The sequence below is a fragment of the Arachis stenosperma genome, chromosome 3 (genome assembly GCF_014773155.1).
Source record: "Arachis stenosperma cultivar V10309 chromosome 3, arast.V10309.gnm1.PFL2, whole genome shotgun sequence".
NCBI lineage: Eukaryota > Viridiplantae > Streptophyta > Magnoliopsida > Fabales > Fabaceae > Arachis > Arachis stenosperma.
The window spans coordinates 6,124,632-6,196,451 of NC_080379.1; the positions used below are offsets into that span (position 1 = coordinate 6,124,632).

Here is a 71,820-nt window from a genome sequence, read left to right on the forward strand (position 1 = left end):
TCAATTTATCCTCCTTCAGTACCAACCTCACATTCTTCAATAACAACTTCACCTTTGTTACCTTTAGAACCAGTGTCACCCTTATTTGCAGCATCTTCAGCAGCCTTTTGGTGCACGAAATTGCAATAACACTTTTGCAATCCCGCACAACTAACCAGCAAGTGCACTGGGTCGTCCAAGTAATACCTTGCGTGAGCAATGGTCGATCCCACGGAGATTGTCGGCTTGAAGCAAGCTATGGTTATCTTGTAAATCTTAGTCAGGATATCAGAAATTATCAGGATTGATTGTGAAAAGCAAAAGAACATGAAATAGGTACTTGTTTTGCAGTAATGGAGAATAGGTTGAGGCATTGGAGATGCTCCATCTTCTGAATCTCTGCTTTCCTACTGTCTTCTTCATCAAACACGCAAGACTCCTTCCATGGCAAGCTGTATGTAGGGTTTCACCGTTGTCAGTGGCTACCTCCCATCCTCTCAGTGAAAATGTTCCTATGCTCTGTCACAGCATGGCTAATCATCTGTTGGTTCTCGGTCAGGCCGGAATAGAATCCAGTGATTCTTTTGCGTCTGTCACTAACGCCCCGCCTGCTAGGAGTTTGAAGCATGTCACAGTCATTCAGTCATTGAATCCTACTCAGAATACCACAGACAAGGTTTAGACCTTCCGGATTCTCTTGAATGCCGCCATCAGTTCTAGCTTATACCACGAAGATTCTGGTTAAGGAATCCAAGAGATATCTACTCAATCTAAAGTAGAACAGAGGTGGTTGTCAGGCACATGTTCATAGTTGAGAATGATGATGAGTGTCACGGATCATCACATTCATCCGGGTTGAGAGCAAGTGATATCTTAGAATAGAAGCAAGCATGATTGAATAAGAAACAGTAGTAATTGCATTAATCCATCAAGACACAGCAGAGCTCCTCACCCCCAACCATGGGGTTTAGAGACTCATGCCGTGAAAGGTACACAAAGAAACGTGTAAAGTGTCATGAGGTACAGTTACAATGTCAAAAGGTCCTATTAATAGCAAACTAGTATCCTAAGGTTTACAGAAATGAGTAAATGACAGAAAAATCCACTTCCGGGCCCACTTGGTGTGTGCTTGGGCTGAGCATTGAAACATTTTCGTGTAGAGACCTTTTCTGGAGTTAAACGCCAGCTTTCATGCCAGTTTGGGCGTTTAACTCCAAGTTTTATGCCAGTTCCAGCGTTTAACGCTGGAATTCCTGAGGGTGATTTGCCACGCCGGTTTGGGCCATCAAATCTTGGGCAAAGTATGGACTATCATATATTGCTGGAAAGCCCAGGATGTCTACTTTCCAACGCCGTTAAGAGCGTGCCAATTGGGCTTCTGTAGCTCCAAAAAATCCACTTCGAGTGCAGGGAGGTCAGAATCCAACAGCATCTACAGTCCTTTTCAGTCTCTGAATCAGATTTTTGCTCAGAACCTTCAATTTCAGTCAGAAAATACCTGAAATCACAGAAAAATACACAAACTCATAGTAAAGTCCAGAAAAGTGAATTTTAACTAAAAACTAATAAAAATATACTAAAAACTAACTAAAAGATACTAAAAACATACTAAAAACAATGCCAAAAAGTGTACAAATTATCCGCTCATCACAACACCAAACTTAAATTGTTGCTTGTCCCCAAGCAACTGAAAATTAAAATAGAATAAAAAGAAGAGAATATACTATAGACTCCAAAGTATCAAAGAAACATAGTTCCAATTAGATGAGCGGGACTAGTAGCTTTTTGCCTCCGAACAGTTTTGGCATCTCACTCTATCCTTTGAAGTCCAGAATGATTGGCATCTATGAGAACTTAGAACTCAGATAGTGTTATTGATTCTCCTAGTTAAGTATCATGATTCTTGAACATAGCTAGTGTATGAGTCTTGGCTGTGGCCCAAAGCACTCTGTCTTCTAGTATTACCACCGGATACATACATGCCACAGACACATAATTGGGTGAACCTTTTTAGATTGTGACTCAGCTTTGCTAGAGTCCCCAATTAGAGGTGTCCAAGGTTCTTAATCACACTCTTTTTGCCTTGGTTCACAACTTTATTTCTTTCTTTTTCTTTCTTTTTCTCCCTTTTTTTTTCGAAATTTTTTTTTTGATTGTATTCACTGCTTTTTCTTGCTTCAAGAATCATTTTTATGATTTTTCAGATCCTCAATAACATGTCTCTTTTTCCTCATTCTTTCAAGAGCCAACAATTTTTAACATTCTCAAAACCACAAATTCAAGAGACATATGCACTGTTCAAGCATTCATTCAGAAAACAAAAAGTATTGTCACCACATCAAACTATTTCAACTAGTTTCAAGGATAAATTTCGAAATCCTGTACTTCTTGTTCTTTTGTGATTAAAGCATTTTTCATTTAAGAGAGGTGATGGATTCATAGGACATTCATAGCTTTAAGGTATAAACTTCAAATTTTATTAATTATGAATTAAGAACAAGACTCAGAAGATAAATATAAGATGAAACTAGAAATAGAAAACAAAACAAAAAAATGCAAAACATAGGCTCCTAATGATAGAGGTTTTCACAGAGTTAGGACTCAACAACCTTGATTTTGAGAAGTGGATGCTCCCTCAGCTTGAGAGGAGAGCTTTTGGCGTTTCATCTCTTGGAGTTCACGCCCTTGCTTCTCTTGTTCCTTCAGCAATTTGCAGAGCATGCAGTTCTGATTCTGCTGTTCTTCCTTAAGTTGCTCCATAGTCTCTTGCAACTTGGTGATAGATGCTTCTAGGCTGGCCCAGTAGCCAATTTCAGGAAATTCAGGGAGGAACTCCTGCGCCCTCCTTTTGATAGAGTTGTCTTGCACTTGTCCTTCCATTGACTTCTTGGTGATTGGGTGTTCAATGGGTATGAATTCATCTACTCCCATTTTCACCCCAGCCTCTTTACAGAGCAAGGAGATCAAGCTTGGGTAAGCCAGTTTGGCTTCAGTGGAATTCTTATTTGCAATTGTGTAGATCTCACAGGCAATCACATGATGAACCTCCACTTCTTTTCCAAGCATAATGCAATGAATCATCACTGCTCTCTTGATAGTTACCTCAGAACGGTTGCTAGTGGGCAGTATGGAACGCCCAATAAAGTCTAGCCAACCTCTTGCAATTGGTTTGAGGTCTCCCCTCTTGAGTTGGTTTGGGACACCCTTAGAATTGGTTATCCACTTAGTTCCAGGGAGGCATATGTCCTCTAGAACTTGATCCAACCCTTTGTCTGCTCTCACCATTCTCCTATTAAAGGAGTCAGGATCATCTTGCAGTTGAGGCAACTTGAAGATTTCTCTTATTTTGTCCAGATGGAAGTACATAACTTTCCCTCTGACCATGGTTCTGTAGGTATGGTAAGCGGTTCCAGTCATTCTCTGCTTATCTGTTAGCCACAGATTTGAGTAGAATTCCTGAACCATGTTCCTTCCAACCTTTATTTCAGGACTGGTTAGAACTTCCCATCCTTTGTTTCGAATTTGCTCTTGGATCCCCGGATATTCATCTTCTTTCAGATCAAATTTAACTTCCGGGATCACTGACCTCAGACCCATTATTTTGTGATAATGGTCTTCATGTTCTTTGGTTAAGAACTTCTCTTGATTCCAAAGATTCTTTGGAATAGTCTTTTTCTTTCCTCTTAAATTGGTTTGTTTTCCCTTAGGAGCCATGATCTTGATGAATCTTGGCTTAGTGATCACGGAAAAGCACACCAAACTTAGAGGTTTGCTTGTCCTCAAGCAAAAGAAAGGAAGGAAGAGAGAGGGAGGAAGAGGAAATTCGAATGGTGTGGTGGCAAGAGGGAGCCAAACGTGTATTTATAAGGTGGAGAGGGGAGTTTTCGAAAAAAAAGAGAAATTTGAAAGGAGATTTGAGAAGATATGGAAAGAAATTGAGAAAAAAGGGTGAAATTTTTGAACAAAATTTGGGAATGATTTGAGAGATTTGAAGAGTGATTTTAGATTTTTGAAAATTTGAAAGTGAATGATGAGAGATTGAAATGTATTTTTGTAGAAAAATATGGGTAAGAAAAGGAAAGTGCGAAAAAATCTGATTTGAAAACAAAATTGTGGTCCCCCCCCACCTTGCAGGCGTTAAACGCCCAGAATGGCACCCATTCTGGCGTTTAACGCCCAATTGATGCCCCTTTTGGGCGTTTAACGCCCAGCCAGGTGCCCTGGCTGGCGTTAAACGCCAGAAATCCTTCATCACTGGGCGTTTTTCTGAACGCCCAGGATGCTGCACACCTGGCGTTAAACGCCCAGAATGGTGCCCATTCTGGCGTTTAACGCCCAAAATGGCACCATTCCTGGCGTTAAACGCCCAGAATGGTACCCATTCTGGCGTTTAACGCCCAAAATGCCCCTTACTGGCGTTTTTTCGCCAGTAAGCTCTTTTTCTCTACTTTTTGAGCTGAATCCTTCTGTAACTCTGTGAATTCCTTCATTTTTGATACTTGCCTCTGTAAGAACTAATCATATAACCTCCTAATGACTGGGTTGCCTCCCAGCAAGCGCTCCTTTACTGTCTTTAGCTGGACCTTTACTGAAAATCACTCAAGTCTCAGTTTTGAGCATTCCTGCTCAAAATTGCTTTCAAGATAATGCTTGATTCTCTGTCCATTAACAATGAACTTTTTGTCAGAATCAACATCCTGAAGCTCAACATATCCATATGGTGACACTCCTGTGATCACATACGGACCCCTCCACCGGGATTTGAGTTTTCCTGGGAACAATTTGAGCCTGGAGTTGAAGAGCAGAACCTTTTGTCCTGGCTCAAAGACTCTGGTTGACAATTTCTTGTCATGCCACTTCTTTGCCTTTTCCTTGTAAATTTTTGCATTTTCAAAGGCATTGAGTCTGAACTCCTCTAGCTCATTTAACTGGAGCAATCTTTTTTCACCAGCTAACTGAGCATCCATGTTTAGGAATCTGGTCGCCCAGTAGGCTTTATGTTCCAGTTCCACAGGCAAATGACAGGCCTTCCCATACACCAGTTGGTATGGAGAGGTGCCTATAGGAGTCTTGAATGCTGTTCTGTATGCCCACAGAGCATCATCCAAGCTCTTTGCCCAATCCTTTCTTCGGGCTATCACAGTCCGTTCTAGGATTCTTTTTAGCTCTCTGTTAGAGACTTCAGCTTGCCCATTTGTCTGTGGATGATACGGAGTTGCCACTTTATGGCTGATTCCATATCTAACCATAGCAGAGTATAGCTGTTTGTTGCAGAAATGAGAGCCCCCATCACTGATTAGTACTCTGGGAACACCAAACCTGCTGAAGATGTGTTTCTGGAGGAATTTTAGCACGGTTTTGGTATCATTAGTGGGTGTAGCAATTGCTTCTACCCACTTAGATACATAGTCCACCGCCACCAGAATGTAAGTGTTTGAGTATGATGGTGGGAATGGCCCCATGAAGTCAATTCCCCATACATCAAACAATTCTATCTCTAATATCCCTTGTTGAGGCATGGCATATCCGTGAGGCAGGTTACCAGCTCTTTGGCAACTGTCACAGTTACGCACAAACTCTCAGGAATCTTTATAGAGAGTAGGCCAGTAGAAGCCACACTGGAGGACTTTAGTGGCTGTTCGGTCACTTCCAAAATGTCCTCCATACTGTGATCCATGGCAATGCCATAGGATCCTTTGTGCTTCTTCTCTGGGTACACATCTGCGGATCACTCCGTCAGCACATCTCTTAAAGAGATATGGTTCATCCCAGAGGTAGTACTTGGCATCTGAAATTAATTTCTTTCTTTGCACACTGCTGTACTCCTTGGGTATGAACCTCACAGCTTTATAATTTGCAATATCTGCAAACCATGGAGCTTCCTGAATGGCAAAGAGTTGCTCATCTGGGAAAGTCTCAGAGATCTCAGTAGAAGGGAGGGACGCCCCAGCTACTGGTTCTATTCGGGACAGATGATCAGCTACCTGGTTTTCTGTCCCTTTTCTGTCTCTTATTTCTATATCAAACTCTTGCAGAAGCAACACCCATCTTATTAGCCTGGGTTTTGAATCCTGCTTTGTGAGTAAGTATTTAAGAGCAGCATGGTCAGTGTACACAATCACTTTGGATCCTACTAGATAAGATCTAAACTTGTCAATGGCATAAACCACTGCAAGTAATTCTTTTTCTGTGGTTGTGTAATTCTTCTGTGCATCATTTAGAACACGGCTAGCATAATAAATGACGTGCAGAAGTTTGTTATGCCTCTGTCCCAACACTGCACCAATGGCATGATCACTGGCATCACACATTAACTCAAATGGCAATGTCCAGTCTGGTGCAGAGATGACTGGTGCTGTGACCAGTTTAGCTTTCAGGGTCTCAAACGCCTACTGACACTGTGTGTCAAACACAAATGGTGTGTCAGCAGCTAGCAGGTTACTCAGAGGTTTTGCAATTTTCGAAAAATCCTTTATAAACCTTCTGTAAAATCCTGCATGCCCTAGAAAGCTTCTGATTGCCTTAACATTGGCAGGTGGTGGTAATTTTTCAATTACCTCTACCTTTGCCTTATCCACCTCTATTCCCCTGCTTGAAATTTTATGCCCAAGGACAATTCCCTCAGTCACCATAAAGTGACATTTCTCCCAGTTTAAAACCAGGTTAGTCTCTTGGCATCTTTTCAGGACAAGTGCTAGGTGGTTAAGACAGGAGCTGAATGAGTCTCCATATACTGAGAAGTCATCCATGAAGACTTCCAGAAATTTCTCTACCATATCTGAGAAGATAGAGAGCATGCACCTCTGAAAGGTTGCAGGTGCATTGCACAGACCAAAAGGCATCCTTCTGTAGGCAAACACGCCAGAAGGGCAAGTAAATGTTGTTTTCTCTTGGTCCTGAGGATCTACTGCAATTTGGTTGTAGCCTGAATAGCCGTCCAAAAAGCAATAGTAATCATGACCAGCTAGTCTTTCTAGCATTTGGTCTATGAATGGTAAAGGGAAATGATCCTTTCTGGTGGCTGTATTGAGCCTTCTGTAGTAAATACACATGCGCCACCCTGTGACTGTTCTTGTAGGAACCAGTTCATTTTTTTCATTATGAACCACTGTCATGCCTCCCTTTTTGGGGACAACTTGGACAGGGCTCACCCAGGGGCTATCAGAAATAGGATAAATAATCCCAGCCTCTAGTAATTTAGTGACCTCCTTCTGCACTACCTCCTTCATGGTTGGATTTAGCCTCCTTTGTGGTTGGACCACTAGTTTGGCATTATCCTCCAACAGGATCTTGTGCATGCATCTAGCTGGGCTAATGCCCTTGAGATCACTTATGGACCACCCAAGAGCTGTCTTGTGTGTCCTTAGCACTTGAATCAGTGCTTCCTCTTCCTGTGGATTTAAAGCAGAGCTTATAATCACTGGAAAAGTGTCACCCTCTCCCAGAAATGCGTACTTCAGGGATGGTGGTAGAGGTTTGAGTTCAGGTTTGGGAGGTTTATTCTCCTCCTGAGGAATTTTCGAAAATTCCTTTGCTTCCTCTAGTTCTTCTTGATCAGGTTGAGCATCCTTGAAGATGTCCTCAAGCTCTGATTCTAGGCTTTCAGCCATATTGATCTCTTCTACCAGAGAGTCAATAATGTCAGCGCCCATGCAGTCATTTGGTGTGTCTGGATGCTGCATAGCTTTTACAGCATTTAACTTGAACTCATCCTCATTGACTCTCAGGGTTACTTCCCCTCTTTGTACATCAATGAGAGTTCGTCCAGTTGCTAGGAAAGGTCTTCCTAGAATGAGAGTTGCACTCTTGTGCTCCTCTATTTCCAGCACCACAAAGTCAGTTGGAAAGGCAAAGGGCCCAACCTTGACAATCATGTCCTCTATTATGCCTGATGGGTGTTTAATGGAGCCATCAGCAAGTTGGAGGCATATCCTGGTTGGTTTGACTTCTCCAGTCAACCCAAGCTTTCTGATAGTGGATGCAGGTATTAGATTGATGCTTGCTCCAAGATCACATAGGGCTGTCTTGGTGCAAGCGCCCTCTAATGTGCATGGTATCATAAAGCTTCCAGGATCTTGAAGCTTTTCTGGTAAACTTTTCAGAATGACTGCACTGCATTCTTCAGTGAGAAACACCTTTTCAGTTTCTCTCCAATCCTTCTTATGACTTAAGATCTCTTTCATGAACTTAGCATAAGAAGGTATTTGCTCAAGTGCCTCTGCAAACGGAATCTTTATTTCAAGAGTCCTTAGATAGTCTGCAAAGCGGGCAAATTGCTTATCCTGTTCCGCTTTGCGGAGTTTCTGAGGATAAGGCATCTTGGCTTGATATTCTTCAACCCTTGATGCTGCAGGTTTATTCCTTACAGAAGTGGTTGAAGAAGCCTTGTTAGAGGGATTATTGTCAGCACTCTCAGGTGTCTGATCCTCCCTTGGCGTCTGAACGCCAGGATTGGGTGGAAAATGGGCGTTTAACGCCAACTTTTCCCCCTTTTCTGGCGTTTGAACGCCAATAACATTCCTCTCTGGGCTCTTACTGTCCTCAGAGGGATTTTGAACAGTGGTTTGGTTATCCTCTGTCAATTGTTCCTTGTTTGGCTTTTTGCTCTTTTGAGCAGTGGTGTTCAGTGTTTTCCCACTCCTCAGTTGAACTGCTTGACATTCTTCTGTTATCTGTTTAGATATTTGCTGTTTTGCTTGATTCAACTGCAGTTCTATGTTCTTGTTAGCAACCTTAGTATCATGGAGCATTTCTTTAAATTCTGCTAACTGTTCTGTCATCAGGAGCAATTGTTGATTAAGCTCATTCATCTGTTATTGAGGATTAGGATCAGTGACTAATGCCATGACTTCCTCTTTTGGAACGAATTCATTGCTAGAATATAAGTATTGGTTTCTAGCAACAGTGTCTATAAGCTCTTGAGCTTCTTCAATTGTCTTCCTCATGTGTATAGATCCACCAGCTGAGTGGTCTAAAGACATCTGAGCTTTTTCTGTGAGCCCATAGTAGAAGATGTCTAACTGTACCCACTCTGAAAACATTTCAGAGGGGCATTTTCTAAGCATACCTCTATACCTCTCCCAGGCATTATAAAGGGATTCATTATCCTCTTGTTTAAAGCCTTGGATGTCCAGCCTTAGCTGTGTCATCCTCTTTGGAGGGTAAAAATGATTCAGGAATTTGTCTGATAACTGTTTCCATATTTTTATGCTTGCTGTAGGTTGGTTATTCAACCACCTTTTAGCTTGATCTTTTACAGCAAATGGAAACAGTAATAGTCTGTAGACATCCTGATCTACCTCTTTATCATGTACTGTGTCAGCAATTTGTAAGAACTGTGCCAGAAACTCAGTAGGTTCTTCCTGTGGAAGACCGGAATACTGGCAATTTTGCTGCACTATGATAATGAGTTGAGGATTTAACTCAAAGCTGCTTGCTTTGATGGGAGGTGTACAGATGCTACTCCCATATGCAGCTGTAATGGGGTTAGCATATGACCCCAGAGTTCTTTTGGACTGATCAATCCCTCTTAGGTCCATAATGGACAAAAGGGAAATGATAATGATTGCAAACAGATAAATTTTGTTTTTTTTTTTTTGAATTAACCGAAAAAAAATAAAACAAAAGGCAATTAAAATAAAAAATTCGAAAATCAATAAGAAAATAAGATCAAAGCAAATTGAGAACTGAATCAATTAGTTAATTAAAAAGATTTTGAAAATAGCAATTTAAAAGATATGATTGAAAATTTTTTATGAAAAAGATTTGATTTTTGAAAAGAGGAAAGAGAAAAACAACAAAAAGACACCAAACTTAAAATTTTTAGAAAATCAAACACTAATTTTCGAAAATTTTAAAGGAAAAACACAAAGAGGACACCAAACTTAGAATTTTTATGAATCAAAAAGGGACTAGGAACATGCAAAAACAAAAATTAAGAGAAAAATAAAAGCATGCAATTGACACCAAACTTAAAATATGAAACTAGACTCAACTAAAAGACTCTAAACCAACAAAAATAAAACAGTCCTAATCTAAGCAACAAGATAAGCCGTCAGTTGTCCAAACTCGAACAATCCCCGGCAACGGCGCCAAAAACTTGGTGCACGAAATTGCAATAACACTTTTGCAATCCCGCACAACTAACCCGCAAGTGCACTGGGTCGTCCAAGTAATACCTTGCGTGAGAAAGGGTCGATCCCACGGAGATTGTCGGCTTGAAGCAAGCTATGGTTATCTTGTAAATCTTAGTCAGGATATCAGAAATTATCAAGATTGATTGTGAAAAGCAAAAGAACATGAAATAGGTACTTGTTTTGCAGTAATGGAGAATAGGTTGAGGCATTGGAGATGCTCCATCTTCTGAATCTCTGCTTTCCTACTGTCTTCTTCATCAAACACGCAAGGCTCCTTCCATGGCAAGCTGTATGTAGGGTTTCACCGTTGTCAGTGGCTACCTCCCATCCTCTCAGTGAAAATGTTCCTATGCTCTGTCACAGCATGGCTAATCATCTGTCGGTTCTCGGTCAAGCCGGAATAGAATCCAGTGATTCTTTTGCGTCTGTCACTAACGCCCCGCCTGCTAGGAGTTTGAAGCATGTCACAGTCATTCAGTCATTGAATCCTACTCAGAATACCACAGACAAGGTTTAGACCTTCCGGATTCTCTTGAATGCCGCCATCAGTTCTAGCTTATACCACGAAGATTCTGGTTAAGGAATCCAAGAGATATCTACTCAATCTAAAGTAGAACAGAGGTGGTTGTCAGGCACATGTTCATAGTTGAGAATGATGATGAGTGTCACGGATCATCACATTCATCCGGGTTGAGAGCAAGTGATATCTTAGAATAGAAGCAAGCATGATTGAATAAGAAACAGTAGTAATTGCATTAATCCATCAAGACACAGCAGAGCTCCTCACCCCCAACCATGGGGTTTAGAGACTCATGCCGTGAAAGGTACACAAAGAAACGTGTAAAGTGTCATGAGGTACAGTTACAATGTCAAAAGGTCCTATTAATAGCAAACTAGTATCCTAAAGTTTATAGAAATGAGTAAATGACAGAAAAATCCACTTCCGGGCCCACTTGGTGTGTGCTTGGGCTGAGCATTGAAGCATTTTCGTGTAGAGACCTTTTCTGGAGTTAAACGCCAGCTTTCATGCCAGTTTGGGCGTTTAACTCCAAGTTTTATGCCAGTTCCAGCGTTTAACGCTGGAATTCCTGAGGGTGATTTGCCACGCCGGTTTGGGCCATCAAATCTTGGGCAAAGTATGGACTATTATATATTGCTGGAAAGCCCAGGATGTCTACTTTTCAACGCCGTTGAGAGCGCGCCAATTGGGCTTCTGTAGCTCCAAAAAATCCACTTCGAGTGCAGGGAGGTCAGAATCCAACAGCATCTGCAGTCCTTTTCAGTCTCTGAATCAGATTTTTGCTCAGAACCTTCAATTTCAGTCAGAAAATACCTGAAATCACAGAAAAACACACAAACTCATAGTAAAGTCCAGAAAAGTGAATTTTAACTAAAAACTAATAAAAATATACTAAAAACTAACTAAAAGATACTAAAAATATACTAAAAACAATGCCAAAAAGTGTACAAATTATCCGCTCATCACCTTTGCAGCAGCTGCTAGCTTATCAGCCTTTTGTTTCTTTGCTGTTCTACAACTCCTTGTTGTGTGACCAACATCTCCACATGTCCCGCATGTGAAACTGCCATATTTTCTCTTCAATTTTGTTGTTATGCGCTCTTGGCTCCCCCGAACAGGTGCCTCATGTGCATCTTTTTTCTTGCATAATGTGATGGCCTGCCACAGGGTTTGCTCCTTACATGTGGTAAGCAATGGAGGTATTCTGATGTTTTCCACAACTGTTAACCTCTTACCGGGTTGATATGGTATTCATAAGTCTTGTTGTATGAGCCCATTGTTAGCCATGCATGGACATAATTTTCGGGTCCTACCATTCATGACTGAAATCGCAGCTATTGCATGACGACAAGGTAACCCTAGCACATAATAAATTTGAGTAACTAAGTGTGTTGATAGGTATACAACGGTGCAATTACACAAAAAAATAAAAACAATCAAACAAAATAGTACTTACCGATAACTGCCAAGACCTGCAGCTACATGTTTGGTTTTCGAAATCAACCACCACATTATGTGGTTCACCATGCACTTTAAACATCACTTCAGCCGCATCTCGAGACCACATTGGTGTATAATACCTGCTGTAATGCCTTTCCTTTGCAAGTCTACTTTGTTGAATCGGAGGTAAGTGTCCCACATGGCTAGAGAGTTTCAGTTTGTTCCTTGCCATACTAGTCATGGCATACCTTCTAACCTCCTCCAGTAAAGTCAAGACGGGCTTACATCTGTATGGTTTGGTGGCATCGTTGAACACCTCACACATGTTGTTACAGACATTGTCAACCTTTGGAAAGTCCTTGTAGTGAGCCCTGGTCCATGTCTGCCTAGGAAACTTGTCTAAATATGCCCACGCCTTCTCATTCACCCTCTTTATAGACTGCATATGTTCGTTGAATTCCTAGACAGTCATTACTCTAACACACTTCCAAAGCAAACTCTTCAAGTATGAGTCCTTCCATTATTTCTGAAAGTTTTTCCAAAGGTGCCACGCACAGAAGCGGTGATGTGCACCTGGCATAACTTCACACAATACTGGGATTAAACCCTACAAGATAACAAAGTAGTCACCTAAAAACCTGAGCAAATAACAGATTCTTGATTTATTTTAGATATATAATAATAAATTGAAAAACAGGGTCTATTTTGAACTTATGCGCTTAAGGATTCTTAAATTCTGCAATTGGAATAACAATAATATACTAAATGAAGTTGATTGCATTAAAAATCCAAAATACTCCTTCTAATTGTGTTCATTAATCCAAAATGATCCTTAAAATCATTTATCGTGCCTCTAATTGAAGCATATAGGTTACCTTCTGCATGTCAGAGATGAAGCACCAACCATGCTCTGTCTAATCTCCAATGTCTTCATGCAAGAGTTCCAAGAACCACTTCCAGTTGTCTTTGTTTTTAATATGAACAATTTCCCATGCAATTGGGTACACATGATTGTTCGCGTCCTAACCCATGGCGCACAGCAGCCATCCTTCATAATGGGTCTTCAAAAAAGCCCCATCAGGTCCTATCAAGGGTCTGCAGCCACTCACAAAACCTTTCTTACATCCATGCAAACACACATAAAACTTTTCGAAGACACCTTCTCCGTTAGGCATTGGACTAACACCTAACTTGACAGTTGAACCCGGATTAGATCTCAACAGCTCTTCTCCATAATCTCTGAGTTTAGCATATTCTGTAGTTTCATCACCTCTCAATTTTCCTTGCATCACCCAAAGCTCTAGTAATTGTAGTCCTAGACAGTTGTATTCCAGTTTTTGCTTTAAAGTAACTAAACACCTCACAGTGTCTAAAAGCTGGGAGCTTCCTAACCTTCTTAACAAGTACATCAGTTATCCAAGACCTAGTTGCACATCTATTTTTGAAAGTTCTCTCACATGTATGATCATCATTAAAGGTCTTAATCTGTCAACATCCATTCAGTTTGCTATAAGAGCAAAACACCATCCAGGGACAATCTTCATACTTGCATACCACCCTATATCTAGTAGTATCATTTTTCTTGTACCTTACACCCCTACCCTCTTGCAATGTATAATTTCTAACCCCTTTCTTAAAATCATCCCTAGTGGTAAACTCCATACCTAGCTCTAATCTCACGTGTCCAAACTTGGCAGTATCATTGAAGATGGGATTCGCAGCTGGGTCTGCTTCATCTTCAGAGTTTGGTGGAGTCTTCAGTTCATCAGATTTCCAGCTACAATCAGAAAAAGACACTGCCATACAAATTCATGCATTAAATCACCAACAGAAACAGAATAAAATCAATACATATGTACATTAATTATAATATACGTTACATACATTGCAAGTTTTCTTCATTCTCATCATCATCTACCTCCTTCTCATAATCGGATGCATCCATTGATGGGGACGAGAAGTATCTTCATCATTAACAACCTTTTTCTTGCCTTTCTCATTGTCACTGGCAGTCTTCCTTTTTCTCCTATCGCTGGTAGGACCAACATCATCATTGTTGTCAATGCTTGAGTCCAGAGAGTCAAGTGGCATGTGTGGCTTGTATAAACTGTCCTCTGCAGACTCATAAGAATCAGATGAGCTATCAACATTCAAGTGAACTGGCTCCTTGCTTGCTTGTTTTCTCCAGCCTTGTGATCTTGTGATATACCTTCTAGGCATTTTAGTAGACGTGTTGAATTTAAAGTTAATAGGCTTGGATTGTTTCTTTGATGCGCTATTTTTTTTATTTGTGCATTCTTGGTTGAGGGAGCGGGTTGAGAGCAAACTTTTTGAGATACGGATTTGGATGTAATGGGATTTGGTTGGGATAGAAATTTAGGAGACTTTGCCTATGAACATGATTTGTGGCCATCTAAATTGAGGGCAGTTGATTTTCGTGGACTGGGCTTCGAGGGAGTGGGCTAGGAGACAGCGGGCTGGGGGGCAATGGGCTTGGGAGCAATGAGTTGTGTTACACTGGGCTGGGAGGCAGTGGTTTGGGGGGGGGGATGGGCTTGGGAGCAACGGGCTGTGTCAAAGTGGGGTGGGGGGCAGTGGCTTGGGGGGCAGTGGACTTGGTGCAGTGAATTTCAGTTCAACTGGGATAAAGGTAACTGGTTCTTCAAGTTGACTTAATATTGTGCTGGTTTTCTTCACAGATTCAACACCTTCTACTCTATATTCTTCCATGCCTTCCATTCCCACCTTCTTGCCTCTAGCATGATCCTCCTCAGACAAATTCATTACATCAATTATCTCAGGAATCGAAGTTCCATGCTCAAAATAGATGTGAATGACGTTGTTATTCTCATGGCAGTGCTTGATCATACTAACAAGGTCTTGGTCCACTTTCAATCTCCTAAGACCAAATTCCAACACATGTTTAGGCTCCAGATACCAACATGCTTCAGCCTTATCATACCCCAACTCTTTATAATAACCTGTTACCGCAAACACGTCAAGATAATCTTCATCAACTCCAACCCATTCATCATACAAGTTAGAAGTGTAGATAAAATTTTTTTTAGGATCTGTCTCAAACGCTCCACATGGTGGAAAATAAGTTTCAATCGATCAGACATCTGAAGTTTACAGCACAATGCACAAAACAGACAGAATTATTCATTTTGTTCCAAAACAGCCATATTGTAAAGAACTAGAAATCAAACTATATTTGTAATAAGAATGCATATATTTACTTCCTATTGACTATAACTTAAACTAAACTATGATTTATGTGGTTACAAGTCTCATATTAGAAACCCTAAACCCTAACATTTGCGCCATTAACAACCACAACATTCTAAACCACTCTCTTACATATACAACAACGCATTCACACATAAGTATCAAGAACCCTCAATGAAATACAAAAAATGGAAGAGAATGATCAAGTTGAACTGTTACCTCTCACCGTCGGCAATGTACAAAGGTGATGCTTCGTCGATAACTTCTTCACTGACCAGAGAGAACAGATTCTAAGGATGATCCTCGGCGAGGAAACGTTGAGTGGGAAGTATGAGAGAATGAACGGACGTAGGAGAAGAGAAAGCTTTTCTAAAGTTTTGGTGGGAAACGTTGAAGTGGAAGGGGGGACCAACAACAATTGTTTATTCAAAGGGGGAGAAGATGTTATTTCAAACGATGTTGTTTTACAGACTTAGGGCACCCACTACTCCAACGACGTCGTTTAAATGGAATGCCCACATGATAGTTAACGTTCCACATCAGCAACGTTAAGACGACAATTCTGGGAAGGACTAATGGAGACGCACGTTTCTGAATTTTAGGAATTTATTTGGTCATTTAGAAAAATCAAGGACTGAATTGAATACCGATTTGAATTTAAGGGATCATTTTAGACATTTACTCTATTTTTTTATGTTTTTCTAATTTTTATTATCAATCAATTTTAACACAATATATATACACACAACAATTATAAGAATAATAAATCAAAAGAAAATAATTGAATTAATATATATTAAAAATGAATAAAACTCATTTAAATTGAGAGAAATCGGTAAAATAAGAATGTGAGAATCTAATTATTTTTAAACTAATGTTGTAAGACTCACACGTGATAAAAATTATAAATTTTAAAAAATTGTTTAGTAATATTTTAATATTATTAATTAAAAAAGTTTGTATAAAAAATATAAAGTTAAAATTTTTAATATATTTGTTATTTATTTATTAAATAGAAAATTTAAAAACTTTTATATACTAATAGTAACTTTATTTTAGGGCACAAATTAATTAAATTCTTTGAAAAAATATCATCTAAAATAAACAAAAATATAAAGTAGTAAAATAAATGATTAATTATCATTAAATTTTTTTAATCGAAAAATATTAGAGTCAACACTTTTTTATTAATATTAGCACTTTAATCCAATATTTTATTTTTATATTATTAGAGTTTAGCATTTATGATTTTTTTATACAACTATACTAAATGTATTCTAAAAGGTGAAAACTCAGGTGCAGTCGATTTCATGTGAAATTGATACTTGAGAGCCGTTAGATGATTAAACTAATTTAACTAAATTTTCATCTAACGGCTCTCAACTATCAACTTCACGTGAAGTCGACTGCAATTGAGTTTTCACCATTCTAAAATTAATCACCAAAATTAATTTTTATTATAAAATATATCTTAGGAACTTACACAATCTAGAGGCGCTTCTTATTCTAATCCAACAAATTATCGAGCAGTAGTTGGTGCTCTTCAATATTGTACTTTGACAAGACCCGAAATATCTTACTCGGTGAATAAAGTAGCACAATATATGCATGATCTGCTGGTCACACATTGGAATCCTTAGATACTTAGCTGGAACAAGTGACCAAGGACTCTTATTCCACCCCTCTTCTGACTTGTATATTTTTTCCTTTTCAGATGCTGATTGGGCCTCTGATTCGGATGATCGAAGATCGACCTCAAGGTATTGTGTTCATCTAGGACAGAACCTGGTAGCATGGTCTAGCAAGAAGCAGCCGTGTGTTACAGAAATCACCTGGTTACAGAATTTGCTATGTGAATTGCACTTCAAAACTTCCAGATTCTAGTTATATATTGTGATAACTTAAAGCACGGTTCAACTCTTAGCAAATCCTATCCTTTCATCATAGAAGCAAGCACTTTGAACTTGAGACTTCATTTTGTAAGGGAGAAGGTGAATCAGAACCAGCTTCACATTGTGCACATTTCGGGTGTTGATCAAGTGGCTGATCTTTACACTAAACCTTTATCTCTGCCCACATTCACCAGATTCAAACGCAAAAGTACCCTTGAGTTTGAGGGAGGATGATAAAGGAGTAGTCCACAATGTAACAAAAAATGGTTGAAAGGTCTCTTGTCTCCATTCTTGATTCTATCAGTATGTATAATGTAGACACGATATATTAGTTGCAATACAAGCAATAATATCAGCTTTATTTTTCTATTCATCAAACACCATTTTCTCTTCTATACTTTTATCAAAGGATAACATTAAGATTCGCAGCCATGAGATCTTTCAAGCTACCACTAGTTGTCTTGCCACTTTAAGTCTCCTTCTCATGATCTTCTAATCAGATGGTCTCTCCCCAAACAACAATGCAACCTGCAATGGAATTCTCAGGGACAGTTTGGGCAGATTTATAGTGGCCTTTATGTGCAACTTGGGAAGTTGTTCTATCATGCATGCGGAGTTATGGGGAATTATCAAGGATTGCAGATTGCTTGTGCTAAATAACAAGTGATCATTGAATCAAATTCTACGACGGCTATCAATTTTGTCGAGTGTGTCTGATATAAATATAGTCACCAGCAGAATCCAAAAAGTGGAGTTTATTCATACCCTTCGTGAGGCGAACACAGTGGTTGATATTCTTGCCAAGAAAGGCCACGACCTCCCCTTCGACCTTCATCTTTTTGATGCAGCACCCCCGGATACGTATTATGCAATTGCCATGGATAGTCTAGCTAGGATCTTTTAGAATAAGAGGAGCTTGATTACTCAGCCCTGTTTTGTTTTTCTAGTTTTTTGTGCTGTCTTGGGGTCCTTCACCCCGTTCTCCCACCAAAAAAAGTAAAGTTAATTTGGTATATTAATTTAGGAAAAACTACCATTTGTACCCATGAATTTTGTAAATGCTGACAAAAATACCCATCAAACAAGAAAACTAACGTTGTACCCATGAAAGATGGGTTCTGTGTGACAATAATATCCAAACCGTAATTTTTCGTTGACTTTTTAATAAAATTCCCAAATTACCCCTTTTATCTTCTTCTCCAAATTCCAAATTTCACAACCCTCATCCTTCGTCTTCCTCCTCTGCTAGACACCAGGCATGATCTCTTTGGCACTTGGGAACATCAGCAGCAAGAAGCTGTTGTTGTTGTTGGATAGAGGCGAGTTGCTGCTGCCTCACACGGCGCTGAAAAGCAGGAACCCAAGTGCTCTTGACATGGGTTTAGCAATCGAAGCCACCGCTCTTGCAGCATATCCTGCACCGCATGTGAGGACAATCCTTCTTCGCCTGGTTCCTGTAGTCTTGGCAGCTAATCCCACCTGCTCCACTTCCTGTTCTGCTCTCCACGGCTGACGCCGTTACCAGGAAGGCCAATCTCGAGGGTGACTGATCGTCGGACACGGTGGTTGGACCCACTCCTAGAGCAGCTGCGGAGCTATAAAGATCTTGGTGGAAGAGAGGCCTTGCTTGAGGTATGAGGTCGTGTTCCGGTTGGTGATGATGATGATGGTTCCATAGCTCCAAGCCACCTCGGTACGAGGTCTTCATTTTTGTACCAATAAAAGGTGTCAGAGGGAGGAAACGTCTTCATGGTAGCTGGCAGAGGAGGAAGATGAATGATGAGGGTTGTGAAATTTATAATTTGGGGAAGAAGATAGAAGGGGTAATTTAAAAATTTTATTAAAAAGTTAACGAAAAATCACAGTTTGGATACAACATTAGTTTTCTTGTTTGATGGGTACTTTTGTCAGCGTTCGCAAAATTCATGAGTACAAATGGTAGTACAAATGGTAATTTTTTCTATTAATTTAATTCAGATATTAGAATAACTAATTAACCTACACAAAATTTGAAAAAAAAAATTTAACATTTACTCTTGTTGTTTTGCATGTAAATAACCTTTCAAAATTAGAAAAAGAAAAAGATTAAGCTAATATGATTATGATTATTGATTAGTAAAAGTTTTTTAAAAAACTTTAATAAATATATGAGAACTTTTAAATTTTTTATATTTTTTGTTAAAAATCCTCTCAATTAATAAGTTTCTGTAAAATAAAAACCAAGAGAAAATAGGTGAGTTTTAGGATGCGCTCCTTCAGAAGAGGCATTCTAGGCTCCTCCGTAACCTTGACACCAAAAACAATGGTTATGTGGATTTTTTTTTGTTGCTTTTTTATTTCACCTTGGATGGTAACGTTAATTTAAAAAGTGACTGCGTTACTAATATTTATTATAGAAACAGGTTTTCTGAATTTACAATTCTTCACTGGTGGATTCGGCGATAATGATGTAGGGCGGTTCAGTGAATTATTTTTTAAAGTTGAAAATATATGTAAAGGTTTTTATATTCGTGTTCTAAAGTTTTTTTTTGTTTTCGAATTGAGACTGCTTGACTATGCTACTGGGTTGAATCCACTTAAACTTTCTGCCTTAATAGAAGAAGGAAAAAGAGAGGGAGATTGATTATATTTTATTTTTGTAATGAACTGCCAGGGCCACTATTCCCCTCCCTTCTACACCCTGGCCTCAGCCGGTTGAGCATCAATTTCCACCACGAGATAGACAGTGAGAGGTGCAGCAAAATCCCACTGGAAACACTAATGCAAACACTAATACAGTAACTATTGTCTTTTGAAAATGATGGATTTTCTATCTGACTTTGGATCAAAGGGACTAACGTGATATCCATCTTATGGAATTATAGTCCTAACATTGCTACATTGATTCACATTTTTTTCATGTTATGCTTTTGCATAATCTGAGTTAATGCCTCTCTTTTTTTTTTTGAAAGAAAGAAAATTAAACCGTGAGGGAGAGAAGAGTGCTTCTCGGTGTAGAAAAGAAAAAGAAATTTGAGAGAAAGAATAGTCCAATATTGTACACATTAAATTGGTAAACTCGTTTTATTTTTTATGAAATTTCAATGTTATTTCTGGTGTAGAGATAAACAATAAAATATAATTTGTTAGTTATATTACTTTTTTTTGTCTGATTTAAGATACCTATTTTTATAGAAGACTTATGCTGATTTCATGAGTTTTGATGATATATTTTATTAATTGTTGAGATGTCATAGTACTATTATAAAGACTGATTGTATACATATTATTTTAATAATAAAAAAGTTTACTAAATTAGATCTCGTGAATTTTTGTCCCTTTTTTTAAAATTTTTACTATAAATATTATAGTGTTTGATTATTTAATTTTTGTCAATATATTTACTGTTTCTTGATGTTACTTATTTAATGGTACAGGTTATGGAAAAATTATTTTTAATCCTTTCACTGTTAGATAGGTTCTTATTCAACCTCAATTTTTCCAACAAAATACTTACTCTAAAATTTCATTTAATTAAGTACACAATTTATAATTAATTCTACAATAAAAAATTTGACATTACATTAAGTCAAACACTTTCAAAATTTTATTCTACATTACATTAGGTCTTATTCATTGACATTTTTTCTTTAAAAAATTTGACTAACATAATTCAAAAAAATATTTAGAAGCCAGCTACCAAAAAGTCCATGGCTAATCTCTTAAAGGTTTCTATATAAAAAAATCTTAGTCCCAAAAAAATATTTAATTGCTACTTACGTAATATTGGGTATGTCTAAAACGAGCTCACCAATTATGTGCTTATTGAATAAGCCACATTTATATAGGTCATTAGATTTTATTAGATGAAAATCAAAGGCTAATATAAAAGAAGAGCATTAATGGACTCTAATAAATATAGAATATCCTAGTACATAAATAAATACTTTAAATGGCAATACTTTAATACACAATACTTTAAACGATAACAGAATCTTTTTTTCTTAAATAATTAAATATAAAATATATAAATATAAAATATGAGTATTTTTTATTTGATAAAATTAATTATTATGCAAAACTTTTTTATAATAATAAAAAATTATATTAAAATAATATTTTAAACTGTAACATAAAAATATAAAATTATTAAAATTTTATTGTATATTACTTGGTAAATAATTAGAATATTATATTCAAAATTTATTAACTACTTTTATTAAAAATATTATTATATAATATAATTTTGCATAAAAATATTTTAAAAAAATAATTTATTTAAAATACTATATATAATATATAAAAATATTTATTTTTTTATTTTTTTAATTAAAAAAAAAAACAGAATAAATAATATAATTTTAAATACATACCTAAATAAAAAAGTTAATGTTTTCATGTAATATATATAACGTTTTAAATAAATTTTATTTTTATAAATATTTTGATAAAAAATATTATATTATATAATAATATATTTAACAAAGTAATTAGTTAATAAATTTTAAATATAATAAACTAATTATTTTTTTAGTAATAGAAAATAAATTTTATTTATTTTATATTTTTATGTTGTAGTTTAAAAGATCATTTTAATATTATAAAAAAATTTATATAATAATTAATCTTAATGAATAAAAAAATTTATATTTTTTGTATTTATTTATTTTATATTTTTTGGAACAAAAAATTTCTATCTTTATATAATAATATATGTGATAATCTTCTTTTATATATATATATATATGGGGTGGTAAAACGGGTCGAATTAGTTGGGCCGACCCGTCGAACTCGCTAAAAAAGGTGGGTCGGGCTAGAATTTGAAATCTGTCAAATTAAAAAAATTCGCCAAATTATGTATATATGTTCCAATTATGTGATTTTATTTATTTTATTTTATAATTTCGTATATATGTTCAAATTATGTGACTTATTTTTTAAAATAAAGATAGTTCTATTAACAAATATTATTTTGAACAATTTTATTGAAGTTAAAAATTTAAAAAAAGATAGTAAAAAAATTATATTATAATTTGACTATTTTTTATTTGTATTTAATTATTTAAATATTATTTTTTGTTAATTTTAATTAATTTTATTTTTTTAAAAAAAAGTCAAACGGCTAGCATTTTGTACCCATTTTAGTTGGCGGGGCGGGTTGGCCCGTGCCGCATATGGTTAGTTAATAAATTTAATAATATCTTTAATAAACATAGTTAGTTAATAAATTTTAAATATAATAATCTAATTATTTGTCAAGTAATATAAAATAAAATTTTAATTATTTTATATTTTTATATTAGTTATAGTTTAAAATATTATTTTAATATAATTTTTAATATTATAAAAAAAATTTTGCATAATAATTAATTTTAATAAATAAAAAATATTCTTATATTTTATATTTAATTATTTAAGAATCTAAGATTCTATTACCGTTTAAAGTATTGTGCATTAAAGTATTGCCATTTAAAGTATTTATTTATGTACTAAGATATTCTATATCTATTAGAGTCCATCAATGCTCTTTTTTTATATTAATCTTTGATTTTCATTTAATAAGATCTAATGGCCTATATCAATGTGGCTCATTCAATAAACATATAATCGTTGAGCTCGTTTTAGACATACCCCGTAATATTTATGTATCATGTTTCCACCACAAACACACCAGCCAAAAATGTAATTAATAAAAAATGGGATCTTTCCGATTGCAGGTTTCACCGTTCTTCTCGTTGCACGAGACTATCAGCTATATCATCACGTGTCAAATTCAAACGATGCCACGAAACCAAAAAATAACCGGGCTTGAAACGCCTCTTCTAAAGGGGCGCTTCCTAAAACTCACCCAAGCCTTTTCAGCATTTGGTCCAAGACACCAAAAAAAGAATTTGTAATGGGCGTAGCAAAGGGACAATAGGAAAGCATGCTTGATACTTCACTTAAAAAGTAAAGTTTGGAATTGTGTTTCAAAGTTCACTTCATGTGGCTTTGCTTGCGGGACTTTGAGTCTCCCATGCTGTGCCCCATGCTTGAAGCATAGGCTTTATTAATGTTTACTTGTACACAGAAACACTCCATCCCTTAAAACTTAAATGGAAATGCACATTCCTATATATAAATGGTCCCAATACGAAGTGTGCGCATGCTCATCATCATGTTCTTCTTGGTGATTCTCATGTGACATTCATCACTTGATCAGCATTGTTTCATATTAATTTAATTTCATTATCAAAAAGTGATGATTTTAGCTGCAACATTCTTGGTAGTACGGTTTTCCATCTTATTACCATGGAACCACAATTTTCAAGATATTTTTTTATTATATGTCTATATATATAACAACTGAAAATTAATGGGTTAATAATTATTTGTGTCATTTGGGAAGTGGTTTTATGAAGTTGTGCAACATCTACCAAACATATAGTCCTTATTTGTAAATCACTCAACTACTTTCACCAAAAAAAATTTATGCGCCCTTCATCATCTGTAGTAGGTCAACTATAAACAGAAGTAACTAATATACAAAGCAGCTTATCGTACATGTTTTTATTACTACAAATTAAATACTGCACTTTGGAATTAGCAAATATCATTTTGAAGTTGATGCTATTGCAATAACATACTATAGCAAAAACGTGTTGGCAACAAGCTAGTTATTACATAATTGGCGTTTTATTAACAATAGTCACATGAACCTCTCCTTCACCTTCAATCAACATGTGAATTGAAGAAGTAGAGGGTACACTGTACTGTTTCCCTTGTGATATCAAACACCACACCTCCAAAAAAATCCAAATCCACCTCACAATTTTTGTCGCATCAACCTTTGTTGGATTCACTGATACTATATATATACACGGGTCTTTGTGTTGAATTGTATTGTATTGTATATAATGCTAAACCACTTCCTTATAATTCCTTGCACTGTCAAAAAAGGTTTTTTTTTTTCATCATTGTCATTCTATAGATTCGAATTAAACTTCAGGTCCAACCATGCAGGACATTATTCCATTCTTTATGGTTTTAGTCCTCTTCGTAGGGACTTGTTTGGTTTCTCCTTTACATGGTTCTTTCTTATTCCTATTTCCTCCTTTAAACTTGATTTCAATAAGTACATTTTTTTTTATTGTGTTTTGTTTCTATGTGCTGCAGATGGACCCATGTATGATTCCACTGCTTACACTGAGGTACAATATAGTAATAAACTCATCACCTGATATCACTGAAGAAGTGCCATTTTCAGAAAGCTAAAATATGTTATTTTTGTTTGTTTCAGTGCAAAGAGGAACCTGAGAAGCCACTTTACAATGGTGGAGTTTTTGAGAGTCAGCCACAATCTGGGGGAGTTCAACATGCCATTGCCTTGTATGCAGTTAATGGTCCTTCATTCATTCTCCATAGCCTTACACAAGACACTATCTACTCTTTCTCCAGTACGGTTATGCTCTTTCTACACTCTTCTATATCAAAGAATTGAAAACAAAATTTTCATAAAAAAGCTTCCGTTGCCGGGACTTGAACCCGGGTCTCTCGGGTGAGAGCCGAGTATCCTAACCACCTAGACTACAACGGATTATTGTTGTTGTAATGATAAGTTAAATAATGATTTATTCATACCATGGATTTCTTTGCCCATGGTTTTCTCAGTTAAATTTAGCATTGAATATAGGTGTTTCTTTGCACATTTTATATTTGAGTGTTGAATATGATACCTAATTGCACCTTCTCTTTTTATTACAAAAACACTATAGTTTGGGTGAGGATTGAAGGTTCAAGTTCAGGTCTAATAAGGGCAAGCTTGCAAACAGAAAATGAAACCTATGATTGCATAGGAACAGTTTTGGCCAAGAGTGGATGCTGGTCATTTCTTAAAGGTGGATTTCTTCTTAATTGGCCTTCTACTTCATCTATGCTCTTCTTTCAGGTACTTTAGCTATGCTGTCTTTTCAGCATTATTAGTTAATGGCATTGTCCAAAAATTAGCATTATTAATGATTTTACAATGATGCAGAACACTGATGGTAAAGATATAAATATAGAGTTAGCTAGCCCATCACTGCAGCCATTTACTAAGCAGCAATGGAGATTCAATCAAGAGTACCTAATCAACACTGTTAGTACAATCAACTTTTTTTCTTTTTTGTAGCTCCAAGATTTCAGCATAACACAATGCAGCATGTTTTCCTTCAAATATGCACATAACATTCAAAAATAAGGAAAAATATACATGTGCCTATGACATGAAATGAGATTGATATTGTTCTAAATTATAAGTATTTTATTCCTTTTTTGTCTAATTCAGCATCCTAAACATATTTTAATCTTTTCCAATTTGATAGCATCGAAAGCAAGCCGTAACGATTCATGTGTCAGATAGCAATGGGAAGAGAATGCAAGGAGCCACCATCAATATAGAGCAGATCTCAAAGGACTTCCCTTTTGGATCGTCAATAGCCAAGACCATTCTTGGCAACATGCCCTATCAGGTTTTGCAACATTCTCCTCATCATGGACATTAAACCATAAAACTTAGTTACATTCAATTGGTAGTTAGTTAGTTCATGACTTTTTTAATTGTTCTGCACAGAATTGGTTTGTGAAAAGATTCAATGCTGCAGTATTTGAAAATGAGCTAAAATGGTATGCCACAGAACCTGATCAAGGCAAGGTCAATTACACAATTTCAGATCAAATGCTACAATTTGTTAGAACAAACAAAATCATAGCTAGAGGTCACAATATCTTCTGGGAAGATCCTAAGTACACGCCTGCATGGGCGCGAAACCTTACCGGAATTCAATTACAAGCTGCTGTTGATTCAAGAATTCAGAGTCTTATGAACCAATACAGAGAAGAATTCATACATTGGGATGTCAGCAATGAAATGCTTCACTTTGATTTCTATGAGAAAAGGCTTGGACCTGATGCCACATTGCATTTCTTTGAAACTGCACATAAATCTGATCCATTAGCTACCCTTTTCATGAATGACTTCAATGTGGTGGAAACCTGCAGTGATGTGAATTCAACTGTTGACACATATATCTCAAGGCTCAGAGAATTGCAACAAAATGGTGTGTTCATGGATGGAATTGGCCTAGAAAGTCACTTCACAGTTCCAAATCTTCCCCTTATGAGAGCCATCATAGACAAGTTGGCAACACTCAACCTTCCCATTTGGCTAACTGAGGTTGATATTAGCAAGACACTTGATAAAGATACTCAGGTAAGTCATCTAGTGTTTCAAATCAAGGTGTGTTTTGTTTGCGTTTTCATTTTCTGATTTTATTTTTGCAAAATCTAAGAAACAAAAAATACTGAAAATGAAAATGCAAATCAATCGCACCCCAATTTTTTTCTAGGTTTGTAGCATGCGTCTACTAGTGTGCCAACACCCTTGTTGGTAGCAGCATTTTCTTGATTTAGTGAATTTCTTTGCTACCATATTTAGGCTATTTATTTGGAACAAGTGTTGAGGGAAGGCTTCTCTCATCCTTCAGTGAATGGGATAATGCTATGGACTGCACTCCATCCACAAGGATGCTACCAAATGTGCCTCACAGACAATGATTTCAGAAACCTTCCATCAGGTGATGTTGTGGACAAGCTTCTTCAAGAATGGCAAACTGGTCATGCAGAAGGAGTGACAGATGAACATGGTTCTTACAGCATTTTTGGATTCTTAGGAGAATATAGAGTCACTGCCACATATGGCAACAAAACTGCAGATACAACTTTTTCTCTCTGTGGAGGTAGAGAAACTAAACATGTTACTATCAGTATTAGACTTTGATTTTTCAGTTTAAAATTATGTAGCAGGTTAATCTAACAGGATATAATTGTTTTCCTGATCATGATACTGTTACCTTCATAGATCATAGACGCATGCAGTAATTTACATGATATACATGTCAAATCTGTAAATTTAACTATTTGAAGAAATTGTTGAATGCTTGAATGGAGATAATTTCCATTCAGAGTTCTACTAGTATATATACATTCTACTTGAAAAATCATATAGTAACCTCAATTTGTAAATTCTCTTGCACTGGTTAATTATTTCTGTCACATGATGTGTACCATAAAGTTTAGCTAGACAGGAAATCTTTATGTAACTTTAGTATCAATTTTATGCCATGCTCTGATTATACCAAAGGTGGGAGCCGCGTACCTTTTTTTTTTTTTTAAATTAGGAATGAGATTCGAATCTAAAACCTCTATGTGAGGATGGGAGCTGCATATTTTGTTAATAATGTTATTCACATAAAATATACGAGATATTGAGCTTATTTAGGTATTATTAAGTTGTTAAAAAAATATTAATAATTTTTTTATTTATAGTACATTTGACAAATTTTTTATAGTAAAAAAATATTAAAAAAATTAAAAAATATATATTCTTTTTTAAAATTATAATTTATATTTTTTTAAAAGATTTTTTACATAATAAATAAATAAAAAACTACTTTTTATATTGTTATACTAAATATAATTAATAGATAAATTTTTTTATATAAAATATTTAAACATAAAATCTTTTAAAAATATTTATTTAAAAAAAACTCAAAAAAATAAATTTTTGAAGCTTATCCAAACAAATAGATTATATCAGGCCACAGATATTATACTATTCAATAAATGAGATATGAACTTCAGTTAAATTAAAGTCTGAATTTCATCTAATAATAATGGTAGATAAATATACGAATCAACACAATACCTTATACATTGAATGCACATGTAAGATCTTTTATTCCTTTTATCTATTACCTTTCGAAAACACATGCATAGTTGCAAAGAGATTGTAAAAGCTTAAAACTAAGAGTATATAAAATAAAGCCCACTACAAACAAAAAATATATAAAGCCCAAAAAAAATACGAGTAACAACAAACACATTCGCAATTGCCATTAGTCAAACCAAAAAGATTTAATTTACATAAATTTAAATGTTTTTATTTAATAAATATATTAAAAATTTAACTTTTTTATATTTTTAATAAAAAAATTAATTTATAAATTTAACTTGTGTTTAGAACATAAAATAGATAAATCTTATTAAATATTAAAACCATAATGTAGCTAGTGGAGTAGTGGTAGGTCCCCTAAACCGCAGCAATTGGAGAAGATTATCCATCTCTTTGAAAATTGCTGAAGAAAAGGAGCATAAACTAGACTTGCGGCACAAATTTGAAGCATGAGAGTACTAGAGAGTAGAGAGGCATTTTCAATTAGATATAGTATCTTACTTTTATTTTGTATAAAATATACGATCTTCTTGCTAACTTTAGTTGTTGTTCTCGATGAAGAAAAAAAAAACAAGAGATTGGGGATTTTTTTTTTTCGTTATATCTTTTAATCCGACTGATTAAAGATCATTTAGTGGTTTATTACTAGTCGATACGAAGAATAAATATAAGTATATAAATGATCAAAATAATCTTTTAAATTTCATAAATGAACCCATTACAAAAATGTTGAGTTGGACTATTAATTTTAGCAGGAGTCCCATACTTATTTGGTTTAATTACTTTTTTATCTCTATAATTTCATTAAATTTTTAAATAAACCTTTATATTTATTTTATTTTTTATTAAATTTTTATACTATATCAGATTTTATAAATAAATTTCAAACGTTAGAATTAACAGAATATTATATTAAATAAAATAGAATATTCAATTAAATATTAGACATATTTATTTTAAATATTCGGTTAATTCTAATATTTGTCATCCTAAGAACTTAATTAAAAATATAAGAATTTAAATAAAAATTTGATGAAACTATATAAAAACGGATAAAATAATTAAACTTATTTATTTACAATCTATTTCCTCGCTATTACTTCATATAAAAAAATGCTACACACATATAAAAGTTAATTATTATATATTTTTTGAATATATATTCTGGATTCATAACTCATTTTAGTGTATTCTAATTTCTAACACGGTCATACTTCATATATTTGCACTTTGAAAGCCGTACAGAAATTAAAGTCCCCATCAAATGCATCTCATAAATCTTTTTGTCCAAATTAAAGAAGGGACAAGACAAAAGCTGAGGCACACTACTTGTGACAGGGGCAAAGTTAAGACCCCAATTCAGACACAAATCAAAGTCTCTTAAATCAGATCGTTCACATTATTATTATGTCTCAAAAAATCTTTCTTCGCTAATGAAAAATTCAAACTCCCAAACAAATCTCTCACGGACATAACAATGGAGTAAACATTAATTTAAATAATCATTACCAATGAATACGATACATGTGAAACCAACAAAGCCAGCCCAAAATTGCGTACAATATGTTACCTTTTTTGAATCCCCCAACAATCATAGAACCCCAAAAAGCTCTCCTCCCATTGCAGAGAGATAGACATAAACACTCCCAACATTAATATTAAAAAAGAAAAAAGCACTTTAACGTGAAACATGGATTTTTTTTCCTTCATTTTTTCCATGACGGGGAGAATATTGAGGTGAGTGGTTTACATAATGCAAGAAGAATCTGTGCCAGCTTTAGTTGCAAAGAGCCAAAATTCATCGAACCCACCATTAAAAACCCGAAAATATCCCTAAGAACCATTTACATTTAATATTAATTTAACAAACCAAAGTCCATGAAAATGGTGCAATAATAGAAGCTAAAGCCTAAAGGAAATAACAAGATAGAATAAGAAAAAAACTTGCAGAATAGAGAAATGCAGAGGAAAATGTTGTACTCCTAGGTGAGTCTCCCATGGCTAAACCAGCTAAATATGAACCATCTGCAAGCATGGCTTCGCCGGAACCCGAACCGGAACCAGAACCAGAACCAGTAACTGATGATGAATAACCAAGGCCAGGGTCAACACCAACACCAGCACCGGTGTATGCAAAACCTGCACCTTCTTGGGATCCTGTTGATCCGGTTCCGATTCCAGTTCCGGTTCCTGTTTGTGTTCCAATCCCAGTTCCTGAAGCCATGGGCGTTGTTGGTGTCATTGGTGTTCCTATGCCTGACCCTATTGTTGGTGTTGTTGAACTCATTGGTGTTGTGTCTCTTGAAGATTTCTGACTGCAACCATACAAATCAGATATTCAACATTTTAATCGCTACTAATATCGCTTAGACTCTTTTGCTGAATAAATAATGTTATTTATTTTATCAAAAATACTATTTATATATCAAAATTAACTACTAAAATTAATATTATAAATGTGTATAAATATATTATTCAATTTTTTTATGTATATTTTATATTAATAACAATTTTTAGTAGTATAATGCTAAGATGGTTGTTATTTTATAGTCCTGTAATAAAAGCATTTATTCCACAAACACAGAACCAGCCATCATTAATTGTCACTAACCCTAACAAACAATCACTTTATGTAATTTACCAACATAAGCATTAAAAAGCTCACCTTTGGAATTGACCCTATAGAACACGCTACCTACCTTCCACTCACCCTCCAATTTCTATCAAATATATGAATATATATAGGGAAAGTATGAATATACTGAAATATATAATATATAACTAAGATCATTGGTTAAAATATACTGAAATATGAATATACTTAAAAACTTTTTCATAATATATACACATTAAAGATAAGCAAAACAATACATATTTTTATTGGTACCAATGAATAATAATAAACGATTTGACACCTATTTTTGGTGTACGATGGCATTTTTTAATAATTTAACTCACTGATGTCTCCTTTCTAATTCTCATGAGGTTAATAAAACAATAAACTAAAACTGAGTAGCCACCATATAATATAATAAACAATGTAATCAATCAACAAAGAATAAAGCTAGAGATTCTTCTTTTTCCTTTTTTTTTATTTTATGAATTTTGCTATCCTATGATATAACAAACATCTGGTTAACATACCATAAAAAATAATTTTTTTACATTTTCAATATATTGAATATATCAAAAATATTAAAATATTTTCTTTTTTATAATATGATTAACAAATGACTTGGGACAAAGGGTGGCAAAACCCAATATTTTTACCTTGGAGAGGATGGACAAAAGGTAACCGTATAATCAGCACCCGTACACGTAAAAGTACTCGTAGCATCATCGTATGCGTAGCTATACGATCGAGGGCAAGCAGCCTTGAACATCTCCGAGTAAATAGAAGGCCTACAAGTGGAAGGTGACCCATACGCGCCACTGCAACAGTACTCAGGGCTCCCAAAAGCCTCACACGCGCTCTTACACGCGCTTCCATCCAACGCTTTAAGCTCCGAAGGGCACTGCTGGTTCAGATCCGAAGTGCAACCCGTCGACGCGCACTGCCCCGACCCGCCACTGCCTTCAACGATCATCGGAAGGTTGTAACCGTCCACCAGGCTCACGTCATAGAAGTCCTGACCGCCGGTGCCGAGGGTGAACTCGGCGAGGGTGGCGGGAGGGGCTGCACCGGCGCCGTTGCACTCCATTTGGCCGGAGCCGCAGTCTCCGGTGAGGCATGAACCGGAGCCGGATCCGTCGAAGTTGCAGCCAGTTCTGCCCCAGAAGCGACCGGACCAACCGGTGGGAGCTTGGAAGGTTCTAGAAGTGGCCTTTGGAAGCTCGAAACCGGTGCTGTCGAGTGCTGGGCTACCGGCATTTGCGAGAATGCCGGGCCAGACAGTGTAGTCGCACCTGTTGACGAATGTGAAGGTAGCACCCATAACAGTACCTGAAGAAAAAAGTGGAGTTAGGAGTATGCAGTAAAAGACAAGAAAGAAGTGAGAAACAGTGAGAAAGGTTGCTCTTTTAGTGCCTCAGTTACCTTGTTGGGGTGTGAGTGTGAGGAGTAAGAAGATAATGAGAGTGGAGTGGGAGGAAGAGAAGAGATCCATAGGTGGTTTGCTGAAAGTTCGGTTTTTTTTTTTTCCTTGTGTTTGCTTGTTGGTTGGTTTGTTTGTTAGCTACGTGGTGTGCATGGAAGGGTGGTGGTAGTGGTTGCGGCGGCGGAAGAGAAGAGAAGAATGCAGGGGTGAAGAGTGGATAATGAGAGAGTGGTTAGAGAGTGAAGGTAGTAGCAGTAGGCATTCATAAAAGGGAGAAAAATGTAGTGTGTTTACTGTTTAGAGCAGAGGCCAAAGGGATGGGGTTCAGCAACAAGTGAGGAGTGAGGAGTGAGGAGTGAGGACGCAGGATACAAACCAAGTGTGAGGGACAACATTAACATTAACATTAACATATGTCCTTTATCTTCATTAAATACATACATACATAAATTAAATTCTATTATTTAGTAGTTTGTTGCCGGGTTTAACCATACCATGACATTAATTAGAATTTAGAAACCACATCACTACTTGGACCACCGTCAAAAATTATAAACAAAAATAAAATACTTGCGACCAGCCTGAGGGTCAAAAATTTTAATATGGGAATTAAAGTGGTGTTTTGGTTAGAAATGGGAGAATAGGGTGTTTTATCCAATGATGGAGTCAAGTTCAACACGCAGGGGCGTGGAGGCTGCGACAAGTGTAACGTGAGTTGACGTGGCGCAGCATGATTGGGACACGGTGGTAGCACGTGGGGGCGTGCTAACCTAGCACGTGGGGGCGTGGTGATGACGTGGCGAAAGATGAATGGGCCACGCAAGCACCACGTGGGGGCGTGTTGATGAGTTGGCAATGGAAGAAATTGCCACTTTGGCAACACGTGGGGGCGTGTTGCTGACGTGGCGGCACGTGGTTGGTCCACCTATGCATCACGTGGGGGCGTGTTGCTGTATCACGTGGGAGCATAATGACACGTGGCAGAACGTGATTCGCCTGGCGCAATCAAAACGTGGGGGCGTGGTGAAGGCTACTCTCTATATAAGGCAGTGCACGGATTCATTTTCATTCTAAGGAAGTGTGTGAGTGTTCTTTGAGGGTGTTTCTGGGGTAATGGAGGGTACTGCAAACTTGGTAGTGTATCGCGACGGTGAGATAATACGTAATACTCATGAGGGAGTGAGGTTCGTCTGCCAGAATCCATTTTCGTTTGTGGTTCCATGCACCATGACGTTTATGGAACTTCGGAATGGTCTCTGTCAAAGCATGGAGAACGGTACGTTAATGAGAGTCAGCAGAATTCTGTACCGTAATCCGGTTGTAGTTTTTGGTGGCCTAATACAGTTTGATACCATGCCAATCACTGACGAAGTGACTATGCATAATATGTTTCAAATTCACCGGCAGACTCAGATGCGACAGCCCCATATTGAGCTGTATGTTGAGTTTGAAACGGAAGTGGCGGAAGGGATTCAAAATGACTTAAAGGTGGAGGATGATAGAGCTGCAGTGTACGAGGAAATGAATAGTGACAGCGAAGAGGACTTCGAAGCCACTTATGAAGTCGGCGACGAAGATGAGGATGGTGATGTGGGAGTTGAGACAGCAGCTGCTAATGTAGTGGTTCACCCATCGATCAGTCAACCGATGAACGTGCCACCTTTTATGCGTGAGTTGGATCTCGACGCCATGCATGCACCGGAATTTCCGGAATATTCAAACATAGGTACGTGATGACCAAATAATTTGTTATCTTTAATATATACTTCGGATTGATTAACAAACGATAATGGGCACTTTCTGTAGGCGTTGCTGATCCCGAGGACGGAGAGTTCCGCATTGGAGTGGAATACAGTTCTAGAAAATCAGTCTGTGGCGGATCCAATTTACGCACCAACAAATTTCTGTTAGGCTGCATCAACAAAAATATATTTGTTACATTAGTTATAACTATTCATTTATTAATAAACAAATATTATCATCTCTAATATTTTAATATTATAAATAACAACTTATATATAATTTTAATATTTATTTATTTGATTAACATTACCACATTTACAGGCTAAACTTTTGAATATGTTCAAAGTATAGTATACATATTTAAATTTACTTACAGTATATACATCATTTTTTTATTTTATTAGAGTTTTTTAAAAAAAATTTTACTTTATCGTATAGTATATTATATTATACTATGGTACAATATAATATTTTATTTTAGTTTTTTTTTTATATTAGAAAATTTATTTTAAATTAACAAAAAATTATTATGGAACATATTAAATAACAAAAAATAACAGATAAAATATATACAACAAAAATTTAATTTACCAACTTACATATATAGGATGATCCAAATAATTTATTATATGATCCTCCGGAGCATTATAATTACGAACCATTTTTCAAAATAAATACAAAATAATTTTTTTTCTCACTCACTATGCTCCTAACAGCAGCAACCCCTTCTCCTACAAAACCTTTCTTCCCTCTCACTACTACCTCTCTCTCAAAACCGTGTATATGAATTGGGGGGGGGGGGGGGACTCTCGTGTTGTTATGAATGTTATAAGGGGGGGGGGGGAATGCTCTTATATAGAGCTTGAGAGCTTGAAGAGAGGCCACGCTTGTGCTGTTTACCGGGGAGCCTGTCCCCTGCATGCCGACACCTGCACCACGCCCCCCCGAGGTGAACGACCTCGGAACTCCGCGACGCCAGCTGCACCACGCCCCTGCGTGGTGTCACACGCATGCATGGTCGCCAAGTCACCTCGCCCCTGCGTGGTGGTGACACGAAGTCCGCCAGCTTCACCACGCCCCTGCGTGGTGTCAGAGGCTGCGTTGGTTGCCTCGTCACCTCGCCCCTGCGTGTTGACTGGCTTTCCCACCCCACGGTAAATCACCCCAGCCTCCCATAATCTCCCAAAACACCACTTGCTTTTCCATAATCAAAATAAATTCCGCCAGCCTGATGTGCTATTTTTAAACTCACAAAAATTAAAAATGCAAATAGATTTATTTATAAAAGAAAAAATAATCAAAATACTATTCGTATCCATAAAATATGAGTTTTATACAATAAAATTATTTAAATACTAAAAAATCACATAAAATTTTTAAATTATCTTTGTTCTTGCTGAGTTTGGCCGGTGTATAGCTCGTCCGTCGATGAATGTCTTCAAGCTTCTCGTCGGGATGAGTTATACGTCGGCAAGGAGAGAACAAGGGGGTGGGTACCTGCAAAAGACAATCCGACGTTCAAGTCAGTAAGTGTTTAAGAGGTATATAATAATTCTATGAATATAGAATGTAAGACATGAAATGAAAGTTATCATGTGTTATGTTGTGTTTATAGTAATTCTATGAATAATTGAATATAGAATGTATTGTTTATAATAATTCTATGAATATAGAATGTATTGTTTATAATAATTTTATGAATATAGAATGTATTATTGAGATTAGATATAGAAGGTTCTTTTTATAGACATAAAATTGATGAATAGAATTGATGTTATGACCGTTTGGTCATTAAGATAGAAATGATGGTCATTAAGTCGGTAATGAAGGTGTCAGTTACAAGCAAAAGAATGAATGATAGTTAACGCAGAGTTATAACTCATAATGCATAATAAAGACTGAGTTATAAGGTAACGGATCAATCTTTATTATTATTCGTATTATCTTTATTCTTTCCACTAATCACTCCATTATCCTTATCTACTCATCATCTTACCACCACCACCACCATTAACTCCATCTTCTATCTCTCACCAATAATCAATTGATTTTCAAACAATCTTAGCAGCAATCTTTTCAACCGCGAGCCACCTCTCCTCCTCCGTGACGATGTCGCAGCCTCTATTTCCATTCTTGTAGCTTTCAGTGTCAACAACCACCGCTGCCGTCTTTCTTCCGCCATAGCCACCCCTCCTTATCTCCTTTTCTGTCTCGCTCTCGCCGACTAGAAGACCTTCGCACCAGCCCCTGCTTCGTCGCTGCTAGCAACTCTAGAGCTGCAGTGCCCCGCCTTTCCTCTCTTCACCATCGACCACCCTCACCTACTGTGGCTACCTTCTCCTCATCACCGAACCAGTGCCATCGATGGCCACCGCGCCAACAGCCACCACCGCAGTTTCCTTTGTGAACCTAAACCGCAGCGAGCTCTCTCTCTCTTTATGTCTCTTTCACCATCTGTTTTAAACCACCGAACCCTAATTCACTTCTCCTTCTTCCCCTTTTTTTTTCTCTTCAAAAACCAGAGACCTTTGAACCACCATCACAGTCCTGCCATCATCCCTGTTTGCACTTCCAGTCACCAGAACTGTCGCAAACCACCGTGGTCTCCACCATCTACGATGAACTCGAACCAACCTCACTATCCTAGTCATTCTTTCTCTTGGTCCAGACCATGGCCAGTGAGCCACTCACCAGACTCACACCTCCTCTACCGAGCCCTAACTCAGCCCTTGTTCTCATTCTCACTTCTACTCCAACGAGCTACCGATGACAGAACAAGCTCACTCCTACCTCTCAGAGTTTAGCTCAGGTGAGGATTGCTCAATTCGTTCAATTTTCCACATGGCCTGTTTGAGTTTGGCAATTGATTTGTTGCAGGGACATTATGTGGTAGCACTCTGTTCCGAGTTCAATGAAAAATTGAAAACAATGATGATAAGGGTAATTTGGGATTTTTATGTGATTTTTTAGTGTTTGGATAATTTTGTTGTATAGAACCCATGTTTTATATGTACAAATGGTAATTTCTTTTTTATGGGTAGATCTATCAGCGTTTTTAACTTTCGTGGATAGGAATGGTAGTTTACTCTTTTTTTAAAAGCAAAATTCTACTCCAACTCTTAATCATTGTTCAAAATAATAACGTGTTCCTCATCGAATGGAAGATGACAATGCGATCTTAACCACTAGTTTCGTCAGACTTTTTGGTTTTTCTATTAAACTTTTCATCTAGAATTAACGAAATCTTACCTCCATATAAAATTAACTGATTACGTGTTAAAGAACCATGGAACAAAACATCTTATATCGTGTCAGTAGTACCTTGATATTTAAATCCCTAACTCATTATAAACATAGATACATAAATCCATAAAAAACTATAAAATAGAAGAAATAACCATAATTTTCAACAATATATTGTATATATTGCACTGGTTGTTGGCCTTGGTTGGTGACAACCTCAGCTCCTTGTAGGGATGGTAATTTTTCCTGGCAGGGTGGGTATCCGCGGATATTTACCCGTCGAGAAGCAGGTTTGGGGAGTATTTTTTTTGTGGGGACCGGGTATGGTTCCCGTGTAATAAATGGGGTGGGGCAGGGAGAGAGGTGCCCACCCCGTGGGTACCTGTTTAATATCTGTAAGTTTAAAATTATAAAAATACCCTTATATATATATATATATATATATATATATAGACACACACACACACATATATGTTGAAACCCTACCCCCAACACTAAATCAAAGTCTCTGCGTCGCTCTTCTCGCTTCCATCGCTATCCGAGCCTCTCCCTCACTCAATATTCTCCAGCACTCTGTCACCTCCTCCTTTAGTCCTTTTTCCAATCTTCCTTCTCACTTCGTCGCGGGCCTCCTCCCTCTGAGTCCCTCACGTCATCGTTCCTGACTTTCCTCCATCACAACCACTGGTCACATTCTTCTTCTCATTGCGTCGCTCACTGCTTGTTGCTCATAGCTTCGCGCCACCTCTTTCTCTGCTTCGTGATGCCTCTACCTCTGCTTCGCGATGAAGCCTCAGATCTATGTCGTCATCGATGACAACTCTACTCCAGCAATGCCTCTACTCCATGACAACTCTACTCCACAGCCGGCCATCTTGCAATCAATTGGATGTGTTTGACTTTCTATTAACTGAGATTTGAGAATATATATATTTTGATTTTTATTTGATGAAATTGAGATTAAGTTTTGATTTCTGTTGATGTGAAATTGGGTTTAGGTTTATGATTTGGTTTTGTTAATTGCTAAATTTAGGTTTTGGATTCTTACTGTAAAATTGGAACATTAGAACTTTGGATTATAATACTGAGTTTGTTGGGATGTCATTGTTCACTGGATTTTTGTTACTTTTTTATCTTATTCATTTCCTCCAAACCCGTGGATATCCAAATATCCGGTGGGTACGGGGTCCCCGTTACCTGTCACGGGGATGGGGCGGGGACGGGGAGGATTCTTGCAGGCGGGGGGCATGTCCCCATCCCATGGAGACCGTTGCCATCCCTAGTTCCTTGCTCCTCCTTCTCCTTCTTTTCCTCCCCAAAGCCTTTATATGATCACAGTAAAAACTATCTCATCAAGTTCAATCTCCCTTAATTTATCATTCTCTTCTAAATCTCCAATACAAATGTTATGTTCTCATCCTTGCAATATCTATCTATTAGTGTTGTGAATGTAATTTTGTTAGGTTTTAAACTTCTCTCACTTATCTCATTTTTACAAACTTCCTTCAAATCGGGAATCTTACAAAGGCCATCGATCATTGCATTGTACATGATCAAGTCCGTTTTAATACCCTGATTGATCATTACCTAAAAATTTTTCAAGGCCAAATCAATTTTTTCATATTTGCATTGTCCATCAATCAAAGTGGTGAAAATACCACCATTCGAGATCAACCCTTGCACATTTCTTTAAACAAAATCCCTGCAACCTAAGAAGAAGAAGCAAGGAACTGAAGTTACTACCAACTAAGGCCAACAACTAGTGCAGTAGTAGGTACAATAATTTGTTGAGATTTAGAGATACTTGTCCTATTTTATGGTTTATTATGAATTTATGTGTCTAGGTTTATAATTAGTTAGAAGTTTAAGTGTCTTACGAACAGGGGTTCATTTGTCCTAATTTACTGTAGCGTATTACTGACACAACAAAGAGCATTTTGTCTCTTAGAATGATTTTTTGACATGCAATCAGGTCACATTACCCGTAGGCAAGATCCGTTAACTCTTAATAGAGAGTTTAATAGAAGGGCTATAAAGTCTGATAGAATTAGTAGTTAGGGACCGCATTGTCATTTTTCCAATCAATAAAGACGAATTGTTATTTTGAACAATGATTAAGGATCGAAGTGGAGTTTTAATCCTTTTTTATATGATTAATATCGAGTCTTATATATTGATATTGGATAGATATATATTTTTTTAATATAGTATTAACTCTTTTTTAAATATAAATAATCAAATCGGACTAACCAATTTGATATTGGGCGAGGTCCACAAAAAAACTGGTCAATATAATGTCATGGCAAAGAAAATTTGAAAATTTTCAATACAATAATAGCTGGATTCAAAATAGACTTATCTAAATTTAAAAAAAATTAACACACACAACCCAAATCATTAGCCCAAAATGGTGGAATTCAACATTTTTTTTTAATAAAAAATTGAAATTGCCGCGTCCAGATTGTGTTAATTTTTTAAAAAAAATTGGAGTCAAATAAATTAGACTATTTGATTTGTATGTATATACATATACAAGCAACACGCTTTTATCAATTTTCATCAACGTATTACTATAACTAATATAATGACAATAATTAATTCATTGGTTATCCGAAATTAAATATCATTTTTTCTATAAATAACATTATTTAAGGATTTTTAACTTAAATAAATCTTATGGGAAGCAAAATTGTTCGATTTTCCTGAAACGAATTTTGAAACGTGATTATCCTGTTACTAATATTATGTAAATCGTCTTAGGCCATGCAGGGTTATATAATATGTGAATTATCTCAGCCTAGAACAATTAATGCATGAATGGCTTAAGGAAAGAAGGCATAAATCGTGCTAGAATCTCCATGATTAGAAGTAGAGCATACATCGTCCCACCCCCTTAGGTTTCACGTGATTTTCATCTAACCCTCCAAGGACTGCAACGATTTATGCACTAATAGAACCCTCCCTAGTCAGCATCAAACTGGCATTATAAGAGGAAATAAATAACGATATATTGGTTTACATTCAAATGAATATTGACGAAATTAATGACTAGATAATTAAATAGATTAGTAGCTATAATGAACATGGACAGAATGTGTTATGTATGCAAGATAAAACAGAACTACAAATTCCAACCCTGACTTCTCTTGATGAATTGTTCACATGCATATCATTCTGCTTAGAAACCCTATATTCTTCTAACAAGCTTTAAATGACAGTAAAATAAGAAATGTTTGCATATACAAATATATATACAGACATGTATTTCATAAGTTCCTATCAGTATACAAGGAATATTACCATAGCTCAAGTAATTTGGATAATTACCTTTCCTGGTCCTTCATCTTTATCGACAAGGGTTGATGGTTTCCCCCTTCCCCCAGGGACTTCAACTGGAACAATTTCCCATGTAAAGGCACCACTTTGTTAGGAAGCAATTGCTCGTTCAAAACTCTGAATTGCATGGTTATCCTGAGAAAAAGACAAAGCCATCAAAACAAATAGAAAAGGCTCCTATAATTATGACCTGATGAAACCTGTCTGAAGAGTGATCGGCTATAAATTATCATTTCCTCTCTTGTTATTGAATGGTTCTCTGCACAGAGTTCGGCATAGGATCCCATGTGAACATCCTTATAGACATCCCATAACCCATCCTTTATCATCCCGTCAACAACTGTATCATGTCCAAGGTGGGATAGCATGTCATATTTTTACTAAGTAATATGTCTTTATCATTTTTTGATTTTTGATGTAGTTGGCAGCCACCTAAGCCTGTCTTGAAGTGTATTTCTCAGGTTTTTAAAGAAAACTACAACAAGTCTTGGCTGATTTTGATGAGGCAGATGATGATACTCGAAAAATATGGTGGACAGAGTGGAGGGTAAATTTTATCTATCTTGTTTTACGTACTTTACAATGTTATGTATCATAGTATGTTATATAATAACAAGATGTTATTTCTTTTTTTAAAGTAGAAATGCTTTGACATTTTTGACACGGAAGAGGATGATATCTATAAAGCTTGGAGGTTTAGGGCTGCCAAGTGCTTGTGAGGTATGCTCAATGCCATTCGCAAAAAAGGTGCCCGTCCATATTGAATCCCACAAGAAGTTCTTGGTGAATTGATGAGACGTTGGGACACTGATGCCTATAGACAATTACAGACGAGAAATACAGCTGCCAATAAATCGACTTGAGGTACCTCCCTTCACACTGCAGGAGGCACCACCTTTCCAGAAGCGAGGTTACACTTAGTAAGTTGCTTATAAAACTCTTTTTTTCCTTTATCCTATCAGTTGTCATCATAATTTATACTATCATTTGCAGAAAAGCAAATAATTGAATAAGACATAACACACTAAGAGTTGATTTGATATTAGTTTATTACCAATCATGACTAATTGTGATGGTGATTGAACATTAAGGGGGAAGTCTGAGCTATGTTTTTATAATTTAAATGTTGTGTTAATGTGTGTGAAGAGTCACATTTCAGCCTAACAAATGTGCATAAAAAACTTGATGGTAATCATCTTTCTTCTCCCTTCCCCATGAATGATTTCAACTAGCTTTACTTCTTGGACTTAATAATTGTTATACTCCTATATAATATATACCATGCCTGATGTGGTATTGCCTCTGCTCTACTTGTGCATTGCAGCGTGTTTAATTACTCCACTACTTTATCCAAAGTTTTGACCTATTTATCCAGTCTATAACCAATGCCATTATGCTATAGTTACTTTTTTCACTTTGCACATAGCTCAAATTGAAATCAAATGCATCCATGCAGTCAATGGTCGATTCAATGATTTTCCTATTTTTGATGTTGTCAGTTTGGTGGTTTGCTTTAAATTTTTCCGTGAGATTTGGTCATGTGTTGTAAGTGTTCTTTGAATTATGAGATTGGGTTCTTAATTTTCTCATTATCATGCCTTTTCTAGGGATATCCGCTATTTATTAACCATCAATAATTGATATATTTTTATTATGTTGGCTTGCAATTTATTTCAACCAGTGATGTATTGAGTGAGTATAAAGTCAAGCAGTTTGTGGAGATGATTGAACCTGGGTTTATGTACACTCATATTTGTTAAAAATTTGATTACATTATGTAGAATCATTCACTTGGAAGACCATCACGTATGGATGAGTTTTTTGAGCACACTCATACTCGCAAAGAGGATAGGACTCAATAGGTTGATGAACATTCTTGAAAGACAAAGGTAACTTACCTTCATTGTAACATTGGACTTATTTTTTTCACATATCCCCTTAGCTTTTGCATTATTGATACTTATAGTAGTTTATCAATCATTTTTTCTCATTGTAGGATATATTTCAAGAGCGTATGTTTCAGGCTGAGCAAGAGTGGCAGGCTGCTATAGAGGCTGGTGTAACTGATCCACCACCTGTCTCTGAGGAAGACATATGAATTGAGACGGTGGGTGAAAAATGAAAAGGTAGGGTATATGACATGGGTGAGTTAAGGGGCTCTTCCATGGTGCGACCTCGAGTTGATGGGCCAACCACAACCACCAGCATTGATGTTTTGGATCTTAGAGAACGAATCACAATACTCAATAGGAAAGTTGAACAACATGCCGCTAAATATAGAGAGCTTGAAGACCGCTACCAAAGGGGGAAAAGAGAGTGGCAACAGACTGTTGAATCCTTGCGTAAGGATCTCAACACCAGTAACTCACAGATGGATCAGTTTAGTCATCAATTGAGCAGTTTGACTGAGTATGTGAGAGCTATAGGTCCTAGTAGTTCTAATCACGTGTTCCCCCACCTCTTCCTTTTACTTTTTCAAACTCTCAGAAAAGCACAGCTCCAGTCTCAGGTAGAAAACTCCCACCTATTCTGCAGTGACCAGGACAACCACAGAGTTCTCAAAGGGAGGATGATTCTGACGATCTTGATGACTCGGATGATTATTTAGACGAGTATGAGTAGGTTATTTAATTACTTTATTTTGAATATTTTGTATTATTAGTATATTGCAATTTAAACGAATATAAGTCTAAGTTTAGTTATTTATCTTATCTTGTGTCTTTATGTTAGAGGATTATTTATTATTTTGATAAGTTTGTAAACTTATTATCTAATATTTAATATAAATTTTATTTTTATATTTAAAAGTTTATTTTGTCTTGTTATTTAATATTCTGTATAAATTTTATTTTCATTAATTGTTTACTATTTTTCAAATAAAAAGAAATTAAAACAAATAACTATTAAAATTGACGGCAACTATGTTGATTTTATTGAATCAAATATCGACGGCAATGTTGTCGATTTTATTAAGCATATTATAGACGAAACTGTTGTCGATTTTATTAAGCATATTATAGACGAAACTATTGTCGATTTAATTAAATCAAATATCGATCGAAATGACGTCGATTTTATATAATAATATCGACGGAAACGTTGTCGATTTTAGTAAGAATGTACAATTTTCAAACTCATATTATAGACAAAAACGTTGTCGATTTTATTACATTATTATCGACGACAGAGCAAGCCGTCGATTTTATTAGAATTTTGAAAAATCGACAAGCTTAATAACGACCACCACCACCGTCTATTTTGCCGTCAAAATTTAATATTATCGACGGCTTAGCCGTCGATTTGGCCGTCGATTTTAACGATATTTCTTGTAGTGAACCCTCTGCCGCGAACATTGGCATAGCCTGCCTTCGCAGTGTGTTGTCGCCACTGTAGGTCCGCCTACACAGTGCGCCGTTGCCGCTGGTGCGCATCCATTTATCCCGTTGTCCAGGTCGCCAATGCCGGCTGCGGCCATGCAAGTGATGCCATCGTGCGCGTTTTTCATGCGCCACTGTTGCTGTCTTGCATTCCACGGGCGCCACTGCTGCTGCCTCGTGATCCCTGGGCGGCACTGCTGCTATTTCGTCGCCGTCCTCCCTCTGCCGCCGTGGTTCTTCTCCTCTTCCTCCACTTCTCCCGATGTTACTTTTGTTTTGCGGATGTTTCTTTTTATTAGATGTGTTTTTTTTTTTTTTTTTTGCAGTACATGTTTTGGAAGGTGGAAAGTGAAATTATAAATGTAAAATGTGAAAATAGGGTTGTGGTGGATAATTGGAAGTGAAATGCTTTTTTTTTTTCATATCTAGTAGGCTTGGAATGCAGTCTATTATTTATGTTGTTTGCACCCCTATTGTTTATATTTTTCTAAAATAAAAAAATAGGTAAAGCAAAAAAAGTGTAAATTTAATCACTTTTATATTAAGATTGTCTGACTCACACATAAGGATAGCAACATAACTTGTATTGCGGGTATCTGACCTACCATATTTGCTATTAATTACCCAATCTGATGTGAAGTGATTCTTATTGAAGCGAGATGAAATCGAGAGCTAGATGTACCCGTCGAATATATTAGGCTATAATTTTGTTCTTGCTACCTTGCGCACTCAAGTCAAGCACATAGACATAAGGCTGCTTTCACTAACTCCAAAGAAATACCAATTTTCTTCTTTGTAGAAGATCATTGCATTGCAAACGCCGCCTACCAGCATGCCTCCAGGTTCCAACCTTTCCTCCTCATTACTGTCTCATCGTTCTTGCCTCACGAATCACGATTCGCCAACTTTATATTCTCCTTTGGCTGCCTAACCCCGCCTGCTCCTTGTCGTTTCGTCATCCTTGCCTCATAAGTCGCGATTTGCGAACCTCATCTCCTCCTCCAATTTTACATCCTCATCACTTAATTCCTACTCTTTTTCTGAAGTTGAAAGAAAATGAAAGGCAGAGTACAAAATTTAAAAAGTGTTCTTAATAAAATTTAAAAAAAATATTAAATTATTAAAAACCATGTGAGTTGATATTGTTAGAAAATAAAAATTGCCAAATTGAATCAATTATCAAATATTGAATCATTTGAAAAAAAATGAAAAAACTTTTGTATTTGATTTAGGGGTGTGAGCACGATTACTTTAGGACTATTTTTAGTCCAGATTCGTTGTGATCCGATTAAATCAGAAGTTTTAATAAATGGTCCGACTAATTTATTATTATTATTATTATTATTATTATTATTATTATTATTATTATTATTAGATTCTAGTTATTATTAAGTGAATGTTGCAATGTTATGGAATAATTATTTTCAAAAATTTAAAAATTTAAAAGATGTAAGATTCAAATTTTGGTGATGTCGTAATGCATTATAAAATTAATTTTAATGTTACTGTTTTATTTTTAATTAAACTTATTGAAATAGAAATAGATCAAAAAATTATAAAATTAAAATTTATAGACAAATTTAAATTTAAATATAAATATTAATTTTTCAATAATAAATAATTTTTTTATAAATAAATGACATCATAATGTTTTTATAATAAAATTTATCAAAAATCTATTTCACTCGATTTAAATTTAGTTTTTAGTGTAGTCAAAAAATAATATAATTTCATCAAATTTATAATTAAATAATAATCTCCAAAATAAAACAATCATTATTTGAGATTAAATCCGAATCAAAGACGAATTCGACTTCATCCTCCTGATTTGATTCTTGGCACAACCTTACAGTAATACTGTAGAAATTATTAATCTAATAATAATAATTAGTCTTTTATTTTATTAATTTAGAGAAGAAGTTTTCCCTAATACTAAACAAATGCAGGGAGTACAAGCTGAGTTTAGTTTAGACAGAAGCATGTGTATTGAGCATGAGTTGAATTGAATTCAAGGGGAAAGTGGGACCCATTGGTTCACGCAACAAGATGCAGCCACGTCAGATCGGATGGACCATTATTGTGCAACGTGTATAGTGCTTGATGGACAGTACGTAACAGGGTGGCAGAGCACTGCAATTATGTGATGAGAGAACTCAGAAAAGCATTGGATTCCGTTACCTTCTCTTCTTTTTATGCCAGGGAAAAGTATGAGTAACCAATGCTCTTATTATACAATGCATACAATAGGGTTTAATTGAAATTAAAATTAGATTTTGGATACCGGGAGTTTAATTGAAATTAATACTGAATTATAATCATTAATTATAAAGATTTGTTAATTTGAATGGTTCAAAAAATTAGGATTCAGTAAAGCCAAAACACAAACCATGACCTATTCTCTATGAACGGCGTCGCCGACACAACCAACAACGCAACCCCTCTCACCGACGTTACTATCTCTTTTTCTCACTGGCTCGTGTTCACCGGAAGTCGCTCCCAGAGACGTCGAGGTCCTTATTGGTGAACGCCCTTCTCCCAGCGTGTGGCTCCTTCCAGCGGCACCGCATCATAAGGTGAGAATGGTTCCATTGAAACCACCGGAAGAAGTTCCCGAACATTTTGTTGCCGACGGTCAGCAGCCTAATAAGGTGAGAATAGTTCGATGAATTGTTCACCATGGATGCTTATTTATATAATAGTTAGATGTTTAAAGTGAACATCTAAAATACTATTAAAGTGACCATCCAAGGATTAACAAGACTTAGACGGCGCCGTTATTGATACAAATTGTGAGGGTTGATGGGTTGATGGGTGACCTTCCTTGGTTGCAACAGGAATTGTGTGTGAGCAAGGATTGAGAGGGTTTGGGTTTTGTCACGTTACTGCAATGTTCAGAAATAGCAAGGGTTTGGGTGGGGGGAGGAGGGAAAACGGCAAAACAAAGGGGTTGATTGATTTGGGGAAAAACTGTGAATATAAGAAATTAGGTGGTATGTTAAACTAAACAGCTAAAATAGGATTAGGGTTATTAATTGATTAATTCTTTCTATTAATATTAATTGGGCCTAATAAACAGCCCATTGTATACATTGTATACATATCTCATTGTCTCCCTAGCGGTGCTCAAAATTTCTTACTTCCATTCTTGCAAATGTAAATTACACAATTTTTATTTCGTAGGGTTCCTACTTTCCTATATTTGACTCTTGCCCCAATCTAATACCAAAAGTGTTTTAGCTTAAGATGCATAATATAATAAGTTAATCACGTTACGAATGAAAATTATTTATTGTAATCATAGTTTTACGAGTTTTTGAGCCTTGGCAATTGGTGTATTATTAATTTATTTTGTAATAAATTTTCAACATCTTTATTATAATAGAAAGAATTTAATTCTGAAGTTATGGATATTGTTCTACCAAAACAATTTTAATTATTTTTGACAAACAAAAATTGTACGATAAATGATAAAAGTACAGTTATATAAAATTGATAATGTTAGATAGACAAAAAAAAAAAAAATAGCTAAAACTTATCTTATTTAATATTTATTAATTATCGCAACAATTAATAAATATTAAATAAGACAAATTATGACTTTTTTTAACTGATTTTCTTTAGTTATCAAACATTTCCATATACAATTATATATAGGATAGATATATTTGTTAACTTCTCACTCATTAGCCAAGTCTTTTTTTTTAACTAATACTGACGTTATATATAATCAATATTATTACTATCATACTTGTGGGAGGTCTTTGTGTACTTTTATTTTTGAAAAAATTTCTTCGAATTCATGGACTAATTTTTTTTTATCATTATCATACTATATCGGTTACTCATAATGACTCAACTCAATTTTATTCTGCATTCATTTTGAGTTTATAAACGATTTTAACGACCATCATTGCTGTTTTCCAGGTCAAATAATCACAACATTGAGCTATATAGCTTAGCTATCAAGTGTTAAATAATAAGTTGTCTTCCATATCTCTTATCAAAGATTAAGTTCTAGGATCAAATTTGAAGATAAAATATTTATTCTCTAAAAGCTCTGTGTTCTTCATTCCCCAATTTTTTTTATAGGAATCAAATCATGCTATATAAATTATACATTTTTTAAACTTTGTCTGAGTATCTTTTGTATGAACATTCTCACATATTTTTGGTACGATCTTGACTACTATATTCAATGAATAGTTTATGATAAAGAAAAAAAAAAGCTATTTAATTAAGTTATAACTCAGAGTCACCAAATTCATTTCGGTTATAAGCTCGGATTTCCATAAACAAGTGATAATTCAGTATAGTATTCAATTTTTTTAAACAAAAACAAGTGGGGTTTTGATTTGTGCATTGTTTCCACATAGTAATAGGAGATTAACAACTTGCATGGTAGAATCATGATGAAGTTCTTAAAAACGCACGAATATAAGGCTGGTTAAGTAGTGTCCTATCTCGGACAAAGAATAATGAATTTATGGCCCATTTTTACCAAAAAGTCAAGTAATGGTTGTAACTTTTTAAGGTTTTTCACGTTCAAGACTTTAAAAAGAGCCCCCACTTTGTTGTGTTAACTTTTTTTTTTTCTCAAAGAATATTATCGTCGTAAAGTCTGTAGAAACTAACGGTTCGTTTTGTATTAAATGGATCGAGGCATCTCATGAAGAATAATGTGGAAGCTTGCAAAAATTTGTTGTCTATTAAACTAATTAAAGGACCTAAAATTATCATGGAAGCAATTGAATGAGATAATATTCAAATTGTCCTCTTAAATAATGTTGTGATAATTGGCACGTGGATAATTATAGTGAAGTGCTAGGTAAACAATGATCATCTTAAATAATATGAACAACTATCAATCAAATAAAAACATATTATACTTCTAAATTAACTATATAAATTTTAATATTAAAATAATCATCCGTATACATAGTAAAATGAATATCAAATATATCTATTATTCACATTATTTAATATTTTTATTGTCTATCTATACTTTTCTATAGCATTATTATCTATATTAGCATGTCATGTGTCATTAACAAATATATCATCTTTTTATTTCACATAGTTGAATATTATTTTGACACGTGACGCTGAGTGTTTACCTTAGTATATCATATTAGTATAGTGTTAAACAAAAATTATTAAAAAGGTTAACGAAAATTATAAAATAAAATTTTATAATCTAAATTGAGACAATTAAAATTTTAATAATTAATTAAAATTTAAAACAAATTTTAAGAACCAATTTAAATATTAATTCCAATTGAATTGCTACTCAAATATTCAATATTATTTACAATGTTTCAAATTGCACATCGTTCAATTGATGTCATTCACGAGATAAGTTTGGTTAAGTTGGAATACACTATAACACAATGATGTAAGATCCATGAATATTAATATATTATCATGTAGAATGATAATTAAACTTGTATTATGATAATAGAATAATGTTTCTTGTTAAATATGAAAGGGTGAAGATTTGGTCATACATCTTTCCGTATAGATGAAACTAGAAAGGAGTAAGAAATAAGCGATTCTTTAAAAATTGCACATAATTAGCGATAGGACGGAATAGTCATAAGAATATTATTAAGCGAGCGAGGGATGTTATAAGAATATGAGTTTATAAAGTCCTTATGTTATTAGTATGTAGCCCTTTTGGAATGAAGGAATCAGTCTCAGGATTTTTTATTTTAATATGGAAGAGTGGAGAGAATTTTACGTTAATATTACAAAAAATAGAATTTTACAGTATTATGGGGACGCTGCTCTGTGTAAGCACAATACGTAGAACACGTATTGTACTGATAATACGCAGACTGTGTATTTACAATACGCAGACTGTGTATTGTAATTTAATATTAAAATAATACAATACGCAGTCTGTGTATTGTCTTTATAAATTAAAAAATATTAATCTGACAATTCATACTCTACGAATTCTATAACCCTCATAATTTTGTAAAATACTATAACTTCCAATATTAAAAGATTACATCAATTTTTATCCAATATTCAAAAAAATTAACCTCAGTCTCAACCAGAGAACAAAATATTTAGTCAATTAATGTAATGTAGCACAGTCAACCTTTATTCAAATTTTCATAATAATATATTAAAATTAAGTTCATTATTGCATAACATTAGATTAGTCTAAAGAAATACTATCTCCTTTTTTGGGACAAGTTATACCCTAACACACAAATACCCCTTTCCCTCCCCATGGGTTCTATAGTATAACCACAAGAAATACTATCTCTTGATAATTGATGTTTTTTAACAATGAAATAAAAAATATCATTGGGCTGAATAAAACTTTCAAACAAAAATGTTTTGCTACTGCCACGATCCATTTAACAAGGGTACAATTTATTTTAGTTGTCATGAAATGGATTTTTTTAGTAAAATAATTTGATTTTACAAGAGAGAAAATATAGGGAGTCAATAAAATATTTGTACAATGTTCACAATAGAGATTTAGAAAGTATTAGAGATATAACCATTAGTGTTATCTTTTTTCATCAGAGATGAGTGGTTTCATGACCTGAGATATTTATTATCCTTAGTACTCGGATGGTTATTCTGGATAGTATGTGTGATGTTCATTTTGTAACTCAATAGGCCATTGTACACTTAGACCATTGACTCCCTAGTAGTACTCTTTACAAAATCATTACGTTCAAAACAAAAATCAGCTTCATCGAATTATAACTCAAATGGTATAGTCTCTTCATCTTCACCTTGAGGTCTCGGATTTGAATCTCTCACTCCTAACTTAAAAAAAAAATTCAACTGCCAAATCAACCACTATGTATTTGTATATAAATATATGTTATTTAACTCATTTTCAATATATATTTTATATTTTAACATATATATATTTTATATAAATGACTAATTTAGCTGTTGATTTTAGTTTTTAATATTTTTTTGGTGATTTTCTGGTATATAGTTTTTTAATATATTCTCTCCCCAAAAGTTGTGTTTTTTTAAGTCATTTACTCATTTATCTATGATCCATTAGATATATACTAATGGGGCCATGCTTTTCGGACCAAAGAATGGGCCACACTTTAAGACTAGCATGAAGACCCGTGTAACATGATAAGTCCATTGCTCCCATAACCCAAAAAGTAATGCAAACATTATTTCCCATTCCTCCAGTATGGGCATTGGTGGAAACTTTTAACAATGATACATTGATACTCATGCAAATCCATTGGCTTCAAGCGTTTCTATCGTATAAATTTAAAATTTAATACTGATCGAAGAACTCTGCACAAAACATCAATCCATAAACTTCAATGTACACAGTACTTTGTTGTAGTTATATAAAGTCTGAAGTACCATAGAGCCTCTCATAACTTGCAAAATCCGACTCCAGAGTACTACTACTTGGAAACTCTTGAAGCCTCTCTCATCATAAAAATCGGAATAGAGGATATTGCAATGTTAACGTCAAAGAAACGATATGACATAAAAAAGTTAAAAGAAATTTACAATGTTTCCTACATCATATCCTTCAAGTCCTGCATGATTGAGTGGAATCAGCACCAGCCATTTGATACTTTAATGAAGATTGAAGAGCTCTTACAGTTGGTAGAACTAAGATTGAGCCTCACTATCTGCCTGAATTGTCCATGCAAAAGGGAAGTCATCATAAGGCATGTAAACAAGGGCAGAAGAGGAAAAATGCCACCGCGATGGCCACAACATAAGCTACAATACTCTGTGTTCGGGTCGGACCTGAGGATGAAGAACTGCCAGAGTGTGGCCTTGATAAGTACATCATAGTTTTGTTTACCAGAGGAAGCGGCGCGCCATCTTTTCTTGCTCCAAGCACCTTTTGGCTGTTCAAGTCGAAACAAAGTACATGGCACATGTTAGATCCATCCAAAACATGACACTTAAAAGCCGAAGAAAACTAGCTATGGATGCAGTGGCAATTTTGCCACATTATGCACTACTTAGAAGAAGACAAGTCTAACTGTCTAAAGTATGTGAAATATTGAGTGTGCATACCCTTTTGGTTCCATTTTATGATTTGGTGTTAGAATAAGAATCATCAGAATCCAAAACACCAAAAAAGTTTTAGGAAGCATGACCACTTCTAAGCATATGGAATTATGAATAACTTGTTTGTTCACATTGGTTCAGAGATCAAATTATAAATGTAATTAGAAAAACAGCTGACTAATTATGAAACATTGGAAATGATTGAAATTACCAAATTCCAATTAAGTATATGATGATTAATTTAGTATATTCGAGAACATAGCACAAAGGAAAAAGCTCACCCAACCAATCCATGAATGGACCCTCAACTTTAGACCACAAAACATGGAGTCAATTATCTACGACATGGACAACGAAACATTGGAAAAAGAAAATACCAAAAAATAATCCAACCTTCAATAAGCTTCCACACCAATCATGCACTAAAAACATAAAGAATTGCCCAGTTGCCTCACTCACAATTATCAACTAACGCACCTTAGGAATATAATAATACTAATATACACCAATATTTCGACAGACACACTAAAATATGAATATAACTATCACTATGACTATATACTATATGGTCAAAAGAGTAATTTTGACTGAGAAAAATACCTGGTGTAAGGCAAAGGGCAGAAAATGATTAAGTAATTAGCGGAAGCACACGTGTAAGTGCTGGTTTTGTCATCATACGCGTAGCTATACGCGCGTGGGCAAGCGTGTTTGAAGTAAAGCGAGTAAGCCGAAGGGCCACACGTGTCAGGCGTAGAGTAAGCCTCACTGCAACAATACCTTGGGTCCCCAAACGCCTCACACGCGCTTCTGCACGCGACCCCACCACCTCTACCACTTTTAGTTCCATTCCCACGCGCCACTCTCAGATCTGAAGGACACGCACCGTTCAAGTCCACCAGGCACCCGGTGGCGCTGCACCCTCCTCTCGTCCCTCCCTGAGCCACGATCAGCATCGGAAGGTTGTAACCGTCGACCAGGCTCACGTCATAGAAGTCAAGCCCGTCAGCTCCGTTGAGAGTGAACTCCGCCAATGTTGCCGGCGGCTTTGCTCCGCCGCCACCACACTCCACCTTGCCGGAGCCACAGTCTGCGGTGACGCACGAGAACTTTCCGTCGGAGTCTTGGCCGCAGAGTGTCCTTGCCCAAATCCGACCCGACCAGGACCTTGGGATGGTGATTGTCCTCGATCTTCCGGCGCTGAGGAGAAAGCCGGTGGTCGGTAGCGGCGGCGAGGTGGCGCCGGAGAGAAGCCCCGGCCATATTGGGTGGCGGCACTTGTTAATAATCCTGAACGACGCTGATTGTACCTCTGCAAAAAGAGAAAGAACGAATTTTGAAGAAAACAGGCCTTATTAACTGCAAAAAGATAGGTTTTTTTAAATCTTTAGTTCGAGTTTCCGAGTATTTTTTGTTTGGGTTTTGAAGAATGGGAAGAACGAGTATTGTTACCTGAGAAGAAAGAGAATGCGAAGAAGACGATGATAGTGAGAAAGAGGACAAGGCGACCCATTGGGAGGGATGGAAGATTGGCTTAGTTTAACAGCAAAGATCAAAGCTTTGATTTCATCAGATCACAGAATTTCACTTTATTTTCTGTGTGTCAATCAAGTTGAGTGGTGTTTTGGTTCTTTATTTTTGCTTTTTTTTTTTCTTGCTTGTGTAATTTTCGGGTTTCTGTTTGCTGACTCACTTCACTGTTTCTTAGCTGAGTTAGCTCCAATAATAATAGTCTTTACCGCCAAAAAAAAAAAGAAAAAAAAATCCTTTCTATTCTTTTTGATTTTGCTAACCTTTATCTTGAGTAACCACTAACCACTAAACACTAGCCACAGGTACTACTATTTATAGAACGGAACTATGCCACTTACACCCCATTGCCAACTTTTCCTTATTTTCCTTCTATTACTGAATTTCTTATATTAATAGCATTAGAAGGTAGCACTTTTTAGAAAGAAATTAGATTTGCTTTGATAAAAGAAGCTTAACTGTCTGTCAGTAGTAACCAATAAGCAAGGGACCCAATGCTAGAGTGTTCCTGGTTCCAAGATTTTGCATGTTGTTATAACTTGTGCTTTAAAAAGAGAAGTGGTCTCTTCCGATAAATCATAAATTAGTCATAGCAAATATGATCCCAAGTGTATAAAGAATGCATAGGGTAAATATTAATCTCAGAAGAATAGAATTTTTTGTTGAAATATGATTGTCTAATTCTGCCAAATCGACTATCAATGTTACTGCTCTGAGTGCCATAAAGACCTTAACCAAGTTAAACGTCTAGGCCCTTTTATAGTCATGAAAGCAATGGCGTTCTTGTCATCTTTAAGAGCATTAACAGCCTTTGCAAACTCAAACTCATCCAACTCCTCCAATTTCTGCAATTCCACCAAGCAGTTCTTATACATTGCTGCATTGGCTTCATTTCTCTGCTTGGCTTTGCAGTTAGCTGCTGTAAAAACCTCATACAACACGTTCTCTATAGTTTCGCCAAATTTGCAGTGTGCTCTTTTCTTGCGAAATGATTCGCTTGGACTAACAAATTTGTTCTTCTTGATTCGCAGGTCGTTGATCCGGATTATTGAATCAGAATCAAGCGTGCAATCAATTACTTGTGTTGGAAGATTACATGGTTCTGAAGACCGGACCGTTTCTGTGTAGCTATTTCCTTCTTCTGCTGTAGCTATTGCTCCACTTGGAAAATGAGCTTTTGGAGTGCCTCTTTCCCCTGCATTCAACAAGCCATAACTTGTTATAGAATTCCACAAACACCATAGATAAATTGATCATGGCTTCACCTTCAAATATGATTGCCATCTGTTTATACAGAGGGAAGCTCTTGCGCCGAAAAGGTCTAGCTTCACATCTTACCTAAAAGTAACAGACAAAACATAACACCAAAATTTGATACATAAACTTAGATATGCCTAGAAGAATGAAGATACTTAGTTAGTTAGTTACCATAATATAACTGTCCCAAACTTTATCATCAGCCACAACCATGTGCCTAGTTTCATCCCAGGCAAATTCCTTGTGACTAAGTAGTGTTTTGACAACACCATAATCTTTCTTCATAACATTGTATCGATTCTTGATTTGATTCTCTTCCAAGTTCAAGCAAAACTTCTTGTTGAAATCCCATGTGACAGCCTTAATCACTTCATTCTTAAATTCATTGTAAGCTGTTCTTCCATTCTTGTGCTGCTCTGTGAGGAGTTCCACCAAGTATGCGTCGCGAGTCGGCGTCCATTCCGCCTTCGATCGGCCTAGAAATCCATCTTGTCCGGCTGACATTTTTGTCTGGGATAGGAGGTTTAGTGGTTTACAGTTTTTCAGCACATTAATATAAAGCCTCCAATCACTTCCTTCTTTGTTTTTGTGGCATAGTCAAGGAACATTGATAGATCACAAACGATAAGTCTCAAAATCATATCTATCCTTATGCAGTAGACTAAGATTCAAATTTCAACTCAAAGGCTCAAATAATCATATGTATAATTCAAAAGCAAACGCATATGACATTTATGTAATGAATGATTAATCACTAGCTAGCTAGCAAAATAAGTACCTGAAAGTAGTCAATTCTTATATTGTATTTTTGTAGCAAGAAATCAAGAATGGACCTCAAGAATAAACTGTGACAATCCAACACCAAAAGCTCATAATAATGCTATGCTTAATAACAAGAGAAACCTTTCATGACCAAAATGACAGAATCAGCTGCATAATAACCATTAACCAAGTTATATATATACTGACATCTGTCTGCTTCTGGTTTGACCCTTTATGCCACGTGTCATGCCAACAAAACAAAATCAGATATGGGCTTTCTTGGGATAAAATAAATTAAACTGCAACATTAGTTCATAGCCACTGGCTTTTATAGTGGGCTTGATCTCTGATTGGCCCAACATAAAGATTTTGGCTAAAAGTTGGGCCAAACAAATAGTGGGCCTCAAATATTTTTAGTATATACTACCAAAAAAAAGTGGTAGTAGCAGTTAATGTAATTAATGTCAAAAGTGTCAAAGTGAGTGTGTACACTACAAGTGATGATTTGAAGGAATATGTAAGAATGACAAGATGAATAAAGTGGCTGAAAATGATACAGAATATTTGGTTGGATCTTCACAGTGCAAAAGAAGGGACTAAAGTGATGCAAAAAGGTTTATTGTGAAAATGATAGGATTCTTTTGGTCACAGGGGAAGGCCCCAGCATGGAGGCAATAAATATGAGCCTCCTTATGAGCTATGATGGTGTTTGTGGAGAAATCATAACATCAAAAGCAATTATAAAACATACACATTTGCATCTTTGCAAAATAATTAAGGTTGACTAAAGTTGCATCAGCAACTATTAATTGGTGCAAAAACTAAGGACCCCCCAACACACACACCTCATGAACTTGAATCAAATTCACTAAGTCAATGCAGGTTTTGGGCTGTCCCATGCCTACCCAAAAGCCTAAAGATCCAAGACCCACAAAAATATCACAGCAAGAAAGGAGATATTATAATGTGTTTTAACCTTTTTAATCATTAAAGAACATATAGTCCTAACGGTCAATTTTATTTTCTCAAGTGTTTAAGCATGCATAATTGCATATCAAGATATAATATAGTTTCATAGTTTTTCCTATTATTCATAGTGTTTTAAATTTGACAATCAATTTTGAACTGTATGCTATTTGGTGGATGATTATATATTGTATGATCACATTATTGCCACACTAATATAATCAGACAGAGTTGTTGTCATCAATAGTATTCTCTACAACTTTTATCCGAATTGAGAAAGAATATATATCCCTTTGAAAAATCATTGGTCTTTATAAGTTTTTGACTTGTTCATTCTCAAGATCTCTCTAGGAGTTTCACACTTTCATCACCAACTAAATTAAACAGCATAACATGCTACCAACTTTAGCAGGCAAAATGGATATCCATGTTGTTTCTTGATTCCGACAGATACAACACAAGCATGCATAGTTTAAGACTTGAAAAATCTTGTTTGTCTCTAAAAACTATATCTATATCATTCCATTGAAATCACACAATGCAACTTTCTGTTTTTCATCCATGGTCCCCTACCTTAATTAAGGACAGTGATATGGCCCAAGGAAAAACACCATGTTGAAACTAGCATGCCTTATCATAAAGTTCATTTTGGTCCAAAGTTTTTATTTGAAAAACAAAAAAGAAAAGAAAAGAAAACAGTTATTCCTTGTTTGCAATGTCCATAATAGATCACCAATCAGCAACCCCCTTTGTTGGTTAATTAATTAGCTCCAAACAAAAATTGAATTTTGTTGTTTTTCAATTAATTAATTAAGGCCTTATTGTTCATATGATTGGCTCTGTCGTAAACATGAAGCAAACTATTTCATTTCATAAAATATACACTATTCTTGGAAATCGGCTATGTAAGTAAAAACTCATAAGTAGTGATAAGAAGTAATAATAATTGATTCAGAAAATGGGGAATTTGGCCTTAGCCTTGAACATCATTTTGCTTCGGAATTGGTTAAAAACGTGCACAACACACTGAATGTGGCTAATTATGTAGACTCCCACGTTAACCACCACTTCACCTGACAATGAAGGTTGCTACAAATTCATGCTATCCAAAATTAAAAACATTAAAAAGGTACACTTGTCCCATATATACATATATAGCTATATTAACACTAATGAGCAAAACAGCAAAGTGCAAATTAAAGGGTGTTTGATTAATTATTGATGCAAGGAATTTTCATTAGAGCAAATTAAACCACACACAATGTAGCAATGGAAATGAAGGTGGTCAAGGAGACAGAAGCTACAGAGAATGTTTCTGGTCCCAGTGACTATAGAAAATTATTATGACCAACATTCTTCATGAATATGTTTTGCTATGCCAAAACAATTTTACTTCTTTTGTGGATATTATTCAATTTAATTTAATGTAATTATTATTATAATGATTTATATATATTTTGGTTATAGTATGGTATGATCAAGACCACGCACTACTACTAGCACTAGTAGCTAGGTAAAAATGATTTTCTTATTAACATTGATAAAAGAGACAAACTCATCATGGTTTACCATCATGAGAAGAAGGAGAATAATCAGTGATCTCTTTAGCCAACTCACTCAAATTCTTTTCTATAAAGGACAAATTTCAAGGCTGGTAAAGCGGTAATACCATAGTAACTTTTTTCTTGCTGAGTTGTTTGGACCACAGTCAGAAAATTTCAGGACAATGAAATTGAAAACGAGGGGTGAAAGAAAATGCAACACTTTTTTCATTTTCACCTACTATTGGAAATGTGCTGTAATTTTCTACGTAGCCTTTAAAGGCCTAAAAATGCATTTGCCGAATAAATGCGTGACACAACTCAAACAAAGTTTTGGCTCTTTTTATTTGTTTTATTAGACAGGAAAAATATAAAAAATAGAAAAAGAAAAAGTAGCAATGTAGCAAAATAAAAAAATAGAAAAATAATTGAGATAGTATAGCTTTCTTATTGGAAGAAGATGGGGGAAAAAACAAAGAGAATCTAGAGGTTTATATTTGAGAAAATAAATAGAATATTATTTGTTGTTTCAAGGAGAAGACATTAGAGAATATTAGGGATACCAAGGAAAATCATGATAAATATTAAAAATTGGGGAGGTGCATCTGGGCAAGGGCACATGATCTAACAATTCTACCAATGTTTTGTCTATGTATTTGTCCTAGTTCAATCCCCTAAGCCCATTACATTATTTAGAGTGTTATACATATACATATACATTGCATAGAATATTCAAGAATAAAGAAGAATAATAAGTGATTGTGAGGTTATTATATGTGGAAAATAAAAAAAAAAAGTAGAAATAAATATAAGATTTATTTGGTATTTACTATGTGTATGGAAATGCAAATGGGAATAAGGTGAGTTTGAAATTGTTGGCCATGTGATAAAAGCAGCTTTGTTGGAGTTGCAAAGCGACCACGCCCGTTTGGCTGCAATCATGTGGTCTACTATCTTATTATTTCCCTCTTCACTCCTTCTCTTAGCTTCCTTATTTTTCTTAATAATTTAATCTTTTTACCTTGTTCTTCATCAACAAATCTATACTATATATCATGTGCCGTGTTATATCTTCTGTTTTCCACATGCCAACACCATATATAATTAAACACAGCTAAATATGTCAAGCTATGTATGTATACATTAAATTAAAAGTTTAAAACTATGTAGCTAGTTAGAAGTTTATTGAAGGTAGATTCAACTTTGGCAAATGTAAAAGCATTCAAATTGGTCAAGCTACCTCGAGTCTTGAAGCAAGGACAAAAACTACTATATAGTGTTTGTTAATTGAGTTGTATAAATAAATCGTATAATATTCATACCGACTCTGGTATGTTGCAGTAGGTATATAATAAAGAATGGCAAATTGAGGGAAATACATACAATAGAATAGAATAGTGAAGATGATTTGATTTTATTAGGTTAATTAAGTGGGAATTCACAGGATTATGATGATCATTATGCTCGGGAAGCGAGGCACCCCGCTCGTGCGGACAAGCCAATCACGCTCCCTAAAATATGCAATTTTATGTTAGGGCCTTTTAATTCATATTTCAAGCAAGTTAAATAAACTTATACTTATATACTAATGACAAAGAAGCTAACCAAACCAAGAGTTGTAATTACCATAAAGGGGCTCCATAACCAAGGGATTTCATCCAATGGCACCAACCTAGCTTTTTACGGCTAAAAAATTTTGATATGGAAGTAAGATGAGTGATATACTTTAACATGGTAATTGTTGGTGTTTTTTAAAATTGTGGGAGTACACAAATCGGACCCTCCGATTTGTGTTTAAAAGTTGAAAAAAATTCAGAGTACACAAATCGGACCCTCCGATTTGTGTTAAAAAGTTGAAAAAACTCAGAGTACACAACTCGGACCATGCGAGTTCTTTGATCATGAAATTTTGCTTCACAAATCGCGTGGTCCGATTTGCAGGTGATGGAAATTGAAATCTAAAACGTAGAATTCGGACCCTCCGTTTTTCTTGTTCTGGGTAATTCACAACTCGCAGGGTCCGAGTTCTGCTTCCTCTAATCCCACAACGAGGTAAAGCACCCCTCCAACCCATACGCGAGTCTAACACGTTCTTTGCTTCCATATTCAAATTAATTAGTGGCTTTTTACATAAAATTACATTACATTATATATTGGAATAATATGAACCGAATAGTATCTCATATGAAAATATTTTTACCAAAACAGGTTGCTGTTTTAAATTGACAGATTAAGATGATAAATAAATGTATGGAAATTTATATTTTAAATAAATAAATTTTTAAAAAAATATTAATAAAATTTTTAAGATACTAAATATAAAGATATTATTTTAAATTAATTTCTATAATTAAAATAAAAAAATTAATTTAAACTAACTTGTTTGTATTTATTATTTTAAAAAATTTTATTAATATTTTTGAAAAATTAATTTATCCTAAATGTATATTTTTAAGATTTTATTTCTCACTCTACTCAAATTATTATTTGTATTTTGTAATTAAAAAAAAGAAATGGAAAAAAGAAAGTGGATTTGACTCGATTCCCAAGAATAGAGTGTCTCTTTTCTCTCTTCCTTTTAGTGTTGTGTGGTGTATATATATAGCGCCATCGACACAAGTCTTTTCCAAATCTCATCTCATCATCAATCACACACCACAACCACTTTCTTAGCTTCCACACCAAGAAGAAGAAGAAGAAGAAACTGCATAAAAATGGCATCGTCATCAGATAAGGTGGTGGAAACAGTAATAGCGGGTAACTACGTAGAAATGGAAAGCGAAGGAGGGAAAGGAAAAGACATGAAAAGCAGGGTATCAAGCCTGTTATGGCACGGCGGTTCAGTGTACGACGCATGGTTCAGCTGCGCATCAAACCAAGTAGCACAAGTGCTTCTAACATTGCCATACTCCTTCTCTCAGCTAGGCATGGCGTCCGGCATAGCATTCCAACTTCTGTACGGTTTGCTAGGTAGCTGGACGGCGTACCTGATAAGCATACTGTACGTAGAATACAGAACTCGAAAAGAGAGAGAGAAGGTGAACTTCAGGAACCACGTGATCCAGTGGTTCGAGGTTCTTGATGGACTCCTGGGGAAGCACTGGAGGAACGTGGGTTTGGCGTTTAACTGCACGTTTCTTCTGTTTGGATCTGTTATCCAACTCATCGCCTGTGCCAGCAACATCTATTACATCAACGATAATCTTGATAAGAGGACTTGGACTTATATCTTCGGCGCTTGCTGTGCCACCACCGTCTTCATTCCTTCTTTTCATAACTACCGAATCTGGTCTTTCTTGGGTCTTCTTATGACCACTTACACTGCCTGGTATCTCACCGTTGCTTCTCTCCTTCACGGCCAGGTGTGTATTCTTTCTTCTTTATTATACATACATACATATGTATTCTTGTACGTATTAATTAATAATGATGGATGGAGTAGGTGGAAGGAGTTAAGCATTCCGGTCCGACCAAGTTGGTTTTGTATTTTACGGGGGCCACAAACATTCTCTACACCTTCGGGGGACATGCTGTTACTGTGTAAGACACATACATGATTCATTATTATTTATTTCTGTATACCCGAAAATGCCCCTGGTTTGAATGGTTTGTTGTGTACAGAGAGATAATGCACGCAATGTGGAAGCCACAGAAGTTCAAGAGCATATACTTAGTGGCAACAATATATGTGCTGACATTGACGCTTCCATCGGCGGCAGCAGTGTATTGGGCGTTCGGGGACATGCTTCTGAACCACTCAAACGCATTTGCTCTGCTGCCAAGATCCCCATTCAGGGACATGGCTGTCATTTTGATGCTTATCCACCAGTTCATAACATTTGGGTTTGCATGCACCCCGTTATACTTTGTGTGGGAGAAAGCAATTGGAATGCATGAATGCAAGAGCCTGTGCAAGCGTGCACTAGTGAGGCTGCCTGTTGTGATTCCCATATGGTTCTTGGCCATCATATTCCCCTTCTTTGGCCCCATCAACTCCACCGTTGGATCTCTCCTTGTTAGCTTCACTGTTTACATCATCCCTGCCCTTGCTCACATCTTCACCTTCAAATCATCCTCTGCCCGTCAGGTAATAAATATATTCTTACATCAACACAAACACATCTCATCAAAATGCTTCGTATACAATAGAATGGAAAATTTTCAAGTTTACCTTGGTATCAATGTTTCAGTGATTTTTAAATATTGATCTTAATTATAAAAAATATATATAATATATATAATTAAGATAAACGGTTAAAAATGACTAATATAGCAGTACGACGGTAGGTTTAAAAATTTTCCTAACAGAATATTGTACACAGTCCTCAAAACTATTCAAAGACAAGTCACATCATCACAATAGTAGCTATTTTCTTTCTTCTGTTTCTAAAATTATGAATTCAACTTTTTATGCAGAATGCAGTGGAGCAACCTCCCAAGTTTATGGGAAGATGGGTCGGAACCTATGTGATCAATGTGTTTGTGGTAATCTGGGTGCTAGTAGTAGGCTTTGGATTTGGAGGGTGGGCTAGCATGGTCAACTTCATTCACCAGATTGACACTTTTGGACTCTTCACTAAGTGTTACCAGTGCCCTCCACCACCGCTGCCACATCAGCTCAATGCTACCGCCACCGCCACAGCTGCTGCTCCTTCCCCTCACCACCACTCCCTTCCTCCTCTTCATCATCATGGTGGTCACTGATGAGTTGATTGAACTGATTAATCCCAATCAATGGTGGTGCAAGTGCAATGCATGTTATGTAGTACTCCTTGCTAGCTAGCTATAGCTACATTGTTGTTAATTAATTAAGGAGAGATCGATGTGATGACTCAGAGTTCAGTCATGTCCTGCATTTATTATGTATTGGTCATGCCATAATTAAAACAAACACATAATGTATTCTTCTTTTTCACTTAGTTTGTTTACCCCTTCTACCTCTCATCTTACACTACTTTACCACTTTAATTTAATTTCTCATGCTCTCTGCAATTGCTTCATATGAACTAAAAAAAAAATGGAAAAAGACAATCTTAATTTGTGTGGAATAATAATAATGAAAGGTTCAATAACTAAAGTGGGAATCAAAGCAAAGAAAGAAAAGAGAAGTTCTCTCATGATTCATATAATGTATGGCATATATCCTTGGAAATAGAAAAACATAAAAACAATGAATGTGCAGGCTTGAAAATGATTAGAGATGAAACAAAGGTATATAATCGTTCAGCCAGGATAGAGGAATGGTAGTTATTACTGATGAGAGCATCTTTTGCTTTTTTACATGTTTCTCAGACTTTTTTTTCATTGATTCAAAGAGTAGCATATGTAAACAGTGATATAGTGTTAGTGTATTACATAGACTTCTGTATATCATCATGAATAATATACATAGCAAAATTAAAGTTGGAAACTAAAGCAAATAAAGGCTGCTGTGTACGAATACTGTACCAATTGACATAACATATAATAAATGTGTCATGTATAGAGTTAGGTAGATGGGAGAATCTAATAATTATTAGGTATCTATCTATCTATCTACCTATCTAGATCCATAGCTCCCTTGAAAAGGGTGGCTGAAAAATACAGTGACAATGCGATCTTATGATATACGTCTAAAGCAAATAGACCTTTCATGCGAGTTCTGAGAACACACAGCAGCTTTTCTTTTTTTTTTTTCAATATGTAACAGGCATGCAATGGAAAAAGAGGGAAAAGAAAGAACAATTGCAATAACAAAGCTTTGAGACTTTTCAGTTAAAAGAATATCTTCTCTCATCAACTTTAATCAGTTCATTTGGATCTACCCCTTTTTTTTTTCTCTCAAGGTAAAAGAGGAGAGCCCTGCTATCAACTTTGGAGACAAGCTTTGCTTCTTTCTTTGGTTTCGGCTTAGCTCCAAACTGGTTCTCTTATTCATTGATAGTTATATTTTTATCTTTATTATTTGCTTTTCCCTGAATGGAAAAAGACAGGAGTAACCAAAGTATTCTTCTTGGGACTCGGAGCCTTGTATATATATGAATTAACAAGTAGGTGTTTAGCAATCCCCTAAACAAGTTCTAAAGATATTTGAGTTGATGATATTGACATACAACATGAATGATCATTTTGATGTTGGAAAAATATTTTTCATAATTATATACTAGTTGCTATAAACTTGTGGCTTGATGTAATTATAAATAGGTTTTACAGAGATACTTAAAAAAAAGACTTGAGCCTTATGTAATATTCAAGTTTAATTTAATTTTAATATCTATATGCATCTAATTACTAATGCTACTTCGATAAGATAACTACTTTTTATATTGAAGGGGTAAATGATCATTAGAAAAAAAAACAGAAACGATTAGACTATTATATAAAATATTTTACACAGTCTATATATCAAAATTAAACTTTATAGTCTATTCAAGTGTAATCTTTACTAGTTGTTAACTCTTTTTACATTTGAAATTGAAAATAATTTAGTTGCATGAATAATTAAGAAAAAATATGTAATATAACATTATTCTATTGAAGATAACTATTTTGAATAAAGTAACAAATTAAACATTAAGCAAAGCAATAGATTTTGTTGATCTTCTTTTCCTTTCGTTACTAGCAATTTCAATTCAATTACCGGAAAGAGTTAAAACTTTTAAATATATTTTTTGAGTCTAACTAGAGACCTAACTACTATAATTTAATATCAGCTAACTTTTTTTGGAACGACCTTTAACTAGTATTAATCACAAGTTCACAACACTCACCCGTCTAATGTTTCCTCAGCTAAATCTAATCTCAAACTCGGATACACATATTGCAAGACAAAGATCAGAGACCCTCGTTCTAGTGAAAATCTCTCTGACGCATTAATAAAAATTTTGTTAAGTAAAACTTAGATAAAAATTTGTCAACTATCATATTATATAATTATTCTACAAATTATACCATGGTTTGAATTTAGTTAAGAAAAGTGTGAAAATAAAAAAATTATAATAGTGTGATGTACTGGACTGTAACCGGTAAAAGACATAACACCTTTGTGAATTGTGAGTTGGTGTATAATAACTAATATGTCAGGCGTTCCATTTCCCACAAAAAAAAAAAACTTACATGATGACATCTTCATATTAAAATAACATTGTGAATTCTTAAATAATTAATCAAATATATTTAGTTTAAACATATCAATTTATTTAATGATTCAGAATATTATTTTTATGTAAAGATATCATCATGAAAGTATTTACAAAACAAAATCTCTTTTAATTGTCTGATTAGATAAAATTTTACTATGTGATATTAGAAATTATATGGTTATATAGAGATATCTTCATCCAATTAAAATAGAAAGACCACAGGAGCTTAGTATTAATGCATATCAAGATGATGATGTTGGTTATCAATAGTATATTAGATAAAAAAAAGAAAAAAATGTTTATTCCTAAAAACTGAGTTTGATCATTATGTAGAAAAAAATGTTCATCATCTAACTCTTATTTTTAATATTTTAGCTTGGTAAAAAATTAATAGAATTAGGTTTTTGAATTTTTTTTACATAAGTGATCGTATAATTACTACTCATCGTGGTATTCATGAAGAAATAATGGAACTCTTATGTATAATCAAATTAGTTGTAGACAACACATCATAAAAGAGGTTATTTATATTTTCAATAATTTTAATTTGTTTATATTAATGTTAAAATTATATATTGATTGATTTATAAATAAAATTATTGTATTTAATTTTTAGGTGAAAATTTTGATTATTAAACTACACATGAAGATGATGATGCTTCTGAATTGAGAAAAGAGTAATGATGCAATAATTTGGAGTTGTAAGAAGAGTGACATGATATTCATTTTATTTGTTATTTTGATTTTAGTAAGGATTTGATGATCTTGCTATTTGTACTTTTATATTGGATTCTATTATGATTTTGTCGTTTTAAATTTTATTTTGGACTAAGTTTTTTTTATTTTCTGTATATGAAATATAGAATGATTAAATTTTATATTTGATTAAAAAAATAATAATCTTTCTACGAGTAGAGTCAAATAGAATAAAATTAAGACTTTTAGAGTGTGGATAGAATTAGAATGGAAAGATTTTTAACCTACTAGTATTGGGTTTTAAGAAAGTTTTTTTTTCTCGAAAAAGCTCTGCATACATGTATTTTTTACATGGTTGTTAACCAAGTAATTTTCTCGACACACGCGTCCCCCACCCCCTCACTCATTTGTCATACATGCGCTACATATAACGTGTCGCAACCTAAAACTTTGCTCAACGTAAACCTTCTGCTGCAACATAAACCTCCTCCTGCTCGCGTTCTTCCTTATTGATCTGCATTATCTTCGTCGTTCTCCTCTGGTCGCGTTCATCTTCTCGTTTTCTTATTTCGATCTGGTTATGTTGCATTTATCTTCTTCCTATTCTTCTTCGTTTTCTTCTTCGATCTGCACTTCTGAATCGAAACAATAAATGACTGAACTTCAAATCAGGAGAGCGATTTGGATTACTCTTCTGAAATGAATCAAACTGACAAAGTTTGGATTATTCAATTTTGAATCGAATTAAATGGACGGAGGTGTACTGAATTGAATTGAATTGATAATATGTAAATTGTAGGCAGAGTTATTTGAATTTGATTTTATATAATGGAGTATGTTTCGTTCACTCAGTACTATACAATTGTTTCACCATGAGTACTGTGTTCGGTTCATTCTGTAAAAAGCTGTTTGAATTTGATTTTATATAATGGATTATATTTTGTTCACTCCGTACTATACAATTGTATTGTGTTTGATTCACCATGAGTACTGTGTTCGGTTCACTATGAGTACTGTGTTCGGTTTACCATGAGTACTGTATTCGGTTCATTCTACACTATTCAAAACTCTTCTTCTTCACCTTCTATTGCTTCTTCACCAGAGAGAGAAGGAGAAAAAGACAAAAAATACAACAGCAATAACAACAAAAGAATGACGATAGGATTTCAGGGTTTAGGGTTTTAGGGTTTAGGGTTTATGGGTTCAGAGTTCAGTGAATAGGGGTTCAGTGTGTTTCAAACTTGCGGTCGCCCCGTGTATTAATTTCGGTTCACCGTGTTCATGGTTGAGGGTTTAGGGTTTAGGGGTCTAGGGTTTAGGGTTCAGGGTTTTAGGTTTTACGGTAGGATTCAGGATTTAGGGTTTATGGTTTAGCATTTAGGGTTCGTTCACTCAATACTATACAATTGTATTGTGTTCGGTTCACCATGAGTACTATGTTCGGTTCACTATGAGTACTGTGTTCAGTTCACCATGAGTACTGTGTTCGGTTCATTCTGCACTATTCAAAACTCTTCTTCTTCACCTTCTACTGCTTCTTCACCAGGGAGAGAAGGAGGAAAAGACAAAAAAATACAGCAACAACAACAACAACAAAAGAATGATGATAAGGAGAAAACACGTGAAGAAGAAAGAACACGAAAAAGGAGGAGAAGGAAGAACGCAAAGAAGAAGAAGACGTTCTATGCGTAAACGAGCGTGAAAAGAAGAAGAAGAAGAAGAAGCACAGAAGAAGAAGAAGAAGAAGCATGGGGAGAAGCGTTGGGTAAGAGCGATTTCGTGTGTATTGAGCACGTATTTTACGTTTCATTTATTGGCATTGGATTTTTTTTGTGTTAGGCCAACTTGATTACATGGTTACATGAATGTGTAACATTCCTTTTTTTTTTTTTTTTTTGGGATATGAAGAAAGTTTCAAGCCTGCAGGTAAAGTTAGAATGAAATCCAAATTCTACCTTATCATTGTTAACCCTGTTATAAGCACTAGACGAAGACTTTGCAGGAGAGATTCAAAGTTCTAAACAGGTTCTTTTTTCTTTGGTCGTGGAAAGTTCTGAATAGGTTAGATGTAAAAGCTTACAGTTTTTCTTTTATTTGAAGAGGACAAGGGCCCAAAAAACGTACCTAGTTTCTACATTGTGTTGAACGAGACTAACAGGAAACGGGAAATATAATGCACTAAAAAGTAAGCCCAAATTGACAGGCCTCAAAGGACATGGATTGGATTAAATCTGGGAAGAACCCAATGACGCATTCGACTTCCAATAATTCATTAAAGAAACCGAAATACTAAGCCTTACAAAACGAGTTCATGGGCTATTCTTCTTGGGGTTATATCAGATATGTTGCCTCGGTCCAAAACAGATTGAGTGCTTTCAAGGGTAGTGCTAGGGTGAAATTTGGAAACATCGAAGTTTTTTAGTTTGAAGGCTTTTTATTTATTTATTTTTCTTTTTATGAGAGTAGACGTGATACTTATCCGTTACTCCGTTAGCATTTAGCAATATTTCGTCTCTCTTAAAATCAAATACAGTTAAGATTCTTACTTTAATTTGCTTTCAAACACAAACAAGCCAAGTTAGATAATTAGATTTTATAATAATAATAATAATAATAACAACAACAATAAATTTAGTTTATATGCACTTCCGTTAAAATAAAAGTAACTATTATAAGTCTTACTTTCTCATATTATTCGAAAAATAAAATTTTTCCCAAATCAAACCTATGTCTTTAGTTACATAATATACATCTCTGGCATAGTTAATTGATTGGCTCATGAAATGAAAAATAAGGGATGCGCGGAAGCTTAAACCTTTTCAGAAACCGGCAGTGCTATATCCCTTAAATTATTCAGTGCGAATTGATAACGAAATAAAATAATATCCTATTGCGATTAGATCAACAATTCATAATTTTCAACTAACTATACAAAATCGCACTGCACATAATATCATTCAAGTGAAAAAAAAACAACAAGCTCCACATCAACTGTTAGATTGAACAATACTGGGATTAGTTTAACAATCCACAAATTTCAATAGTCAGATTTGAATAAAACAAAAAACAACGAACTCCACATCATTGGTCAGATTTCCTTCAAATTCTTTCATACCAACAACCATTATGTAACCTGTGGTTATATAATAAATACTAATTGTGGAACGCACATTCAGTAAGGAAAAAACATGAAATTTGATATAACAAAGTACACTATTTAAGAGACGATTTATTCTCAACAACCTGAACGAAATATTTAGGCAAAATTGAACTAAATATTCTCATCAATCATCAAACAAGAAGGCATTATTAAAAAGCAAACTAGAAATCAATACTGCAGCTAGCATCAAGTTGGATTTCACCAGCTGGTATTTAGCTTCTGGATTCAATCAATGCTAATAGTAGCAATAGATAATGGACAATGATCAAAACAGAACCATAACAAAAACAAATTAATTGATGAATAACAAAGCATTTTGGTTATTAGGAAACAATACTTAAATTCATTGTTTGAGCTCTGATTAGCATCCCAGAAAACATACTCGAAGCACACAGGCATACAAATCAGCAATATATTCAATTTTTTCTGTATGTGCATTCACACCAAATAAGTGAAATAACAGTAAAAATTAAGGGCTTAAAACAATGTTGGTAGGACTTCATTCTTCAGTACCATTAATTCACAAAATCAATACCAACACATCACCAGATCTCACAGCAAAAGTTCAAAGCAAATCACCAACACCACATGATCAAAAATATAAAAAGCATTGAATCAATCTGGCACCCACAACAATTATAGAAACTAAACCACATGTTCCAGCATGAGCAAAAGTAATTTCAAATCTTGTTCACCATGTCTTAACCAGGCTCGGAAACAGAGAGCCATACATGCAAATGATTTCACAACTTGACAAAAAAATTAAAGAGAGCTCCTCCGTTTCCCGAATCCGAACAAAACGAAACACCTAATTTGATTGTAATATTAAGAAACCAGAGTTGCCAAGCACATAATCTAACAGATCCATCATCAAAATAGATAAAACCCTAACATAAAAACTCGGAAATTAAAATCGAGAAACCACCCCCCAACAAAACGCAAATCATTGAAAACCCTTCTACCCATTCTCTATGTCAAACGCAAAAAGTAATGAGCAGACACATTAAAACATCATACGTTCTATTTTCAGCGAGAGCCTGTTGGGCAGTCCCTTGCAAAATGACCAGAATCCCCACAGTTGTAGCAGCTTCCGCCACCACCGCCGCCGCCTCCACCGTACCTGCCACCACCGCCGCCGCCTCCCTGGGTGCAATCCCTGGCCATGTGACCCATCCCACCGCAGCTGTAGCAAGCGCCGCCACCACCGCCTCCTCCTCCGTATCCACCACCACCATATCCACCTCCGCCACGGCCTCCACCGCGACCACCGCCGCCATAGCCTCCTCCACCACCATATCCACCACCATAGCCGCCGCCTCCGCCTCGTCCACCGCCGTAACTCCTTCCACCACCTCCGCCACCGCCTCCACCACGGCGACTCCCCTGAACGTTAGAGCCATCAGGTCCAGTGACATCAACGGCCTTCGTGCGTCCATCAGGATCGGACTCTATGGCGAACTCAACGGACTCACCCTCGGCGAGGCTGCGAAACCCTTCGGATCGAATCGAAGATTGATGAACAAAGAGTTCTTCGCCGCCATCGTCGGGGGTTATGAAACCGAAACCCTTCTGGTCATTGAACCACTTCACCTTACCGCAAACCCTACTCATTCTCACACACACAAAACTCACTCTGATTTTGATTTTGATTTTGGGAGAATAAGGGTTTCGCACAGGGGAATGGGGCAAAACGGTGCTGTTTTATATCCGCAGCTCGGTTATTGGGACCGACACGTCAGCATGTGAAGGGTGAAAATCACTCCTTGCTGTATCAGGGCTTTATTGGGCTTTGTGGGCCCCCAATTGCCGTTTCATTTTTAAAAGAAATTTGGGTGCTCCAGATTTGGATTTGTTGATCGTGTGGTGGGGGGTGTGGCCTATTGGTTCGTGATGTGTTCTGGGTCGTTGGATTTCTGGGTTGTACCGTCCGAAAACGTGATTGATGGCACTGGCGCCAGAGTGCAGTGGTCAACGCTGCTTCTTCTTTTTCGATTTTGAATGAAGAATGGAGTTAAATAAGTGTGAAGTTTTCTATTTACTCTCTTACGCTGTTTATCACTGTTCCCCAAAATATCTTTCTCCCACGCAGTTAGGTTATGAGTTTCCCTCACCCGCAAACTACTCTTATTTTATACAAATTATTGATTTATTTCTCATTTTCGCAATTTATAAGCAAAACTAAAAATGTATTTTACTTTAATTTAAAGTCACTGACAATAAAATTGTTTATTAAAGTAGAACAAATTTTACTTTAAATAAAATATAGAAAAAAATAAAACTAATAAAAATTTAAATTTTATGTTTTAATTTAAATAGGTTACTTTCATAAACTTATAACTTTAAAACGAAATAATTAACGTTTTGTTAAATTCGTTAAAATCTAAAAAATTATTATCAATTTTTTATATTGAAAAATTAATAAATACCATTATCAAAATACTTGTTATATATTTATTTTTATTAATTAAATGATAATAATTTTTTAATTATTTTATAAATTATATATCGTATAAATTTAATTAATCTCTTTATATTATTATATTGGAACTCTCTTTTATTTCTAAATGTAAAAAAAAAAAAATCATATTTTAACTCTTGTGATACTTTATATTAATTTTTTAAATCGTATAAGATAATAATTTTTTAGAAGCTAATAAATGAAAAGATATTTTGTAAGAAATTATTAAACACGTTATTTTAAATTCGTAAAATTGCACATTTTTTAAATTTTGAATTAAAATACAAAATTTAAATTTTTTATTTTATTGATTTTGTTAATTTTTATATCTGTTTATACTTGGACCTAAAACAGTCGAACTCAATTCGACTCAACCAATGGCTCTTGTGAAAAGAGAGCTCACCTATCCTAACTAGATATAAGTGGGTCGAAATCGAATCGCTTGAATTTGGGTTTCGTAATATGAATTTCGACTACATTTGAAGAGCAAGTTAGATGTTTTTTTACTACTCAAGTTATCACTTTTAAGGTGATAACCAAATCAAGTAATTGTTCATTATTAATAGAAGAGAGTCACTACAGTAATCACTAGAATTTTTGCTAATTTAAAGTCAGAGCAAGAGAACCTAGCTAGCATGAGT

The 71,820-nt window shown here is 35.3% G+C and overlaps 6 protein-coding genes and 1 non-coding gene across 9 annotated transcripts; 2 read left to right on the forward strand and 5 right to left on the reverse strand.

Annotated features, from left to right (window-relative positions):
- The first annotated feature begins 23,349 nt into the window (after positions 1-23,349).
- LOC130970512 (endo-1,4-beta-xylanase 5) lies at positions 23,350-27,062 on the forward strand. Its single transcript, XM_057896625.1, has 9 exons — positions 23,350-23,439; positions 24,177-24,243; positions 24,330-24,364; positions 24,454-24,610; positions 24,929-25,101; positions 25,189-25,290; positions 25,517-25,663; positions 25,765-26,403; positions 26,629-27,062. The coding sequence occupies exons 1-9, from the start codon at positions 23,416-23,418 to the stop codon at positions 26,968-26,970; spliced, it is 1,686 nt and encodes a 561-aa protein (XP_057752608.1). The 5' UTR covers positions 23,350-23,415; the 3' UTR covers positions 26,971-27,062.
- On the reverse strand, positions 24,678-24,750 carry TRNAE-CUC (transfer RNA glutamic acid (anticodon CUC)). The gene has a single exon. It is a non-coding gene; the product is annotated as a tRNA-Glu (tRNA).
- Positions 27,063-29,700: 2,638 nt separating the features above from the next.
- On the reverse strand, positions 29,701-32,307 carry LOC130969108 (thaumatin-like protein 1). Its single transcript, XM_057894696.1, has 3 exons — positions 31,961-32,307; positions 31,195-31,867; positions 29,701-30,239 (listed from the first exon to the last, which is right to left on the reverse strand). The coding sequence occupies exons 1-3, from the start codon at positions 32,028-32,030 to the stop codon at positions 29,834-29,836; spliced, it is 1,149 nt and encodes a 382-aa protein (XP_057750679.1). The 5' UTR covers positions 32,031-32,307; the 3' UTR covers positions 29,701-29,833.
- An 18,350-nt stretch (positions 32,308-50,657) lies between these two features.
- Positions 50,658-53,430, reverse strand: LOC130965312 (thaumatin-like protein 1b). 2 transcript variants are annotated; one of them, XM_057890071.1, is made up of 4 exons: positions 53,141-53,430; positions 52,292-53,000; positions 51,422-51,525; positions 50,658-51,304 (listed from the first exon to the last, which is right to left on the reverse strand). In XM_057890071.1, exons 1-4 carry the CDS (start codon positions 53,199-53,201, stop codon positions 51,297-51,299), a joined length of 882 nt encoding a protein of 293 aa, XP_057746054.1. In that variant the 5' UTR covers positions 53,202-53,430; the 3' UTR covers positions 50,658-51,296. The 2 variants fall into 2 exon arrangements, with proteins under 2 accessions (XP_057746054.1, XP_057746053.1); XM_057890070.1 differs by having other exon boundaries at positions 50,659-51,525; positions 53,141-53,429.
- Positions 53,431-53,792: 362 nt separating this feature from the next.
- Positions 53,793-55,387, reverse strand: LOC130965268 (uncharacterized protein At2g29880-like). 2 transcript variants are annotated; one of them, XM_057890008.1, is made up of 4 exons: positions 55,254-55,387; positions 54,647-55,050; positions 54,484-54,556; positions 53,793-54,413 (listed from the first exon to the last, which is right to left on the reverse strand). In XM_057890008.1, the coding sequence occupies exons 2-4, from the start codon at positions 54,977-54,979 to the stop codon at positions 53,923-53,925; spliced, it is 897 nt and encodes a 298-aa protein (XP_057745991.1). In that variant the 5' UTR covers positions 54,980-55,050; positions 55,254-55,387; the 3' UTR covers positions 53,793-53,922. The 2 variants fall into 2 exon arrangements, with proteins under 2 accessions (XP_057745991.1, XP_057745990.1); XM_057890007.1 differs by having other exon boundaries at positions 54,647-55,053; positions 55,254-55,261.
- A 5,008-nt stretch (positions 55,388-60,395) lies between these two features.
- Positions 60,396-62,659, forward strand: LOC130969302 (auxin transporter-like protein 5). Its single transcript, XM_057894963.1, has 4 exons — positions 60,396-61,106; positions 61,187-61,284; positions 61,366-61,831; positions 62,161-62,659. Exons 1-4 carry the CDS (start codon positions 60,459-60,461, stop codon positions 62,446-62,448), a joined length of 1,500 nt encoding a protein of 499 aa, XP_057750946.1. The 5' UTR covers positions 60,396-60,458; the 3' UTR covers positions 62,449-62,659.
- Positions 62,660-69,357: 6,698 nt separating this feature from the next.
- Positions 69,358-70,448, reverse strand: LOC130969684 (glycine-rich protein 2-like). The gene has a single exon (XM_057895531.1). It carries the CDS (start codon positions 70,330-70,332, stop codon positions 69,748-69,750), a length of 585 nt encoding a protein of 194 aa, XP_057751514.1. The 5' UTR covers positions 70,333-70,448; the 3' UTR covers positions 69,358-69,747.
- Between the last annotated feature and the right edge of the window lie 1,372 nt (positions 70,449-71,820).

Bases quoted from the DNA above. Each gene is read 5' to 3' on its own strand.
- LOC130970512 (XM_057896625.1), top strand. From the start codon at position 23,416: ATGATTTTAGCTGCAACATTCTTG. The intron at 24,244-24,329 runs GTTCTTTCTTAT...TATGTGCTGCAG, and splicing joins TTTGGTTTCTCCTTTACATG to ATGGACCCATGTATGATTCC. The intron at 26,404-26,628 runs GTAAGTCATCTA...TACCATATTTAG, and splicing joins CACTTGATAAAGATACTCAG to GCTATTTATTTGGAACAAGT.
- LOC130969108 (XM_057894696.1), bottom strand. From the start codon at position 32,030: ATGGATCTCTTCTCTTCCTCCCACTCCACTCTCATTATCTTCTTACTC. The intron at 31,868-31,960 runs GTAACTGAGGCA...TTTTTTCTTCAG, and splicing joins CACACTCACACCCCAACAAG to GTACTGTTATGGGTGCTACC. The intron at 30,240-31,194 runs GTAAAAATATTG...GTATGGTTGCAG, and splicing joins TTTTGTCCATCCTCTCCAAG to TCAGAAATCTTCAAGAGACA.
- LOC130965312 (XM_057890070.1), bottom strand. From the start codon at position 53,201: ATGGGTCGCCTTGTCCTCTTTCTCACTATCATCGTCTTCTTCGCATTC. The intron at 53,001-53,140 runs GTAACAATACTC...CTCTTTTTGCAG, and splicing joins CGCATTCTCTTTCTTCTCAG to AGGTACAATCAGCGTCGTTC. The intron at 51,526-52,291 runs GTATTTTTCTCA...CGACTTGAACAG, and splicing joins TGCCCTTTGCCTTACACCAG to CCAAAAGGTGCTTGGAGCAA.
- LOC130965268 (XM_057890008.1), bottom strand. From the start codon at position 54,979: ATGTCAGCCGGACAAGATGGATTTCTAGGCCGATCGAAGGCGGAATGG. The intron at 54,557-54,646 runs GTAACTAACTAA...TGTTACTTTTAG, and splicing joins TTTGGGACAGTTATATTATG to GTAAGATGTGAAGCTAGACC. The intron at 54,414-54,483 runs GTGAAGCCATGA...TGTTGAATGCAG, and splicing joins GATGGCAATCATATTTGAAG to GGGAAAGAGGCACTCCAAAA.
- LOC130969302 (XM_057894963.1), top strand. From the start codon at position 60,459: ATGGCATCGTCATCAGATAAGGTGGTGGAAACAGTAATAGCGGGTAAC. The intron at 61,107-61,186 runs GTGTGTATTCTT...TGGATGGAGTAG, and splicing joins CTTCTCTCCTTCACGGCCAG to GTGGAAGGAGTTAAGCATTC. The intron at 61,285-61,365 runs GTAAGACACATA...TGTTGTGTACAG, and splicing joins GGGGGACATGCTGTTACTGT to AGAGATAATGCACGCAATGT.
- LOC130969684 (XM_057895531.1), bottom strand. From the start codon at position 70,332: ATGAGTAGGGTTTGCGGTAAGGTGAAGTGGTTCAATGACCAGAAGGGT.